Source organism: Carya illinoinensis, chromosome 8 (assembly GCF_018687715.1).
Source record: "Carya illinoinensis cultivar Pawnee chromosome 8, C.illinoinensisPawnee_v1, whole genome shotgun sequence".
NCBI classification, from domain to species: domain Eukaryota; kingdom Viridiplantae; phylum Streptophyta; class Magnoliopsida; order Fagales; family Juglandaceae; genus Carya; species Carya illinoinensis.
Window position 1 is genome coordinate 36,800,478 of NC_056759.1, and position 63,313 is coordinate 36,863,790.

The 63,313-nt window shown below is 36.3% G+C and overlaps 4 protein-coding genes and 1 long non-coding RNA gene across 7 annotated transcripts; 1 reads left to right on the plus strand and 4 right to left on the minus strand.

Moving 5' to 3' along the window:
* Window positions 1-3,295: 3,295 nt before the first annotated feature.
* LOC122319272 (sodium/hydrogen exchanger 2-like) lies at window positions 3,296-15,815 on the minus strand. Of its 3 annotated transcripts, XM_043137265.1 has the most exons (13): window positions 15,674-15,815; window positions 13,413-13,472; window positions 13,288-13,334; window positions 13,008-13,202; window positions 12,839-12,885; window positions 12,441-12,507; window positions 12,205-12,305; window positions 11,993-12,094; window positions 11,668-11,806; window positions 11,516-11,578; window positions 11,224-11,307; window positions 3,983-4,111; window positions 3,296-3,952 (listed from the first exon to the last, which is right to left on the minus strand). In XM_043137265.1, exons 1-13 carry the CDS (start codon window positions 15,798-15,800, stop codon window positions 3,758-3,760), a joined length of 1,356 nt encoding a protein of 451 aa, XP_042993199.1. In that variant the 5' UTR covers window positions 15,801-15,815; the 3' UTR covers window positions 3,296-3,757. The 3 variants fall into 3 exon arrangements, with proteins under 3 accessions (XP_042993199.1, XP_042993198.1, XP_042993200.1); XM_043137264.1 differs by having other exon boundaries at window positions 3,296-4,111; XM_043137266.1 differs by lacking the exon at window positions 13,413-13,472 and having other exon boundaries at window positions 3,296-4,111.
* Window positions 15,816-17,794: 1,979 nt separating this feature from the next.
* Window positions 17,795-19,253, minus strand: LOC122319273. The gene is made up of 2 exons (XR_006245043.1): window positions 18,721-19,253; window positions 17,795-18,185 (listed from the first exon to the last, which is right to left on the minus strand). It is a non-coding gene; the product is annotated as an uncharacterized LOC122319273 (long non-coding RNA).
* Window positions 19,254-39,727: 20,474 nt separating this feature from the next.
* Window positions 39,728-42,305, minus strand: LOC122274697 (protein BONZAI 1-like). The gene is made up of 6 exons (XM_043083714.1): window positions 42,284-42,305; window positions 42,068-42,144; window positions 41,484-41,621; window positions 40,651-40,815; window positions 40,448-40,561; window positions 39,728-40,372 (listed from the first exon to the last, which is right to left on the minus strand). Exons 1-6 carry the CDS (start codon window positions 42,303-42,305, stop codon window positions 40,301-40,303), a joined length of 588 nt encoding a protein of 195 aa, XP_042939648.1. The 3' UTR covers window positions 39,728-40,300.
* LOC122317980 (protein BONZAI 3-like) lies at window positions 41,512-44,897 on the minus strand. Its single transcript, XM_043135084.1, has 9 exons — window positions 44,550-44,897; window positions 44,371-44,419; window positions 43,528-43,584; window positions 43,080-43,259; window positions 42,862-42,996; window positions 42,696-42,757; window positions 42,284-42,585; window positions 42,068-42,144; window positions 41,512-41,574 (listed from the first exon to the last, which is right to left on the minus strand). The coding sequence occupies exons 1-7, from the start codon at window positions 44,687-44,689 to the stop codon at window positions 42,459-42,461; spliced, it is 750 nt and encodes a 249-aa protein (XP_042991018.1). The 5' UTR covers window positions 44,690-44,897; the 3' UTR covers window positions 41,512-41,574; window positions 42,068-42,144; window positions 42,284-42,458.
* A 3,394-nt stretch (window positions 44,898-48,291) lies between these two features.
* On the plus strand, window positions 48,292-49,773 carry LOC122317981. Its single transcript, XM_043135085.1, has 4 exons — window positions 48,292-48,969; window positions 49,070-49,168; window positions 49,295-49,456; window positions 49,573-49,773. Exons 1-4 carry the CDS (start codon window positions 48,886-48,888, stop codon window positions 49,612-49,614), a joined length of 387 nt encoding a protein of 128 aa, XP_042991019.1. The 5' UTR covers window positions 48,292-48,885; the 3' UTR covers window positions 49,615-49,773.
* The last annotated feature ends 13,540 nt before the right edge of the window (window positions 49,774-63,313 follow it).

Sequence of the window (63,313 nt, forward strand, 5' to 3'; positions counted from 1 at the left end):
TTATGTTACTTGGGTCGTGTGGTTTTGGGGAAGGATGGATTTCATGGATTAGGCATTGCATTACTACAACCCATTTTTCGGTTTTGGTGAATGGTGCGCTGGAGGGGTTCTTTAACAGCTCTAGGGGATTAAGGCAAGCCTGCAAGGGGACCCACTTTTCCCTTTTCTATTTGTCATTGTTATAGATGCACTTAGTCATATGTTGGAAGTAGTTGTTGAAGGAGGTTTTCTTTCTGGTTTCTTGGTGGGAGGTGTGAATATTTATCATATTCTCTTTGCTTATGATGCTTCACATTTTTGTGAGCCGGACAGTGGTCATATTCTATATTTGAGTGCCGTTTTGTTTTGAAGCTGTCTTTGGCTTGAAGGTGAATATTTCAAAGTCTAAATGATTCCTGTGGGTATAGTGAATAATGTTCAGGGATTGGTGAACATTCTGGGTTGTAAGTTCTCTTTGCTGCCCTAATATCTTGGTCTTCCGTTGGGGACCACTTTCAAGGCAAAATCTATTTGGGAGGGTGTGTTGGAAAAAAATGATAGAAGGTTGGCAGGTTGGAAAAGGATTTATTGTTCACTTATCAAAAACATCTCATCTCATCCCATTTCATCATTACAACTTTCACAAATTCCCATACAAAATATAATAAACAATTCAACTTTTTCAAATCCTAAAACAAAACTAAAATTAAAAAATTATATTATAACAATATTTTATTCATTACTATTCAAAGTATCTTATCTCATCTATGTAACCAAACGGGCCATAACTCTTTTCAAAAGTATGTTATCCAACCTTCCTTCATACTTTCTTTCCTTATTTCTGTTACCTGCTAGTGTGGCCTCTCAAATTGAGATGATGTTTCATAATTTTCTTTTTGGAGGTATTGGGAAGGAAGCTTAAGTTTCACCTTGTTGGCTGGGATAAAGTTTGTTTTCCTCTATCTTGTGGTGTTTGGGGGGTGTGTAACTTGAGGATCTTCAATAAAGCACTTTTGGGAAGATGGTTGTGGAGATATCTCCGGGAAGGGGAGGGTTTGTGGAGAGTCATTATAGATTCAAAATACGTGAGTCTTAGGAGAGTTGGTGTTCTAATGAAGTGAGGGGCATATGGTGTGGGGTTGTCGAAAAATATTCGCTCTGGATGGGAGAGGTTCTCCAACTTTTTCAAATTTGAGGTTGGAAGAGGTTATGGTGTCTATTTTTGGCATGATGTTTGGTGTGTTTCAAGGGCTCTTAAGTATGTTTTTCCTACTCTTTACCAGATGTCTAGTGACAAAAGAAGCTTTGGTGGCTGACTTCTTGGTGTGTTTTTGTGATACCCCATATGATAAGGAGAAGGGTAGGTGGTGTATGAGATCCCATATTGATTGGGAAGGAGAAGTTCTTGCTCTTTATAAGGTTTAAGTGGAGCTTCAATTGTATCATTCATGACTAGCCTTTTTGGAGTATAGGCCATGTGGTTTGGGCCTTCTATTGGAGCATTACAATTCTAATGGTTTTTTCCATTGGAATCTCATTTTTTTTAGAGCGGCTCATGACTGGGAACTTGGAATGTTTGCTATTTTTTTGACTTGTATGCTATGTTGTTTTGTTTGGTAATGTGATGGAGGACAGGGTGATTTGGACTCTTGATGGAAATTCTAGGTTCTCGGTGTGTTTCGATTATAAGGCTCTTTCGGTATTCTCTAATGATCATTGTTTTCCTTGGAAGGCTATTTGGAAGTTTAAGGTCCCTCCTAAGATTGCTTTCTTTATATGGACTGCTTCTCTTGGGAGAGTCCTCACCACTGACAATATGAGGAAACGTGGTCTCATCATTATGGATTGGTGTTTCTTGTGTAAGAAAAATGGGGAGTTCGTGGATCAAGATTACTAACAGGACTGGTGTGGTATGGGTTATGCCTGGCATGAGTGGTTGAAAATTTGAAGTGCTGGACAGGAATGAGGGGAAATATTCACATCGCTGCTGTGTGAAAGATGATTTTTCCTCTTTGTATTATGTGGTGTTTGTGGATGGAAAGAAATAAGAGGTGCTTTAAAGACCGGGAGCCATTCCTTGGATGAGCTGAAGAGATTTTCTTTTTTATAATACATTATTCTCTTGGGCATCGGTATTTAGTTGTAATGAGGCCAGTTTTCGTAATTTGTTTGTATCTCTCATTGTTGTTTATTGGTACTTAGGCTTATTCTGTGTATACTTCCTGTATACTTGAGCGAAGCTGTTTCCTATTAATAAAGTTTTACTTTTACTTAAAAAAAAAAAAAGTATTGCCACTTCTAACTTAATATAATTATTTGATATGTAGGGGGACATGAGCTTAGCAAAAGCACCGGAAATGCTGGTGGCCGAGGAACTTGTGGTATGTAAATTATCCAGATCTCCCTGAACTATAATCGATGCATAATTTCAACATAATTTACAGCGCATTTTAAATTTGGCTTTGTGTCCTCTTTTTAGCATTTGGAGGCGTTCCCAATGCTCTCTCTTACTCTCTCTGAAAATAGCATATATTGTCTATTTGATCCATGAAAAAATCTACATTGTGGTTTTTTCTATGTTCTTTTGTCTTGTGTTTTACCTTCTGCTCGCATGATGTTTAATATTACCTCGGAATTTTGTGCAGGTATTATTGGCCTGCAAGGATGAACTGCTGCTCCCAAAACCTTTCATCTAGTGTAGCACTATCTCCTGCAAGTAGGGTTGTGAAGGACTTCCTGAGTACTTCTAAATAAATTACAAACCTTACGTTGGGTCTGTTTTTGCGATCTAAAATTGGGTGTTCGTGCTTTGTTCCCTTTTCATGTAATACCGACCTCTTTCTTATCAGTATTACATAAAGTTGCACAAATTTTCATTCGTCTTAGTTTTAATGGGTCTTCTTTCTTCCATCGGGTTGAAATTGCCCCTTCTCATCTCTGTTCCTGATGATAATACGAAAACGTTACGAATAATTGTGATTGTATATGGTCTAATATGCTAGAATACATATAAATGAAGGATTAAGAAATGAAGTGAAATGCCCCTGGGCATATAAATATCTACTGCAAATTTTGTGTATAACATTCGTTGTATAATACTGCAGCCATCCTGTGATGTGGCATACTTCACCGAGTGTAATCCTTTCTTATTATTATTTTAACTTCTCAATGTTCTCATCAGCATGCACGTAAGGGATGTACCAAGCATCCACCAGTCTCTCAATCTATCATTTAAGGGTCATGCATTTTTTCATGCTAGATCTTATTAGAAAAACCAGTGAACCAAACATCTCACTTACACACAACAAAGTACAAGAGCATCGTAACCCTTATCCAAATATCATTGACGATGAGATCTCTTTGTTTAGTCATGAGAAAATTACAACTCATTGAAAAATGCAGGCATCACAATAACTTAACAACACCCAACATCTTATTATCACAAAAATAACCACGATGTCAACTGACATATTAAAAAAAAAAAGGGCAAACCCCTTCCAAAGCCCGGGGCAAACACAACCAACTCTAAATGATTTCTTTTTGATCGGTACAATCAGCTATACATGATATGCAGCAGTTTCAAAAGATTATGGTGCACAGCCTTCGCACTACCCTATTGCAACCACATCCTTTATGCTCTCTGGGCCTTCCCGCTGAGATATTCCCAGTGCAGAAGCAAATATTTCACAAGCTGGTTCAAAGGCATGTGGTGCCTTACTGTCCAGAAGATGTATGCAATCATCCACAACACATTCTACATCTTTGCTTGGCCACCTTCTCATTGCCCTTGACGAAAACTCTGTTCGGTTGGTGACCCAGAAACAAAGGGAACAAAACCCCGGCCACCAAATACAGGGCGCATGAAGGCATCATCAAATTTACGCCAGTACCGATGAACAGTGTGCGTAGGAGTGGCCAGGAGTGCACGTATGCTGCTTGGTCGGGTAATTTCAGGTAGGTCAAACTCAGAATCCTGCCCCTCTCCAAGAAGAGGCACAGAATCCTGCCCCTCTCCAAGAAAAGGCACAGTTACTGATTTTGGAGTAGACGGATCTGACTGTACCTTGCTGGCTGTGTGTTTTGGATGTAGAAGCAAGAACCTTATAAGAGGTTTAGTCAGCAAACCAAACACCTGACCAGAAACAAATATGAAGTGTCATTAACACTATCAAGAACATAGAAATTTCATATGCAAAACTCGTTCATACAACATCGTAAGCAATCCTAATGCAAAAGCAACCATAAATGTAACTTAGAATTCTTACAAAAATTCATGTGAAGAGCAGTTGGTTTTCTTGTTCCCTTAAGAAGCATCGTTCCTCTTAAGAAAATAACATACATATAGAGCTCACCCAAAACCTCAATTGGAAGCATGGTGGAACTGATCCACTTTAATTGTATCTACATAAAATTATGTCCATGATGCTCTTGCCAAACAAATAATAAATAATAATATGGAGGAAGCAGGCATCTGACAGCAAGCGCTCGTCCAATGGAGCTTTGTGTTGAAAATATTTTCAAAATAATTAGTTATATATTATATTTATTAATAATATTTTTGGGTTGTTTTTGGAAGTTGTGAATTATTGTGGAAAGAGAGAAGATATGGAAAGTTTCGGAGTTTTATTATATTTTGGATCTATGTTTTGACCATAAGTCTTTAGTTGGCTTATTGGTATTGAGGCTTCCAATTTAGTCCATGAGACTGGGTTCGATCCATCCTCCTAACAAAGGATTTGATTTTTGATGATTTATGAAGAGGTTGCACCAAGAGGCATGCGGCCAGCCAATAGGCGCTACTGCGCTGCAACTCTTGGGGCTCAAGGGGCGTGCTGCGTGAAGCGCTGCAACACATGGGCAATGGACGCGAACGCAGCGCGAGGTGCTGCCAACGGTTGGGAAAATAATATTCCCAAAACGCGCATGGTGTGACTCGAACCAGTGCCATCCGGTTGGAAGAAGAACAAGGCAACCGTTGGACTAAGTCCAACTGTTGTATCATATGGCAACAGTCATAATATATATACCTATTCCGAACAGTTTTCACCACTACGGGTAATAACTTTTCGTTTACATCTTTTGGACCTATTGGCCTGCCATTTAAAAACATCAGAATTGAATTTCGAATTCTCTCACTCTTCTCTCTCCCAAATATTTCATTTCTTCAATAACTTGTTAGAATCTGTTTATTCTCGAGAGATCAGATTTCTAATTTCTTGGTTGAATAGCAAAATCTGAGGGTATTCGGGGTCTAATTTCGTGTGTGCATAACGCAGTTAGACAAACAGACTTGTTCTGGGCTTCATTGTATCTTGGAGGCAAATTTGCTTGTAACCCGTGTGCATACCGTAATTGGTGGGGGCGAATATTGTCTTAAGGAAAGCGACATTTGTAACGCGCCTTGAAGCAAACTTTCTCTCACTATTTTTGTTTTGCAGCCCCTTATTTCCAACAATCTTAAGACAATATTATTCGATTATTAATGGCTCATAGTTTGAGAGAGTTTGCTGCGGATTTTGTGAAACTTGAACGTTTTGATGGAGCCAATTTCCGGCGCTGGCAAAAGAAGATGCACTTTCTCCTAGCCAGTCTCAAAGTGGTGTATGTTTTAACCACTCCTAAGCCGTCTACAAATGAGGATGAGACAATCACTCAAAGTCGGGCAAGAATCAAATGGGAACAAGACGACTACATCTGCAAGGGACACATTTGCAATGCAATGTCTGATACATTGTTTGATGCCTACCAGAACAAAGCAACCGCCAAGGATCTGTGGGATGCACTTGAGGCTAAGTATCTTTTAGAAGATGCTACAAGTAAGAAATTTTTGGCTACCAAATTTTTCAGTTATAAAATGGTAGATTCTAGGCCTATTGTTGAACAATTCAATGAAATTATGCATATTCTTGATCAATTCACTCAACACAATATGAAAATGGATGATTCTATATCGGTTTCATCCATTATCGATAAACTCCCTCCATCATGGAAAGACTACAAAAGAAGCCTGAAGCATAGAAAGGAGGAAATGTCTTTGGAAGATCTAAGCCAACATCTTCGTATAGAAGAGGAAATAAGGCTTAGAGATGGTAAGGAAGAGCGTGACTCTTTGACCTCCAATATGCATCTGATAGAGGAAGGGAAGATCCACAAACCCGGACAACCCAATCAATCCGGATATGAAAACCGGAAGAGAAAGAATAACTTTGGAAGAAAACAAAGCCACTTCCAAGGCAAGAATCAGAAGAAATTGAAGGCAAATTGCTTCAATTGTGGCAAGCCGGGCCATTACAAAAGAGATTGTTGGTTTCTTAAAAGGAAACAACAAAACTCTGACTCCAAAGAGAATTTTGTGGCCATGATTTCTGAGGTCAATATTCTTGAAGGAGACAACTCTTGGTGGATTGACTCAGGAGCAACAAGACATGTTTGCAAAGACAGGAGTTTGTTTAAAAAGTATGAGTCAGAAGAAGATGGATGTGTTATCTACATGGGAAATTCATCCACTGCTACAGTTAAAGGCAAAGGCACAATAGATTTGGAGTTCACTTCTGGAAAAGTGCTTACTCTCAAAGATGTGTATCATGTACCAGAAGTTAGGAAGAATCTTGTATCTGGTAGTCTTCTGAATAAGTATGGGTTTAAATTAGTCTTTGAGTCAGATAAATTTGTGCTGACCAAAGGGGGTAATTTTGTGGGGAAGGGATATCTGAGTGAAGGCATGTTCAAACTCAATATTAATAATAAAGTGAATGTTTCTGCTTATATGCGTGATTCATATTCTTTATGGCATTGTCATTTAGGACATATTCATGCTAGAAGACTTGATGACATGGTTAAATTAAATATAATTCCTAAATATGCCAACGACATGATCGATAAATGTAGAATATGCATGCAAACAAAAATTACAAGAAAGCCATTTTCTAGAATAGATAGAACTTCATCTTTATTGCAATTAATACATAGTGATGTATGTGACATGCATAGCACGCCTACTAGAGGAGGTAAAAAATATTTTGTGACTTTTATAGATGATTTCTCTAGATATTGCTATGTTTATTTGATGCACTCAAAAGACCAAGTTTTGGACAATTTTAAGGCATATAAAAATGAAGTAGAAAATCAATGTGATGTCAAAATAAAATGTCTTAGATCCGATAGAGGTGGTGAATATCACTTTCCTGCTTATTGTGAATCTGTAGGCATTATTCATGAAACTACTATGGCTTATACTCCACAACAAAATGGAGTGGCGGAGAGGAAAAACAGAACTTTAGTAGAGATGGTAAATGCCATGCTTACTAATTCTGGTTTAAATAATAGTTTTTGGGGAGAAGCTATGCTTACAGCATGCTATATTTTGAATAGAATACCCCACAAGAAAACTAAATTTTCTCCATATGAACTATGGAAGAAAAGAAAACCAAACTTAAATTATTTTAAAGTTTGGGGTTGTCGAGCCATAGTTAGATTACCTGAACCTAAGATAAAGAAGTTAGGACAAAAAGCCATTGAGTGCATTTTCTTAGGTTATGCACATCATAGTGTTGGCTATAGATTCCTAGTTGTGGAACCTAATGGTTCTGTTGACGTCAATACAGTGATTGAATCTAGGGATGCTGAATTTTTTGAAAATAGATTCAATGCAATTCCACTTTATAATGATAAAATTATGGAATTAGACAGATCACTTGAAAATAATGATGAATCTGGTGAACCATTTGAACCAAGAAGGAGTAAACGAATTAGAACTGAAAAGTCATTTGGACCAGATTTTGTTGTGTACTTGGTAGAGGGTACAAGAGATTTATCTTGTAACCAAATCATGATTACACATACTGTTGAAAATGATCCTTTGACTTATGAAGAGGCTATGAAGTCTCAGAATGTAGCTTTTTGGAAAGAAGTTATTAATGATGAAATGGATTCAATCATGGGTAATAATACTTGGAAATTAGTAGATTTACCACCTGGTTCGACACCTATTGGTTGCAAATGGATTTTTAAAAAGAAACTGAAAGTAGATGGAACAATAGAAAAGTTTAAGGCAAGACTAGTAGCAAAGGGTTTTTCCCAGAAGGCAGGGTTAGATTATTTTGATACCTACGCACCAGTTGCTAGGATTGCTACTATCAGAACTTTGATTGCCTTAGCAGCCATCTACAAGTTTGAAATCCATCAAATGGATGTTAAGACTGCATTCTTAAATGGTGAATTAGAAGAAGAAATTTACATGGAACAACCCGATGGGTTTGTTATGTCTGGCCAAGAACATAAAGTTTGTAAATTGGTTAAGTCACTTTATGGACTTAAACAAGCACCAAAACAATGGCACGAAAAGTTTGATAAAGCTGTAGTGAACAATGGTTTTAGGATACATGAATCTGACAAATGTGTCTACAGCAAGTTTAATAGAAATAAAGGTGTTATAATATGCTTATATGTAGATGACATGTTGATTTTTGGCACTGATAATATAAGCATTGAAAACACTAAGAAATTTTTGTCATCTAATTTTGATATGAAGGATTTGGGTATTGCAAACGTGATTTTGGGTATTAGAATTATAAGAAATAATAATAGTATAATTCTAACCCAATCACATTATATTGAGAAAATATTGAAAAAGTTTAATCACTTTGATTGCAAACCCATGGCTACACCTTTTGATTCAAATTTAAAATTGTATCCTAATACGGGGAGAGCAGTGAATCAACTTGAATATGCTAGAGTTATTGGTTGTCTAATGTATGCTATGACATGCACTAGACCTGATATTGCATTTGCAGTGGGCAAACTTAGTAGGTACACTAGTAACCCTAGTCATATTCATTGGATAGCTGTACAGAGAATCTTAAAATACTTACGAAATACCATAAATTATGGTATTGAGTACAGCGGGTTTCCTTCGGTTATAGAAGGATACACGGATGCCAGTTGGATAACTGAGCATGATGATCACAAATCAACCAGTGGGTGGATATTCACCCTTGGTGGAGGAGCAATCTCCTGGGGATCAAAGAAGCAGACATGCATAACTGACTCTACTATGGCAGCAGAGTTTATAGCATTGGCTTCTTGTAGCAAAGAGGCAGAGTGGCTAAGAAATTTATTGATAGAGATCCCAATTTGGTCAAAACCAATGCCACCAATTTCTTTGCATTGTGACAGTCAAGCTACACTGTCACGGGCCTATAGCCATATATATAATGGCAAGTCTAGGCATATTGGATTGAGACATAGCTATGTGAGGCAATTACTCACAGATGGAGTAATTACAATTGATTTTGTGAGATCTTGCCAAAATTTGGCAGATCCGTTAACTAAAGGACTTGCAAGAGACTTGATGTGGAAAACATCAAAGGGGATGGGTTTAAAGCCTATACAATAAAATCACCAATAATGGAAACTCGACTCAACTCTTGAATATATCAAGACTTGAGTTCAATGAGCAAAGTACATTATATGTTTGTGATTTGCAAGCACTGTGATATTAAAATTAGTTTTCAAATTAATTTATCATCCCAAGGTTTGAAGTGCTTGGTACTGTAATGAAAAGGAGAGGCTGAGCAATAAGCTCTTAATAGACTTATAACATGGTTATGTTAAAGTGTTTTATTACAAGACACTTTCGATAAGTCTACCTATATGAGTGTCGGGGGTGGTGCCGCCTCCTATGCGAATTAGGCTTTGTCACTAGAGCGCTCATGAAACTAGGATATAGACACAAGGCCAATCCACGTGTCGGCTTTTATGAACTACCCAAAGAGAAGAAAATATATATGTGAGATATGTCCGGTTAATCGTATAGAATCGCTAGTTCAAAGCATGTCTACTATGCCATTCTGGTTAACTTTGATGTATTTTCACTATGTGAAGGTTCAAGTCCACAAGACACCTTCATTTATGTATAAATTTTCCTATTCTAACGAAGATGTATTTTGAAAATAGTGGGGGATTGTTGAAAATATTTTCAAAATAATTAGTTATATATTATATTTATTAATAATATTTTTGGGTTGTTTTTGGAAGTTGTGAATTATTGTGGAAAGAGAGAAGATATGGAAAGTTTCGGAGTTTTATTATATTTTGGATCTATGTTTTGACCATAAGTCTTTAGTTGGCTTATTGGTATTGAGGCTTCCAATTTAGTCCATGAGACTGGGTTCGATCCATCCTCCTAACAAAGGATTTGATTTTTGATGATTTATGAAGAGGTTGCACCAAGAGGCATGCGGCCAGCCAATAGGCGCTACTGCGCTGCAACTCTTGGGGCTCAAGGGGCGTGCTGCGTGAAGCGCTGCAACACATGGGCAATGGACGCGAACGCAGCGCGAGGTGCTGCCAACGGTTGGGAAAATAATATTCCCAAAACGCGCATGGTGTGACTCGAACCAGTGCCATCCGGTTGGAAGAAGAACAAGGCAACCGTTGGACTAAGTCCAACTGTTGTATCATATGGCAACAGTCATAATATATATACCTATTCCGAACAGTTTTCACCACTACGGGTAATAACTTTTCGTTTACATCTTTTGGACCTATTGGCCTGCCATTTAAAAACATCAGAATTGAATTTCGAATTCTCTCACTCTTCTCTCTCCCAAATATTTCATTTCTTCAATAACTTGTTAGAATCTGTTTATTCTCGAGAGATCAGATTTCTAATTTCTTGGTTGAATAGCAAAATCTGAGGGTATTCGGGGTCTAATTTCGTGTGTGCATAACGCAGTTAGACAAACAGACTTGTTCTGGGCTTCATTGTATCTTGGAGGCAAATTTGCTTGTAACCCGTGTGCATACCGTAATTGGTGGGGGCGAATATTGTCTTAAGGAAAGCGACATTTGTAACGCGCCTTGAAGCAAACTTTCTCTCACTATTTTTGTTTTGCAGCCCCTTATTTCCAACACTTTGAACAATAGAACACCCATATTCTTGATAGCTAAGAAGCTTAATGGTAAAGACCATAACAGCAAGCACCATATTTGCATTTTCTCTTTTCATTGTAAATGAATCAGCTAATTCTCAGAAAATACAAACAGTTGGCATATCAAGAGGCCAAATTGGGCTCTTTTAATGTGACAAGTAAATAAGTTTGACCCTCATGGACCAATCATGTACACAGTAAAATTAAAAGTGAACGACAAAAGAATGGTAAGATTAATATTCATCACTATAGAACAAATTAAATCAAGTCAATACAATTTCATAGATCACAGAAAAGGCAGTAGACATCCCACCACTGTGCTGAAGAGAACAACAGTTATGGTGCTGGTGATCATGATTGCATTTCCTCGCAATTGAGTATGCCCTGACATTGTGAACTGCATTTAAAAAAATAAAAGGTTTACTAAATATTCCACTGCTACCATCTCTGTATCTGTATCTCACCCACGTACGCATGCATGCACCATTCAAGTGTTCTTATTTCAAGCGGAAGAGTATAAAAGAAACTGAAATTTCCCTCCGATCAATTATTTCTTAACAAATTTTCTATGTAGTTATAAATATAACAGCATGTCCATATCGTACCTGATTATAAGCGAGTGCTATAGACACAGCACCTCTCATGAGACCAGCCCACCATATTACCACCTACAACAATAAATATGATGGTGAGATTTGGTACATCAATGAAGTATGAAAAAAATAGAATTATGCTGCAATAGAAACAGAAAGCATACTTGTTGCCTGAAGTTGATTTTTTCCTTTGGAAATTTTTTAACTAAGTTGATTAAAAATGATAAGGGGAAAACAAAGGCTGCTCTTCCTGCCATAATCAGACCTAGCAGTATTGAACTCACAGCAACAGATGTTCCAGGACTGCAAAAAGCAAAATCAAGCATTGCATGTTAGAGCAATAAATAATGTCTCAGCAAGGCAGCTAGATATACATTTTTTTTCTGAAAAATTACATAGACTACTACAACTAATAGATATAAGGTTCAACATATTAACAGCTTGGAACTAAAAGGACTAGTTAGTCATCTAGTCTTATGTTGATAATACCTGCCACTGACAAATCTCCACTTTTCAATGTCCAAGGCATCCATTCCAACGTAAACGAAGATAAAGATCTCAGCAACAAATGAAAGGGTTGCAAAAGCATGCCTGTGATAATTTGAAGGTAAATCTAAAGCATTAGGTATATGACAAATTGACCTTTGTTCTACATATGAAAAATGGGTTAAAATGGCTTGATAGCTTCTAAGAAGACATACTTGGTAGTGATTCGTGAACACTCAGTCACATTGTGCCAGGTGTAATGGGACATCACAATCCCACAAAAGAATACCGTGAGAATGCCACTCAAATAGAACAACTGCATAACAGGTTAAATACAGTAGCATCTTAGTGAGATGAAAAATAATTAGCAATCTATCAAATCTGCCGTCTATATAAAGCATTTGAAGCATAGAAAGGGAAACAAGTGCCGTTAAACAATTAGATATCTTACTTCAGCCATCATATATGAAAGGTATGCCATGAGCATCATAAGAGCAACTTCACGATCCGTAGAGTGCCTATATCATGAGAAAAATTGTACTATCAGAATTTGGTTTTAGTATATGATTCTAACACTTCTTTCCTCCATCAGTTAAAGGTTTCTTCAGAAGCCAAATCAGGAGACCCTAAATATTAGGTGTCACCAGACCACTTCAACAAAGAAAAACCTAGCAGAAGATCTAATGACCAAACAAGGCACCTTCTTATTATGAGACTAGGTCCATTTTCAACATTAATATAATAACAATGGAATACTATTGTTACCTATAAAAAAAAAACAATGGATTACTATTGTTGCAATACCAGTAAAAGCAACTGACTCGATCATTCCAATTCTGACAAACGTACCTTCCAAAATACAGCTTTTTGATGATGTATGCACTAAGCAGCCCAGTCTGCAGGGGGAAAGAGATATGTCATACCACAGGAGAATGGCACATGTAGCATAACACACGTGCATTCATACATAGGAATCTATGAGAGAGAGAGTGAGAGAGAGAGAGGGAGAGAGGCTTACTATCACCCCAAGCATTGTGCTTGTGAGAAACAAATAAAAGAAGTTGCCAATAAAATGCAAACCAATCCTGGGGTCGATATGATTGAGGTCAAAACTCTGGATTGCATTAAAAAGTACCACTGATGTTGCATCATTTACAACACCCTCCCCAAATACAAGACTGTAGAGTAAAGGCGTCTCATCCTGATTAAGCACCTGCACCGTCACGTGATCATTCAGGTTTGAAGTGTAGATACCTTATCCGATTGAAGACAAGATAACATGCTGATATCTGCTATACCTGCAATGTACATACTGAGTCCGTGGCAGCAAATATTGCACCGATTGCTGAAATAGCAGATCAATACAGTCAGACCCAAACGGCAAACAAAGTTACTAGAAAAAGAAAAATGGCAAATGTGGTACCTAGATAATCCCCAATATCCAGTGAACCAATATCCAATTTTTTGAAGAACTGAGTAACCCCTGGATCAAGCATCAGAATTTTACAGTCACAACAAACTAGTAATATAAAACCCAATAGCTCAAACTCTTTTTTTCTTTATTTATTTATTTACTTATTTCTATGTCGGGGAACCTCTCCAAGGCATGGCCTTTTGGACCCACCCCTGCAGAGTAAATCCCGGTCCCGTGCACCACACCCTCGGAAGTTTCCCTACACGGAATTAGTTAAATCGCTAGCTTTTCACCAGGGGGTGTGGCCCCAAAGGATTGTTTGCACTCATGAGGTGTTCAACCTTTGGACCTTGAAGTGATACCCCAAGACCAAGGCCTTCACCACTTGGGCCAACCGATTGGGGTTTTTTTTTTTCTTTATTTGCTAGGCCTAACATACTTTAATCCAATTCAGAAGGGTATTTGGTACAAACATGGTGAAGAAAATAAAAATTTATTGAAAGGACTCGTACATTATTTGGCCAAAGAAATAATGTACAAGGTGACTTAGACAGAGTGAACTGTCGAGTATGGATGCATATATCACTTTCATTCCAACCTCTAACACCAAAGAAATTAGTAATATGCCTTTAAAACAATATCTAAAAATAAAGAGTAGGTGTCCACCCAATGCGATCACACAGATACTGAATATAAACTGTCAGATAAGAGAATTATCACTTTTTTACAGAAGAAAAGAATAGCTGCATTTTTAGGAATGATTCTCTGCTCTGTAATGGTCTCTCCTCAAAGATTGCACAAGACAGAAGAGTGAGAATTATCAGTTCTAAGCATAGGTAAGTACTAAAAATCCGGATGAATATGCTTCAAACAGAGAATTTTCAGCCGAGTGAGCTTACACGTAAAGTTCAAGAGAAAAGCAACAATACATTCCTAGTGGGTAAATCCTCCTATAGATTGGTATGACCCTAGAATTGTCTTACAGCATGAATTGGGAGCAATTGACAGTAATTAATCTTTTAATAGCTTGGAGGCCGTAAGAAGAATGGGGACATGCCACTGACTCCATGAATATGGCCATATTTTGAATGAGCAGCACAGTGCCATGAAAAAATATTTGTAAAGGAGATTTTCGGCTCACTTGGTCACTTTGTAATCACTGATGTTACCATCAGTCAGAGAAGTCATAATCTAATTGGCTGCATTGCTAATAAATGGTATCATATATATATTTATAAATAAATTGTCTTAAAGAGATTCAAACTATCTTATATTCCGTGTGAGATATTGGTCCATGTACCCTTTCGATTAGTTTGCCAAAACAGCTAGTGAAAAGAAATAATGATAATAACAATATTATCCTCTAGAGACCTCATCACTTTATCTTCTAATCACATGGTGCCAACTAGACTAGAACCCAGACTGCTATAATTACCTCCTCTGTGTGCTACTCTCAGGCAGAAGGCTGAAAACCATATGTCCCAACAACCCTATAAAGAACCACTATATGATTATCAACAAAGTTTACCCTGTCGGTGCTGAACCACAATAGGAACTGTTTGTTCAAGTTCAGTGATCATCGAAATTGGGATTGAGTGAAAAGTTAAAGAGTCAAAGACTCGCCGCTGTTCCAATTACTAAAGAAACCATATCATTTGATAACTCCCAAACGAATTTTTAAAAGGCACAGTTTGGTGCTTATTCTAGAGTTGTGCTAATGCTCTCCAAATTTATTACTGCTGTTCCAGTGATTGAATCAGAAATCTCGCTTCCTTTCTTCAGTATTTGTAATTACAAATTTCAATAAGATAAAGGTACTTGTCAAAAAAATTCCAAAAATGCTAATTAAAATTGGTAAGGATTCATTTTCCGAAAATAAATCCTAACTAATTCCTTACATACTCTCCACTCCTTTTAATGAGTCGGTTTTGTCAAACATGTAAACCTTATTCTATTAACACAGATTATAACACAGTTTCACCAGCAACACAAGAGTAGGTAATAGATCACATATTATCAGAATCATGGAAATGAATGTTACCCAAATTATGGTCAATGTGAGTAACCCAAAAATTGAAACAGAGTTAACACTAATTGTCAAACAATGTGCATAGGTATAAAACCATTGGCCGTCAGAATGCTGTCCAACAGAAAAAGGTGTAGTTTTAACGTCCTTGGCATACTAGTTTTTCTTTCCTCGTAAAACTTAAAATAAATAAAAACAACAATAATAATAATAAAAACTGCAAATATAATGTGACGAATTTTACCTAGTGATATGATGCCACAGGATATTAATGTACCAACAGCACCAAAGAGCGTGATAGTAGTAAAGTTAACAAAAAACTGCTTCTTTTTCACCTGAAACCTGGAGCAAATGATAGAGATTAAGATCATATATCATAAGGCTGGGAGAAAATTTTTATAAAAATTTCATTGTTAACATATTAACGATTATTAATGTGAAGATATAAATTTGAACCATAAAAAGTTTTAAAAAATATAAGGTGCCAATTTCAACAAAAACACAATTGTGAGCTACTTGTTGCAACCATGCTTTTTGGTGAAATCAAATTAAACTGATGAAATCCCAGCTGATGACGTAGGAACAGAAACTAAGCATACACCTCAAGATTTTCAAATCATTCAAACACTAGAATAAAATTTCCACACTTTATGTGAAATGCCACATTGGGCACATTTCATTTGAAAACACTCCATGGCTTCCAGTAAACCATAAAATCTCTTCCTGCTACTTATGCCAACTATACCGCAACATGGAGTATCCATTAAATTTCTGCAATTAGTTCTTTAAACAGACATACCATTTGAAAGCTTGTAAAACTTATTTTGCAAGTAATCAAGAATTGCGTTGAAGAACACAAAAGGCATAGTCCACATATGAAAGCTCATAAAATTTGTGCATAAGAATGTCATAGTTCCTTTAAATCTTTATATGTTTGAAAGGGAAATGATTTGTACAGTTCTAAGGTATGCAAACCCCGTATACTCCCTTCGAAAAAAATAGGCAAATCTAGTATCCACATGAAAAAACCCATTTTTCAATGGTGGGCCCTATTTTTTTTCAAAAGGAGTGCGCGAAGCTTAAATGCCCTAAGACTGTATCTAGCATTGCTCACAATTATATTATAATTTTTTTTTTAGAATTATATTATAATTTTTTTTTTAATGAAAATGAGTAATACTACATATAATCGTAGAGTGTTCAAGCGTCCAGTCACTTTGAAAAATAGTTGAATCTACTATTAAAAAATTAATAATTTTTCAGGTAGATCTTGTATTTATTTACTTCTTTTTAAAATAATTGCGTCACTTGTATACTAACGGTTGCAACTATCATTTCTCTTCTTGTAAACAATCATTGTTCTATGTTTGTATCTTTCACCAAAAATATGGTCAAAATCTGTCCTCATATATTTATTTGCTAAGAAAAAGCTTTCCAATAATAGCTGCCAAAGAAAGTTTATTTTCTTTTCATTTTTTTATAGGCAACAAAGTTACAAAAAACTATCATGTGTCAACATAATGGGTCATATGAGGTTTTGTCCAACTAGAAAATATATTATACATGCTTGAATTAACATTTAGAAATAATAGATCAGCTGTCACGATCTATATGTGTTTGGATTAGTATGAACTAATAGCATTGATTAACATTTGTTATCGAGGAACATGAAGTTTCCTTAGCATGTCCCATTACTTTTAAGATTCGTACACATAATTATTAATCGATTGATCCTTCCAAAACATTATCGTATATTGATATGTTGTTGCTTTCAGACAACCTAGACAGCATGTGAAGACTTTTACCATAACACGTTACCCTCAGCATAACCCTATAAATAATTATTAAAAGAGACGATTGTCTTTTATTTTTATTTGAAATCAGACTAGCAATGCTTTCATTAATGAACAGGCTCAATGATGCATTTTTTTCAGCAGATACAACGATTTCTACCACATTCTTGCTTGAGCAAGTGTGGATCAACTGAGCTTGTTGACACAAGTTAGCTTGACCCAAGTCCCAACAACTCTCAGCTTGGCTAAGTTCTATAGTACTTCTGATCTAAGTGATTATAATTTTTATTTTTAGCACAAAAAATTACCTTCCTCTTCTTTAAGAACAGGAAAAAGGAAATCAATCACTTGTTCTGGCGGCATGGCCATTGTTTAGTCATTAAGCTTCACCTGGTATTTGTTTGTGGATAAGTGGAAACCCAGAAACTTCAGCTTTTGATCACTTGACATGTTTGAGAAAGTCTAAATTCTCACAAAAATTTGCTACATGTCTTATCTGATTTTATTTTTCATTTTAATGCCACTTCTCCCCAGTCTTCAAAAATGCTTGTGTTTGTTCTGAAAAAAGTCACTTCTGAAAATAGTACACTGTGCTTTCTGGTGTTTAGTTCAATTATCAGCAGAAAATAACCTTCAGATAATGGACAATAATCACCTGAGAGGTGGTAAAATACATAGGGAAGGAATAAATGGATTCTGCCCCCAAAAAATACAGAAAAGTCTAAAAAATCAATATGATTGTCTTCCTCGATCGATGTGCTAACAACTACACATGCATATGCATAATCAATTTTATTTATCTGCATTCAACGTATGGTTCACTAATACACGACAAATCTGGTGGCTGCTTAGAAGCGAGGAGGTCCACCTGGTGGACCAGGGGGTCCAGGTGGTCCAGGTGGCCTACCAAACATTGGTCCACAGCAGCTCTCAAAGATGCAGCAGCAGCAAAGGAGATAGAAACTGCCAACCAAACATGAATTCTGTTAACAATACCACCCTCTTAAGTTTAGATAATCAGAGTTAGATTGTAATTAAAATCTAGTTTTCTAATGGGATCTAATTTCTAGTCCATGAGTCTATTTATGTACTCCAACAATTGACAGATTTGATGAAAACAGAATTTTGAGAAATATGATCTCTTGAGCTGAATCTCTTTTTTCCCTTCTTCCACTGACTCGGATGGCTCTGATCCCTCTCTTGACTCTCTCTCTCTCTTTTTACCTTGTTCATCCTCACTTATTCTTCCTAATTTCTTCTCAATCGACTTTAATTGTCATGCATCGCTTCTGATAACCGCTATCAATTCACTTCTCATTATCATTACATGATGTCTTCAAGGTGACTTGACTAGGTTCCATGTTCAGATTATTTTCTAAATACAGAAACTTTCGTGTAATTTCTACCTCATGCAAGGACATTAAAGTCTAACAAAGAAGGAAAACTTAATCTATATGATATTAGAGCATCTTATAATCAAGAGAGATATCTAACTCACCACGAAGATACAAGCCGGCATATGCCACCACAGAGAAAATCACAGCAACCGCATACCCCCGGAGGGCCGGGAGGTCCTCCCGGCGGTGGGCCCCAACCCGGCATCTGTGCTAGTGTTTGTGCTTCTCTTCCAATTGGAAATTGGAGTACAAGGAACTAGGCAGAGGGTTTATTTATAGAATTTCAAAGTGGGTAGCAGTAAACTTAATGGCTAAGAGTTGTAAGATTTGTAGCACCATCTTGGACTCGTAAGTACAGAAGATATCCGTTCCTTTGGATAAGCAGATTGTGAATACAATCTAATCTTCTGACTTCTCTTAACAAATTTTCAAATATTCAGCATTTGCAGATGGTTTTACTATTGATTGTGGACCCAAGACAGACATGCAGCTGTTTAATCATATGCGCGGTTTTCAACAACCACAGGACACACATCGTTCGAGGATTGGAGGGCTCCATGAAGCTGTCCTGCTAACATGTCAAACTTGTTATTTTTGCTGGTTTTAATTTTTTGGTAGGCAAGTAGGTCGGTCGGTTTCCTCTTGGCTGAATGAATGGTCGCTGTGAACACACATCGTTCGAGGATTGTTAGGTAACATGACAAAAACATGACAAACTGTTCACAAGGGAGGGGCCAGGTGGACTGTTAGAAAGGAGAAACACGTTTCTGGAAATCTTTCTTCATTAATAAATTTGTCCATAGCAGACGGTATTTATACATGATGTAAAAGAAAAGAAAAAAACAATTAGGTTTGTTACAAAATAACCGTAAGGACCAATAAAAAATTCTTCTACTGTTATTAGGGCTGTAAAACAGTTGGTCTAGATCAGAAAAACCGATCAGTTTGGTCTGGTCCGGACCGGACCGAGAAACATGGGATTCAGTTTCGATCCATGATTCCTTGAACCGAACTAGTTCGGTCTGGTCCACGGTTCACGATTCCTCGGACCGAAATGGACCGAACCGACCGAATTTAAAAAAATATTTTTATTTTATATATATTATTTTATATAATTAATTATGTAATTTTCTTCTAACCTATTCCCATTTATAATATAAAATTTTAAATATGTAATTACAAAATAATATTCTATTAATTAAGTAGTGTATATTATCAATTAACTTATAACCAATTCACCATTAACTAATTACTAACATCTACATCTATATCTAATTAAAGTTATTAGATAAATTTTTTGTAAAATACCTAAGTTGTAAGTAAATATAAAGCAATTGGTAAATTATAAATTAACTAACCTAATACCAATTCCCCATTATGTATTATAATTTATATATAAATATAATTTATAATTTATAATATGCATTATGTATGTATATATAATTTATAATATGTATCATTGATCATAAATTTTTTTTTTAATGAGTTAGTTACATAATCTACATTAATAATTTACTTAATGTTAATTTAGTAATTTATATAAAATATTTAATTGATTCATTTAGAAAAAAAAAAGAATAAAAAAAAAATTAGATTGGACCGAATGGATTGACCGAACGGGATCGGACCGAACGGACCGACTAGATGTTCAGTCCGGTCCGGTCCGGGAAAAATGATGGACTGAAAAAATGATAGACCGAATCAGACCCGACCCGACCCAACCGTTTCACCCCTAACTGTTAGTTTTCTAGAATTTGTATTTGGTTGTGTGGTGCTCTGTTGTTGAGTGGTACTCTGTTGATGTAAAACACAATGGCTCTGTAATTGCCCTCCATTGCTTGTTGCAGTGTCATGTTGAATGCCTTCATTCCGTTTGTGAAAATGTGGCATAGAATCATCTATTTTAATACGCCCCTGCAAGTCCAAGGGGGTATCGACCACATTGAGACTTGTCCTAAGAAGAGTGAATTTTTCTACAACTAATGACTTAGTAAGGACATCTGCAATTTGTTCTTTGGAATTGCAAAATTGAACTTGTAATGTATGGGCAGCAACTCTATCCCTCACAAAGTGATACTCGATGTCCATATGTTTTGTTTTGGAGTGATAGACCGGGTTGACAGAGAGATATGTGGCTCCAATGTTGTCACACCACAAGATTGGAGCCTTAGGAAGAGAAATACCCAGCTCTTGAAGGACTGTTTGAAGCCATATGGTCTCAGCAGCTGATGATGCAAGTGATTTGTACTCTGCTTTTGTTGATGAACGAGCAGTTGTCCGTTGTTTCCTCAAGCTCCATGAGATGAGATGATTTCCAAGGTAGATGCAGAATCCTCCAGTTGGCCGTCGATCGTCTGGACATCCTTCCCAATCAGAGTCCGAATATGCTTGAAGTGTGAAGGTGGACTGATTTTTAAAGAGTAAGCCATAATTGATTGTGACTTTAAGGTATTTGAGGACCCGTTTAATAGCACTCCAGTGAAAAGTTTTCGGAGAGTGCATGAATTGGCAAATTTTATTCACTGCAAAGGAGATGTCTGGCCTAGTGAGAGAAAGATATTGTAAACCACCAACGATGCTTCGGTATGGAGTTGGGTCTTCAAAATCTGGAGAATCAGATTTTGATAAGTTGAGAGAGGCTGCCATTGGAGAGGAGATTGGTTTTGCATTGATCATTTGACTGCGAAGAAGCAAGCTCTTGATGTACTTTCGTTGAGTGAGTAGAAGCCATGCTTTGGTGTAGTCGACTTCTAGTCCAAGAAAAAAAGAAAGTTTGCCCAAGTCTTTGACTGGAAAAGTAGAGCCTAAGTCACGAAGAAGAAGATCAATGGCTGAAGAATTTGATCCTGTGACAACTAGGTCATCCACGTAGACTAAGAGATAGGGAATGATATCACAATGCTGCAGGATGAACAAAGAAGGATCTACCTTTGAGGCTATGAAACCATATGCAAGTAGCCATGAGCTAAGTTGTAAAAACCAAGCACGTGGTGCTTGTTTGAGACCATATAGAGCCTTGTGCAATTTGCACACATATGTGGGGTGTAGAGGATCAATAAATCCCTGAGGTTGCTGCATGTACACCTCATCAGTCAATGAATCACGCAAGAAGGCATTTTCAATATCAAGTTGGCGCAGGGCCATGATCGGGTGATAGCAATGGATAAAATAAGCCGAATAGTGGAAGGTTTTACCACTAGAGAAAATGTCTCATTGTAGTCTAAGTCATGCTGTTGATGATACCCTTTAGCCACAAGACGAGCTTTTCGTCGTTGAAAAGATCCATCAGCGTTTGTTTTTGTGCGAAACACCCACCTCTATCCAAGAATGTTAGCCACGGGTGTGGGGGGTACAAGGGACCAGGTGCAGTTTTGTTGAAGTGCAGCATCTTCTTGTGCCATAGCCTCCCTCCATTCTAAAAGTTTTGAAGCAACTGAGTAGCTAGAAGGTTCGTCCAGTACAATTAGAGTCGTGGTGAGACAGAAGCGAGAGGAGTAGGGAATGGTTCCATCTAGTCTTGGTCTGGATGAATTTTTTTGAGCACGCGTAATGATGGGAGAACAAGGTGGTTGTAAAATGATTGGACGAGAAGGAAGAACGAGAGCAGAGGATGAGAGTGAAGAATCAATTGTCGGTACAATAGATGATAAGGAAGGGCTCAAGGTAGATGATGAAGGAATAGGGGGCTGAGGGTTTGGGCTTGGACCAGGCCCAAGAATAGAAGGAGATAGGATGGGCAAAGGGATGGTATTTGACTGGGCTGGAGAAGGGAGGTGAATGGGTCGGGATTTTGAAATGGAAAGGAGGCCTTGTTAAAATTAACATCCTGAGAGATGTATAACTGATTTGTGGCTAAGTGAAGGCATTTATATCCTTTATGCGATGCACTGTAACCCAAGAAGAGACATGAAACAGAATGAAAATTTAATTTATTTGAGAGATAAGGCCTGAGATTGGGCCAACATTCACATCCAAACACTTTCAAAAATTTATAGTCTAGTTCAGAATTATAAACTAGAAAATGTGGTGATTTATTTTTGAGAGTAGGTGAGGGAAGAAGATTAATCAAGTAAACCACAGTTTCTAAGGCATCGGCCCAATAGGAGAAGGGTAGTTAAGAATGGGCCAATAAAGCAAGCTCGGTTTCAACTATATGCCGGTGTTTTCTTTCAATGAGGCCATTTTGTTGGTGCGTGCGAAGGCATGAAAGACGATGCGTGATGCCTCATTTTTTACAAATAGGAGTTAAGGGTTTGAATTCACCTCCACCGTCCGTTTGTAAAACTAGAAGTTTGGAGTTGAAATTATTGTGAGTTTAACTTGTGTTATGAAAAAGGCTAGATGTTAGGTAGTTGATAACTTAGTTTACAATATTCCAGCTACACTGATTTGCTGTAAGTTGCCAGTTGGCATAGTGTCTAATGTTATAATATTCCAGCTATACTAATTTGGTGGTTGCATGTTCAAAAGTCCTTTGAATTCCAGTAAAGGCAAACATGTGACAATCTGTAAGGGGGGAAGGAGGGGGTGAGGTGCACACTCAAGAACACAATCATCTGCACGTAGCAGCCAGGATGCACAAGGATCACCTCAGAGAAGGAATTTATGAGACGAGGCGGACCCACTTTCAAATGAATCGACTCAAGCAGTAGCAGGTGTTGGAGTACAAGAGTCCATGGGTGTCAAACAGGGTGGAGAGGGGAATAATACTACGGGTATGCATGCCATTTCTTACTCCAATACAGAAAATTGATGAAAATTAATATTTTCTTCAAGAGTTGGTACATTTATTCTTGTTATTAGTTGGTTGACTCATTCAAATTGCATCATATTTTTTTTTCAAGATATAGTTTCATCCATTAAGAAACGGAGTCGAGGGCCTGCACGGGGCACACAATTTGAACACCTCTAGAAGGTGGGTAAGATTCCTTTGCTTATAAAGGAGGGTCATAGAGGCCCATCGTGCGAGAATGCCTCCATCTTCATTGGTCGAGTGACATGGATCATCAAATTATATGCCAAAATGAGGCATGCAAGCTAGAGTTCTATACCTAAGGAGGAGAAGCAAGAGTTAATTAATCGTGTTAGGGTAAAGCTTTATTACATATGCATGTAGTTTATAACTTATTGCTTTTAATGTGAGTTTGATTGGTAGATGTTTTAACCTAGATTTTCAACTTGTAGGCGGACTTTGTGTTGGATTGGACAAAAGACAATTATCATGAAATTGTGGTAACGTATATGTCCGATAAGTACAATGCATATTACTATGAACTACACAAAGTTTAATTAAAATATGCATCGCATGAGGAGGCCCTATGTGGTGGGACATCCATGGTGGAGCAACCTGTTTGGTAGTGGCTATGTGAAAGGTGGGCCAGCGGAACATTCAAGGTATATGGGTATTAGTATTTTAATAAAAAACTAGTGGGAATTTAAGTTACATTTGTTTTTGTTTATATGTACATTCGGGTGGGATTTATTTTGCTGCCTTTTTAATTCCGAGCAGTAAGATAATATTTTGGGACCTGATATAACAATAAAATGCGTAACAGGAGAAGTCTTGAGAAACATTACAAATAGGAAAAAACTCAAGGTGAAACATACAGGCGGAAGGAAATCATTTGTTAGGATTTTGGAAGAGAAGGTAAGAGCAGTTTCTGATTTATAATTCAAGTTATGGAACTGTATCTAATGAGCTATAACTGTTAATGATGTGTGGTAGTGGGAGACAGCACCAAATATGGTCGCTTTCTATAAAGAAACACACTAGTCAAGGCAGAAGGGCAAATTTATCAATGCCACAACTGAACACAATTATGTGAACTTTTCCATGTTTGATTTAATTTTTGTTGGACTATATACTGCATTAAAATATCTACACTGATTTTCTTTCATATGATATTTAGAATCTAATGGTGGAGAAATTGGCTGAGAAAGACCCTAAAGAGGACGTTGATGAAGCGGCCTTGGCTGTTTTCAAAGACATTTTAGGGTTCAGATTTGGGTACGCACAAGGGATGGGGCACATGGTCATTACCGACCCCTCTCCTTCAATGACGAAGAACAAGGAATTTATGCATTTGGCCGAGGAGAATGAATGAAACAAGACTAGTGCAGAAATGTATAAGAGTAAACTAAACCAAATTATGGGTGATATGGCTAACATGAGGAGAAATTTTTCTGAGCATGAGAAAGGAATGAACTTCCAAATGTCTGAGTTGGAGGGAAATAGTGAGGCTCATAGAGAGACTTAGGGAGATGCTTGGCATCTCTATTGCTGGAAGTAGGCTGATTTTTTGTGGGTTTTTTTATGGATTGTATCAATCCAATGGCCATGGCAGTTTGTAGAGAGGCAAATATTTTGATGTGTAGTGTGGAAAGTTTTCCATAGGGAATCAAATTTTTGGAAGTGGAAGGGAAATGGTGGTTTCAGCTCATGAATGGGTCTGGTTTTAGGGAGTGGGTATGATCTAACTTTTGGATATGGGGAAGTAATTTCACGACAGTGTATGTATTTCCTTGAATTTTCATAAAGACTTGTGGTTATTATGAAGGGGTGATTATCTTATACTTTGTTAAAATATTTTTTGATTAATTCTCATATATTGTGGTGTAGTATGTTTTATGTGAAAACTGTTGCTAGAGTTTTAGTTTGAGGTCTGTATGTAATCTAGTTCAATGGCTCCTAAGGTGAGTCCAAGTAAACCACATACTTGGGGCTAAGTTTCAAATATGTTCACTGAAAACAGTATTTAAATGTGTCTTTAATTCCACATAAGTCACTGGTGGGATCAAGTTACTCATTAAATCTAAGTAATGCACTTGGATCAAATTGGTTGTTCCATGGTTAAGATTTAATTAGCCATTATAATGTCCCAGATTCATAGTTTGTATTAGCCTTTGATTGATTTGCTAAAGTAATGTCCTAGTAGCGGTAAGAAATGTTTTCTATTGGCTAACATAGTTAAGTACATGGTTTTTAATTTCAGGACACTATGCTCTTGTGATATTTCTGGATTAAGAGGCATAGCTGTACATATGAATGGAGATGAATTGGAGCAAACAAGAGAAGCGATGATGTGTACAGAACTAGAGTAATGTGTCTAGAATGCAAAATATGTATACATGTAGTCAGGCACATGTGCACTACTCCCCCTATTTGTTATGTAATCTGGTTCAATGGCTCCTGTATAGGATTTGTTATATTAATTACTAACCATGCAGGCTTCCCTTGGGCACTACTCCCCCTATTTGCAAACATTGATGTATATAGTCATGACCTTGATTGATTGGTACTTAAGCCAGTGGAAAGAAGTGTAAAACAATCATTTAAATTCTGTTATATATGGATGTTGAAGAAAATTATGTCGTTGGTGAATTATTCAGGTGTTGGTTTTCTTTTAAGTGAGTGGCCTTTTGTTGTATAGTTGTAATTCTTCAATTTGAGTATCTTGTGATATTTTTGTCACTTTTTTCCAGAGAATTTGAGTGCCTTGATTGTAATACTTCGTGGGAAAAAATTGTAGGGAACAAATTTTTTGAGAAGTGTTGGTGTGCTGGGGAAAAGGTCACTTACCGGTTTCAGTATTTCCCATAAAAGGCTAGCTAGTTTTTCCCGACGAATATAGTTCATGCAAACAACCTTTTTCCCATTAAACCCCCCCCCCCCCCCCCTTTTTTTTTAACTTGATAACTATTTATCTCCATTGAACCTCTTCATGGCAAATACAATTTCACGATGAACAGAGTTCATGGGTTAAAACATATTTGGCAGGAAAATGTTTCATGCTATAAACCACATTTTGCACAAAAATGTTTCATGGGTAAAACATTAAGCCACAACAGTGTTTCATGGGTAAAACAGTTTTGGGACGAAAATGGTTCATGCTGTAAAACACAATTTGCACTAAATTGTTTCAGGGGAAAAACATTAAACCAAGCCACCACATTGTGTCACGGGAAATTTCCAACGAGAAATACAAGTTTTCACCACAAACCATGTCCTGGGAAGAAGTAATTTTTTCCCATGAATTATACTATTGGTGGGGAAAGTGGCTTACCTCACCAATAATATTCCATGAGCCTCCCATAGGAGAAATTGGTCAGAAAAAAATTTGTCACTAATGTTTCACCTTTTCCAATCACAGTCTCTCCCGGGTAAAACATGTATTTGTTGTGTCAAAAAATATTTACTCTGTATATTCAATCATCATCATTTTACACAATCGTTTATTACAATTATATATTACTAGAATAAATCTTCTATTCTAGGCTATACAAATCAGGGTTCCTATAATCATGCTCTCATGTAAAGGAAAGAATTTCTTTCCATATATTACAACTCATGCCAACACTCCCCCTCAAGTTGATGCATACGGATCCTTTATGCACAACTTGACTAGTGAGTAGTAGAAATTTTTGCTGGACATGGCTTTGGTAAGTATATCTGCTAGCTAGTCTTCAGACTTGATGAATGGGAATCAAATTGTCTTAGTCTCTAGGTTATGTTTGATGAAATGCCGATCCACCTCCACACGTTTAGTTCTATCGTGCTGAACTGGATTATGAGAAATATCTATGGCAGCTTTATTATCACAAAAAAGACTCATTTCGGATGTGGGAGCAAACCTAACCTCGATTAGCAACCTTTTCAGCCAAAGAAGTTCACACAAACCCTTGGCCATCCCTCGGAATTCTGCTTCTACACTAGAGAGTGCCACCACCTTTTGTTTATTACTTCTCCATGTCACAAGGTTTCCACCAACAAATGTGAAATACCCTGAGGTTGACTTCCTATCTGTGATGTTCTCGACCCAATCTGCGTCTGTATAGCCCTTGACTTCCAAATGATCATTCTTAAAACATGAGCCCTTTCCCTGGAGAAGACTTTGAGTATTTCAGTATCCGAATTACAGCCTCCATGTGTTCCTCACTTGGTTAACAGCCACTGAGGCTATTAAAGCATCATGTTTTTCAAATAATACAGCTCCCAACGAACCACAACCGATTATATGTAGGGAAATTAGACTTTGGAATGTTGTAATTAGCAGATTGGATTGAAAGATGTGCAATAGATTTTGACAACCAATGACAATTAATAGATAAATATTGGAAAAGGAACTTGCAGTGACTTGATCGTGCCATATAGTTTCCAACTTGTCAATTTTCACAATATGCATTATCTCTAAGCTCCGAAATGGCAGCTGTAAAATTAATTGGAACAAACGTTAAGAAATACCCCATCCCATGATAACAAGTACACTAACTAGTTTAATGACTCACTCAAAAATGAGTAGCACTAATGCTATCCCAAGTGCAAGAGGATGTCGTGTAATAATTAGGAATAAATTCCTAGATCGTCTCCTCAGGGAAAGTTGCTTAAAATTAAACTCGTTGAAAAAAATGTGAAAAACTTCACAAAGAGAAAATAAAATGATGGTATATGCAATGGATGGAAAAGGGTACTAGTCATGGACTAGATTCATGTCTTTTGATTTTTTTGTTTGTTGGATTGGAATGTAAAGGACTAATAAATTAAACTCAGAAATTAATAAAACTAAATTAAGCATTAAACTAAATTAGAAAGTAATTGACAAAACATGAACGGAAAATTTAAAATGCCCAAAACCAAGATTCTAGAATTCATCTTTGTAATTAAATCACGAATTCTCAAAATAACACATAACAGTTGTAATCACTATTAAATGAAAACTTAAAAAAGTAAGAAAAATAAATAACACGAAATAAGTAAACAGAAACTCAAAAGTATTCTATAAACTTTAAACTGAAGTTAAATAAAATAGGGAACGAAAAGTCTAAACGAAAACTTCCTTTCACTATTCAATTGAAATTCGAAACAAAAAGGAACAATTTCTCACGTATTACTCTTGAAAATTAATCTCTAAACCTTTAATAAAAACTCTATAACAATTCCTCTGCTCTCCACGTATGATGTTCAGAAAAATCAAAAAAAAAAAACAAAAGCTTAAAACCAAACCTTTCTTGTAATAAATTAAGGTAACACAATTAATTAGAACTTCTAAAACAATTCTTTATGAAACAAAATAGCACACTTGATTAAAACTTCTAAAATAATTTCTTTTTGTTACATGAAATAAACTAGTAATGAAACAAACTAGCACACTTAATATTAAGGTATTACTCTTAATGAAATAAAAGTCTAGAACAAATCTTAATACAATTAATAAAAATGCTAAAACAACAAAGCTTTGAAACTAAAAGGAGAAACAAAATTTCTTAAAACAAAAAGGAGCTAATTCTTTCAAGTACATAGCAGAAAATTGTGTGTGTTGAGTTGTGTTTTTCTAAGTTTGAGTTGTCCTAGTTGTTCTCCTTGTAAGCTTCGGACTGCACCCATTTTATAGCTGAACATCTTGGCTAGTTCATCTCTCATTCAATTGGTTTTACACTTCAATCTTGCTTTCACACTCAATTTGCATTCACACCTCAATTTCGGCCACTTGCATTCCTCTTTAATTATTTTGTGTCTTGCATTGCATTCCTCTTTTCTTATTTTATTCAATTGGTTTATTAATTCAAACCAAACAACCAAGTCCAACATGCCTAACTTCTTGCCTAACTTCTTGCCTAACTTCTTGACTAACTTGATGCCTAACTTCTTGCAAATTCATACACGGTTTCTTCATTGCCTCTCCAGCCGACTTCTTCAATTTGTTTCTTCAATCTGTTATTTCAATTTCAGCACACAACAATTCATTCACCTACTGCTTCTAGTCGGTCCAAACAAATTCAATTCATTCCCCCTTCAATCACCTCTCTCCTGCACCTTATTTTCGTCCAGCACAACACAACTCCCATATATATATATATATATATATATCTTTAGATGGCTGCTATGTCAAATTCGGTGGAGAGGCAGCCTAATTCTTCAATGTAGATCGGCACCAAACTTCCCCCAACCACAATTCACAGCTGACTTCTCTTGTTGAATATGGCACTCTACTTCAAGCATTTCGGTGGACAGCAATTGGTGGACAGCAGCCTTCTTCTTCCTTCATTTCGGCTACCTCTTCCTTTCTTTTCTTCATCCAGCAATATATATATATATACAAATAGCTGCCCCAAGTTGCAAACTCATTCCTCCAATTCACGGCTCTTCATGGTAATAATCACCACCAACTCCACAAGTCAAGTAATGCATGGCACCTCCCTTTTTAGACTTTAACTTTGCATGGACAGCAGCAGCCTTTGATTGCACCAACTTCTTCACATGTTCCTCACCTTAATTTAGCTGCACCAACCGATGTAAGTTAAGCCAAACAAGCAGCCTTTCAATTAATGTATAATTTAGGTGGGTTGGAAATGAGTTGGTGGATTTGTGGGGTGATTGGTGTAGCCGTGTATGAGGTTAGATTGAGTTGGGATTGTTTGAATGGTGGGAAAGCTCAAGACAAAGTATGAACAAGGCATGAACATAATGAACCATGGTATGCATGAAAAATGGAGATGGAGATTAAAAAAAAGAAAACACTCAACAACAAAATAACACAAATGAAAAATTAGCTTGAGCAACTTCCATTCAAAGATGGCAAGAAGTGCTTCTATCTTTTGAGGTTCATGAATTGAACCCAAAAGATGGAAAGATAGCTCAAGAAACTTTATGAACATGAAGAACAAGAAAAACAATGGTACAAATGCAAATGATAATGGAAAGCAAGAAAATTATGGACTAGAATGCATAGTAATCAATAGTTGGTAGAATTCAAGCAGAAATTCATGCTTTTAATCAATTAAAATCACAACTTTGATTTATTCATTTTAACCATTTTTTCATTTAAAACCAATAATAATGTCATGATGAATTTAAAATACATTGGTTTTAAATATCTAAAATGTGCAATATTTCAGCTCAATCATTTAACTGGATCTACAAAAAGATGTTACATTCTGACTCATTACATTAAGAAATACCGGATCCCATTATAGCAACATTAGTTTAATTAGGTCTAAAAAAATATTACGTATAATTTATTTTATCAAATCACGTTAGTTTATAAGTCTATTTTTATAATAATTCTTTATAGACCTACCATTTCTCGTAAGGAAAACATGATGACTTCATTTTCATATTGAAAAATCTAGTTGCAAGCGCAACTGCTCACTAATATGTGCACCAATCTAATGTGATTGGTCAAAAAGTAGATTTTATTGAAAACAGTGCTAATTTAAATTTTAAATATAAAGGAATCGGTATTGGTATGCAGATTAGTACGCGACTTTGTTTGTACGTAGCAAAACTCTTTTAGTATAAGTATTAAATGATTCGGTTGTTCGTGGAAATAAATACTAATTTCTTGTACTCGGCCTAAAGGTGATTTTCAGTTAATTTGAGCATGCTATAAACAAAATAACGAGATTTAAGTATTCTTTAATGAGGATGCACTATAACACTTACGGGTTTTTTTTGGAGATCGCCACAGAATAGTCACAAACGTGTGGTCTTAAATGCTATTTTGTGGCGAAATGATAGAATGATTGCAAATAAGGCATTATTTGCAGTGAAAATCTTAATATATAACTTTAATAAAAAGAATTTAAAATTCTTTTTCTTGCAGTGATGAAAATTGTAATTAAAAATATAATATATAAAAACTAATTAATTAAATTTATCAAATCAAAATGATTTCATAATATTGGGATGTAAAGAGCATTCCGTTCGAAAACGTTCTACATCTTCTACGTCCTTAATGTGGAAATTAAAGCTTGAGAGAGCTAATTAAATTAATAGCGTACCTCATCCACCAAGAAAAGGGGTTGTTTAATGCACATCTTAGGCGGGCTTTCTTTAACTGTTTCTCAAAAGCTCACAAGTCCATAAGCCAATATCTCAACTTTCTCACATCCAATGACCAACAACGTTTCCAGCATTGGCATTCTGAAATATTCATTCCATGGTAAAACCACTTGAGGCTCGATAATTGTATAAGATGCAGACAAGTTAATCGAGGAAACACCAATGACCTTGCTACTGCTGCTTCTCCTCTTTCAACTACAACAATTTCCTCCATTCCGCAGTCAACAATCACAATTTCCTTCAATTGCTCGAGACATGATCTAACGATAGAGGCTGGAAATAAACTTTTCAAACTCTCACATCTCCAAGAATTTACTACTTGTAAATTTTGAAACATGAAACTTATTTGGAGTTCTTTACTCCATACATGCTTTATTTTGGGTAGACCATCTAGACACAATATTCTTAGATTAGGGAAGGCAACCTGTAGGATTAATGTCATGTATCAATCAACGACGCCAAAGATTTCTTTGCTTATAATTTGAAAACATGCAAGATCAAACAGGGGAATGAGTACGAAAATAGCACTAATTATTTGGGAACTATGGTCCATTCAAGTACTAATGTTGGCTTATAATTCGTATGCTCTTCTTTTCCTATGTTGGAATGGGTACATCCAGAAATATTCATTATTTATTTTTTGAGAAGTTCCATATTATTTTTTCAAATTTAACTTTTATGTCTGGCCTAGAGCCACAACCTTAATTAGTAGAGGCCACAATTATAGTTTTGGGCCTCAAACTGAAGTCAACTATCGTTTCATGTGTGAGTTCGAAGCTAACTAACTCATGTACCTGATCATGTAGAAGTGGCAAGCCAGGATCATGGTTGCCCTTCGAAATGGTTTCTCCGCCATCCCTCATAAATAAAGTTTTTGTGCTCAAGAAGCTCACCAACTTTGGAACGTCCTCTAGCACCAAGGTTTGGAGTCGATGAAACAAGATTATATCTCCATCTTCAATTCCCTACCCTTCTTCTTTCATGACTATTGCACCCATGTTGTTGCATTTTCTTACCACCAATCCTTCGAGTAATGAAAGGCCCCTGACCATGGATGAAAAGAAGACATATCTTAATTTCTCACAGCTTATCACACCTTTAAAACTCTCAAGTATTTAAAGGATGTCAAGGGTAGTTTGCCATGACAAATTTCTTCCAAACGGATCATATTTTCGAGAACGAATGTCTCCAATGTAGGAAACGCGATAACCGATGTCCTCAAGTTACGGATATGCTTAAGCTGAGCACAATTTTGGATATGAAGATGCTTCAATTGTTGAAATCCTTCCCTGTCTATTTTGGGTACGACACTCTCAACACCGTTTAGCTCGTCTAAATGAAGATCTTCCGTTATCTTCAATAGCATTTTGATCCAAAACTCGAATTGAAAGCTTGAATTCAACTTGTGAAATCACTACTTGTCCCAAAAACTTAAGTTGATGGGAAGAGGTAGATTTTCTTATTTATTTTATATCTTAACACTCCCCTCACGTGTGGCCAGACTCCCTCTCAATAAGTGACCCAACACGTGGAATATTTAATTAAATGGGGTACAGTGTAGAGTCAGGGTTCAAACTTAAGACCTCTGCTCTGATACCATGTGAAATCACCACTTGTTCCAAAAGCTTAAGCGGATGGGAAGAGATATATTTTATTATTTATTTTATATCTTAACACCAATTAAGCTCCACCCAGGTAGGAGGAGCTTCCCAATGTAGTGCAACAGGTTGTGGACTATTTCTAGCCATTGGTTTGTGGTGCATTGCCTCCCTAAACTACACCTTCCACTCAAGAGTGAAGGTAGGAAAATTCCTCACTTCCCAAATATGACCTCTGGTAGTTTGTAAAAGAAATAGACTTAACAACAAACTATATTATATCTTGTACAAACTAAAATGGTGAAAAACACAATATTGTTATAAAACTCATAATCAAAAGGCCGAGATCAAATGGTCAAATTATAATCAGAAGATTATAATTCAAACCAATACAATGTCAATCCTTTTTTTTTTTTTGGGCATTTTCTCGTACATAGAAGAGAGATTTGAAAGTAAAGAAGACATAATACAACAAGCAACCATAATTAAACTGTTTTATTTCACTAACATTAATGGGAATGAATGGTCCTCTGCCCCCACTGACTTCAAACCATTGGATCCACCAATTCTGCATTGATGTATATATATTAACCTTCCGAAAGTTTAATTTTTTTACATTCGAACAATAACCCAATAACGTGTGAATGAAACATTCAAACGTCAAATCACAAATGTTCACATTTGAACATAAAAATAAAATGTTCAAATAAAAATATCGAATTGTCTTGATGCAAAATAGAGGAAAATTGTCTTTGCAATCTTGGATGAGTCTAGCTGCAAATTGGCGAAGATGTAGTTTGATTTATGATTTAGAAATAGAGTTGTAATTCATTGTTTTACAGTTTTATGTATCTGCATATCACTAGTAGATAGTTGTTCCCCCTGTGTACTTGTCCAAAGTTGATAAAGATTGGTTCTTCACCATACAAGGGAGTCAATGATGCAGGTGCCCCAAAGACTTTATTCCTTGGATGAATTGAGGTTGAATGGAATTGAAGCATTGTCTCTTTTGTCACCGGTGGATGCAACACTTGGTTTAATAGAAAAAAAAAAACCTGTAACTTGCAGCTGCTCTGGGAGGGCTTGCTGCCTGGAATGTGCTTGGCTTTAGCCCAGAACAAGTTATATATTTTTTTATGAGGCTACTGTTTCTATGGACACTAGATTTAGTAATTCCGTTCTCTCTCTCTCCCTCTCTCTCTCTCTCTCTCCCTCTCTCTGTTTGTCTGTATATCACTTTCCTCTCTCATTGCCCACTTTGGCTATATCTGAGTTTTTGTAATTGTAGATATGTGTGTTTGTAGATCTAATTTTCTATGTTTGTATACCTGAGTTTCTATATTTGTAGATCTGTCTTTTTGGGTTTCTTTGTTTTTAAAATCTTTAAGTAAAAACTTAGTATTTTTCATGTTCTACACGTCCAAGCACCAAACATACTTAAATAAAGGTATGTTAGAATGAAGTGAGGATGGAGCTGACTATAAAAGGAGTGAAGGAAGTTCAAATGGTTCACTTTTGTTTGGAGAGCAAGAAATTTAGTTTTCCCTTTTGCTCTCAGACAATTTTGAAGATTTTCAGTATTCATTTTACAAATAAAGGTTGATTCTTTAAAAATATAGATGGTGGCTTGGTTGCCAACAATCTTTTTATCATAACTGAACCTTGGATGACATTGATTGATATGATTATGGGTATGATGCGGATGCAATCCAAGTATTTTCATTTTTCTATTTAATTTCCTTTTTCAAAATTTCTCTTCCAAGGTGCATCTTGTTTTTTTTTTTTTTTTTTCTCCCCAATGAATTCTTACATGTTTTTTCAATTAGATTATACCCAATACAAAGACCTAATCCACAATACAAAGAAAAACAGATCAACATCATTATCCAAGAAATAATTGAAAAGAAAAGGGTATAATCTAATTGAAATGGTGATAAATTATAGTCAACCTCAAGTACTTGTTTAGATCTTTGAAGTAATAGTTTGCATCATAAGCCTTAAAAGTAATAGAAGAGGTTACAAGTACTCACTTCCCCATCAAACAACCTCAAATGCATGTTGTAATATAAGGGAAAAAGTGAACAAAGTTTATAGCAAGCAAAAGAGAAAAGATAAAAGAAACATAGTTGTGAGCCCCAACATGACCCATGAATGTGTGGTTGCATCAATAGTTAACCCCACTGTTTTTTCCCCTTCAATATATCATTGTTTTTTCCTTGTAACTTCACTATGAAGATGAAATGAGAATCAAAATCAGCTCCATGGATGAAAAAGAAGGGGAAAGAATTGAGCAAGATTCTACAGAATGTCTAAAACTATTGTAGACATGATTATTTGAAAACTCTAGATATTCTTTGGCAACAATCATCACTCAATGATGTTGTAGAATTTTCTAAATCTGCTCCATGTTACTAAGCTAAACGTGTCTTGGAACAAATGTGAGAGTATTACCCGCCAAACATTTACCCCCCATATGGTAAACACGGAAAGTCTTCCATGCTCTATATATGACAGACCGTTCTTAAAACTTTTCAAAGTTCAGTTCAAGAGTTGTCATTTTGCCTTCCCCAATATCCAATAAAACCTCACTCTTTGTTTATAGAGTCCCAACACATACATTGGGAGCACTTGTACTAGCAAGGATATTTTTCAATACGTAAGAATTCATTAGGGAAAATAAATAAGAAAAGACTAGATACACCTTACAGGAAGAGAAATTTTGAAAATGGAAATTAAATAGAAAAATGAAAACACTTGGATTGCATCTGCATCATACCCCATAATCATATCAATCAATGGGGTCATCCAAGGTTCAATTATGATAAATAGCTTGTTGGCAGCCAAGCCACCATCTATATTTTGAAAGGATCAGCCTTTATTTGTAAAACGAACACTAAAAATCTTCTGAAAGAACATTTGCTTTCTATTGAGAACAAAAGCGAAAACTAAATTTCTTTCTCTCCAAGCAAAAACGAACCATTTGTACTTCCTTCACTCCTTTTATAGTCCACTCCATCCTCACTTCATTCTGACATATCTTTTATTTAAGGATGTTTAGTGCTTGGACGTGCATAATAGAAGAAATCACCGAATGTTTGAAAAAATACCAAGGTTTTGCTGGAACATTTTTAAAATAAAGAAACCCAAAAAGGTAGATCTACAAATACAAAAACATCTACAAACACAGAAACTCAGATTTAGACAAAGTGGGCAACGACCAACGAGGGAGGGAAGTGATATACAAACACAAAAACTCAGATCTAGCCAAAGTGGGCAACGAGAGAGGAAACTGTTATACAAACTGAGAGAGAGAGAGAGAGAGAGAGAGAGAGAGAGAGAGAGAGAGAGAGAGAGAGAGAGAGAGAGAGAGAAGTGATTTTGTTTTCTCGGGCATTTGGGGAAGGGGAATTAATCCTATGACCTCGAGTTACGATCACATTTGTCTACTTAAATTCATTTTAGTTAAAGCTAATTACAGATACCCGAGTCAATAACCGGTATCCATAACTGGGTTTCGAGTAAATAACCGTCCAAATTCACTCAGACTTTCAGGTTCAAGACTAGACCAGAAACAAATATGCAGCCGTAGTGAGGCACGAATAATATTCCTTTTTATTAGCTACGGCCTCCAACCCCGACTGCCTAGTCCACCATTAGATTAGAAAAAACTGCATCTCTTATAAGTTCTTGATTTTGCCAAGGAAGATGACCATGGAGCATTAATTTATTTAACTTTTTATTCTCTTGCTTTTCATGCACTCATGTATTAATTGTAAAGAGATTTTTTTGAGCTCCTTCCCTCTTTTCCCTTATTTATTTTATTTTTGGCCTCCTCTCTCCTCCTAGTTATTATTATTGTTGTTACTAAAATTTTTTCTTATCATTTCTCTTTCATCCACATATTGTTTTGAAGAGAAGGAGATGCCATGTTCAAAAACTACAATGCAAATGACCTCCTTTTTTTTTTCTTTTTTTTTTCCAAAAAAAGACACCACCTTTGTAATTCTATCAATCCCTCTCATTTGTGCCGTGAAATACTGTGAAAAGAATACAAGAAGATTTAATATTTATATCAGTTAAATTATCTGATGCTAATTAAAGATGACCTGTTGTTGTTGTCGTAGTTGTAGATGTACTCCAACATGGATGAGATTGATGTGTTTTAATATGAAAAATTCTTCTCATCAGCCACTATTCACCACTCCACACCCCACACCCTATAAAAAACATCCATATACTCCATGAAAAGCACCCCTACACCTTATGAAAAAACTAGAAGTGTGTGGTGTGAAAGTAAATAGTGGCTGATGCATAGTAAATCCCTTTTAATATTTTGTTTTGGATAAATAGTTTAATTATTTAGATTATGCTGTCTCATAGGTTTATAGTTTTTCAAAAATAGTCCCAAAATCATCATATATTAAAGGAAAATAGGTATTCAAATTTCAACTAGGCACTTTAACAAACTAGCTAGGACCACAAACTGTTATAACATCCTAATTTGCTTTCTCCCAAAAACTTTAGGCTGATTGATGATTAAAAGTCTTACGTCTAAAATAAGAAAAACGAAATCATAAATCTTCTATTTGAGCTTAGCTCTTTGAACTCTAGATTGGGATTCTTACGGCCAAAAGAAAATAGCCATGTGTACAATTATATGTTATAAGAGAAAAACTTGGTGTAAAGCTCACAGTCAAATAATATTGATACACTTACCAGTTTCTTTGAATATATGCTCCCCTTTTTGGGGACAAAATTATTACATTAGTAAAGAAAATATGAATACAACTTGAGGGGATGGGATATCCCATCAATCACCCTAAAAAAACTAATAAAACAAGAAAATAAACACGACTCGAAAATTGGTATCAAATAATTAGTTTGATCCCATAGTTGAAGAAAAACAACGAGATAAAAGTTAAAAGAATTGTAGGTATAGATCAGGTAGAGCCGTGAAAGGGAGAGTACATTGTGGTGGTGTGGTGGTACATCAGGACCATGCATGTACAGACAACGACACCGCGTATTGCTCATACGCGCATTGATCAAAATAGCAGAAGAGTGAGTCGTAAATTGAATGAGGAGACATTTGGGTGGTGCATGCATGGCTGCAATTAAAGCCTAGATTTGAAGTTCAAATTTCTTAAAATAAAAGACTGAAAAATCAAGAAAATAAGGAAAAAAATGCTAGTAAGCCAACCAACGGCCAACTAGAAGAGAGTGGCTTTAAAAAAAGGCCAATGGCTTTTGACAACCACGCACATGCGGAAGACTTCGTTTGGATGGTGGAAAAGGTTGATGAAGAATTGACGCTTCCATTGGTGGTGTGCAAGTGAGATTGTGGAATAGATGAAATACAATGTATCTGGCCTATAATGGCTCGAGTGGATTAAAAGAAAAATTGGAGCAAAAGAAGAGGTTCTCGGTGGAGGTTTCTTTCAATGGGGGAGAGAGGGACATCGAACAATCTCATATACCCTCCTATTTCGTTCTTGGCATTAAAACTGTAACTCCTTGCCCACACCCACGAAGGAAAAAGGAAACAATACCTACTTTCAGGCAGGTCAATCTATCGGTGGGATAGCCTTTAGAAAACCTTGGCAATTGTTGTTGATCAGCGGTATATATATCGACCTTGGCAATCTATCATACCTTATTTGACCCTTATCCAACCTGTGTGTGTCGTCGATATATATCGACCTTTTGTGGAGTTGGTACTTATACTCAAGTACCAGACACTTGGGCTTCATGGAGAGGGCGTGGCTTGATATCTCTGCACCGCATGTACGTCAAGAACTGTCCTGGTAGCTCTTCCAAAAGCGCCTGGACCACAGAAATCTACCCACCTGCACATACCACACAATGATTAATTTATAGTTGAAGTTATAAGATGGGGTTGAAGCAAAAACAGAACAGTTGCAACAAGATAAAAGTAAAAGGAAACAGTTCATGTCATTTGATACAAAAGTCAATAGGCCCAAACAAATGATACAAACGTCAACTGAAAAATGAAGTAGAACTGACTTTTGGGTTGTAAATGAAGGAGCCAAGCTGTTTGGTGTTGGTCAATGTTTAATCCATAAAGAGTTACAAAAAAAGACGGAAAATAAAGGACCAGGACAGTGGTGCATGGCAACAGCAGTTCATGCAACATCTCCGTCAGACACAATTTCAGTGTTCAAACCCATCCTTTAATCCTTTCTTCACTCCATCATTGAATAATTATCTAGCTAGGCATTGCAATTAACAATGTGGTTTTGTTGCTTTTTCTCTCCCCACAAAAAAGCTCTTAACTGTCTCTAAAAAACTCTCCCTCCCAACCTCACGTTGTGAGGAACGAAGTACCTCCCAACTTCTCCCTCCCCTTTCTCTCATTCCTTCCTCAATCTTCTCCCCATTCTAGATCTTCTCATTCCATTTCTCCAATTTTTTTTTTTAAATTTCCCCTAATCTTCTTCCTTCTTTTGTCTCTATTTTGTTTAGTCTTGGAGGTTAGTTCTACTGCTATCCGACCGGTTCCAACCACCACTAGCCCACCATATATAGAATCCCCACCATTTGATCACCCATAGCCACCGCACCCAGGTACCAAACAACCACACATACTGCCACTCGCCACCAACAACAGGCATCGGTGGCACTCGCCCCCCCCCCCCCCCCGGCTGCTCTCTTTTCAATAGTTAACTCTCCTTTACTTGCACCTCCAGTCCCTAAAGTGTTTTCCAGTCGTTTCATTTTGTTTTCACCTCCATTTTCCTTACCCTGACACCATTTTGCTGGAAGTGTGAACTCTCGATTTATTTTTGTCAATCCACTTATGATCACCACGTGCCTTATCTTTGATTTGGCTACTTGCCGATCTACCATCCACCACCACAAGATCAATATTTTGATTGGTGCATGAGGCCCATGCATCACCTTTCTCAATAGTTTCCATCCTTTTTTGGGAAACAGACTGTCTTCTTTTTTGCTAAAAGCAAACATTTGTTCTTGCTTATTATTCTGAGAATAGGGAAGATGTGAGCATGGGACTCTCCCAACACTCCAAAGCAGTTAATTATGGTGCATCATTACCACTGTGGCTCTGAGTCACAAGACCACAATGTCTTAGTTGAATTGCACCAAAAACGACCTTTTATGACAGTTCTTTCGGTTTGGTAAAGACATGCATCTTGACCCAATTTTTAGCTCCATACGTGCGCGTGCCATTATGTACTTACCATGAACATCTCGCATTGGAATAAACTATACAATGTCACGTGTAGCAACACGATCTGTAGAGCTCTCTAATCGTTGTCCTTTATCAGCATCAAGGACCTGTCACAAAAACTAAGTTAGATGACATATTAACACATGAGGTTAAGTTCAAGTTCTAGAAAAACAAATCCATACCTCCATCTGTCCAAAATCTGCACCTCCCACTCCCACTATAAGAATTGATAGTGGAAGATCAGATACCTTCACCAAAGCGTCTTTCGTTTCTTGGAGGTCTGTAAGGACTCCATCCTAGAAAAGGTGACAATTTATTTGATTACCAAACGAAGGATTGAAGGTGGAAAGAGGCATCAAATTATGAAGTGAACTATTCTATTTACTGTAATAATGAGCAAGACGAAGTACTTTTTGCTGTTGTATGAAACGGATTGGCTTGCAATTTGAGCAGCTCTTTTAATCACTTGGCCAAACAACGTTGGTCCTGCCAGAGTAACATTATGTAGAGCACTTGCATAAGCAGACATGATGCCTTCAACTCCTTTGACCTATTGAAAATTAGAAGCTAAATGCGTTACTTGAGGAGTATGAACATGTAGTTTTCATAAGGATGATATGTATGCTATGCAACAATGAAAAATCACTTGATTTCAATGAGTCTTATACGGTACATATCATTTTCATTATGTTAACAACTGTACAAGGAAGAAAAAAAGTACCGTAGAGTGTAACACATAATATTATGAAGGGTATTGGGTGATAACTCGATCCATTTGATTTTCATAGTTTTCATTTACTTACAAAAATTTTGAAGGACCATAAAGACTTTCTAAAACCTATTAATTGCATATCTAAAATTATTGTATATAACAGTTTTGCATGTGTTATGGTTAATCTATACTCGGTGTTTTTTCAACTAATGCTTTTACCAACTTCTTACTTATTTGGTTGAAGCTGACTATGACACTCTATTCATAACTAGAAGTGGTAGAGGAAGAAAAAAAACAAACAAAGAAAAGAAGATAAATATTAAATTTTTTAAGAACAAACAATGATGAGATAAACAGGTTGAAACAAACAAAAATCAGGGATTAACTACAGTATTGCAGGAGGGCAAACAAGATGGCGATAGTTCTATGGAAATGCCAGTACATGCAAACCAAAATGTTGCATCAGAGACGAAGAAACAATAAATTATAAAATGGGCTTCTCTCACCTCAAAGCTACATGCGCTTCCATTGAGGTTGAAGCAATGTGAAATGGTTCCATCAAATGTTTTCCCACCGAAGCCCCAAGCAGGAAAGCGCCTATCAGAATCATAAAATTGAATGACCTCCCCAACCTCCATTATTGCCTGAAACAAATTCAGTTATCAAGCAGATAATAACTTCACCCATCAACAATAATTTCTTTAAATACAGGCTAATAGAAGGCCCACTTAACAAACCAGAACAAATAAACTTGTCTTTCTCAAAAGCTCAAGAAAGCAAATTGGATATTGAAAACGAGCCACTTGATCAAATTGAGTTATAACAGAAATAAAAGAAAGCAATTTAGAGACTTGTTTATGGACCAAACTTCATAATATATATATATATATATAAACCAAATCAAGATAACAACAAATTTCTCAGGTCAGTGTTATATGTGGGGAGGTAAATTTGAGCGTCAATATCATAATGAAAATACAACTCATGAGGTAAATTTCCATGCCAATCGATCCAAACAATTTGCCTATACTAGTTTTGGAGTCAAAATAATATGCTGTTGAAAGCACCAGATCAGGATGCACAGACTCACCTTCTGATAAGAATTCAACTGGCTGGAAGGATCAATGTAGTGTAAAGAATCTGGATTCTGAGGATTTCCATTTGAGGCTAGACAAATTAAAATTGACTATTCAAATTATGAATAAGACATTCGGGCGAAACATTTACAACCAGAAAAAAGAGAACAAAAAATAAAAAAAAAAAATCAATTATCACGTGTATAAATAGTCCTCTAGAAATTACTTACCTGTAAAGTCAACTGCAACCATAAAGTTAAGCTCAAATCCACAAGAAACGTAATCAAGAAAGCTGTATTGTTCCTTCTCACAAAATTGATCCACAAAGAGCTCTCCCTTCAAAACCTATATTGATGAATCATTGAACAAATGCAAATTCAAATAAAACGAATAAACTGAAATATTTTAATAAATTCTACTGCAATTATGAATAGGTTCCTTCTTGTGACCATGATGAGATGTTATAGTAAGATTTTCACCACTTTTACCTTCTTGAAGTTTTTCCAGGTCGGCCACTGACTTTTGAAGTTTACTGATATGGTAAATTTAAGAACAGTATCTTCTTTAGAACCAGAGACTAAACTCAGATAACAAGGGAAACCAAGCAAAAATGAATCCGCAGATTAACTAAATTCCACTTACCCAATAAGCGAATGTTTGCCACTGCTATTGAAATCAAAGCACTCGATAATCAATGGGTTATCCTGCAACAAGTCAAATTTCATGCACCACATGCATCTTCTTAGTCGTCCAAATAGCAAAATATCCTATAATATAGTGTGACCAAATCATAAGGTGACAAGTTTACCTTACTTCCAAACTGCTGCATACTCAGGCATAGGGGTTTCCATTTTGGATTTAAATTGTCGTTTACTACTTCAGTCTTGCATATTGGAATGGAGCCTCCACTCTCCACAATTCTAGATATTCTTAGAAAAGGGTCCTAGAATAAAGTGATGAATTTTAAGGATGAAACAAACAACAAATATACATGCATACGTAACATAAAGCTTTGCAAATACATACACTTTTAGAAAATATGTCCTTGTTATCCAAGTAAGAACAATGGAGCATCATCTCAACAACCCTCCTTGATGCAACTGTTTCCTCTGCATGGATGGTGAGTACCCCTAAGTTCCTCAAACCCACATGCCCAATTTTACTACAAAGATTAAGGGTTAAACTCCGATTTTGTTTGGTAAGTACCTGCCATGGAAGAGGGGGGAAGGATTTGATGTTCAGTAAGGTTAAAAATGGCAGCAATTGCAACATGCTCTTTAACTACATCGATGGTAACCTAATATCTTAATATATCACTTAATTGGGGAAGAAGCTCTCACAATAGTCTTTCTGCTATTGAAGTTTTTAATACAAAAACTTTGAAAATTGATATAATTTTATACTCAATTTGCACCAACTTAGTTAAAATGCATATGCATTCTCAATGAGCCTGATTGATCCCAAGACAGCATACCTCTGATAGAACACACGTGGCCTCTCCAAGAAAATCTTGATCCTTCAATTTCAGTGTTTGAAACACAACAGAATAGATATATTTATTATGTGCAACAGAAAAATGGTTCATACAAATTTTCTAAAAATTACAGATCATATGGTAATAGTTTAACATTATGTTTTCCTCTGGCGTTTTGTCTCTGATCCAACTTAGATTTTTTTTTTTTTTTGAGAAAAGTGATCCAACTTAGATTTTATCTGCACTTCTCCTGTAAGTTGTTTTCTTTTCTCACATGACTGAATCTATGATTAAAAATAGTGACAATCTTTCGAAAGTACTCATTCATTCATCACAATTGAGGTAGTTGACCCCCTCCACACACATAGATGTACACAATAGTGATCGAATTAAGCAAGCAAACTGCTGCACACCATTCAGTGAGTACTTTCCCATGTCGGTCTTACAAGTTATACAGTTATACGATGCATGGTTGCATCTATATATATTGTCCAAATAACTTAGGCTGACATGAACATACAGTTGGCATCCAAAAGTCATTTATTATTGTTGTCGAATTAATGTTTTTTGCCAATTCAATGTGTTTAACCATGTATCAACAAAAATACAACTGAACAGGCTAGTGAAAGTATAATGTCATCTAATTAACACATATTTTCTCAGAAAAACCAGTACCCAGCTCTTAGTCCCCAGTGTAAAAGAGTTCTAACTTACAAATTGCGGTATTCAACACTTAGCATGTACACTTTTTCTTGTATATTGTTGGTACAAATTATAATTGGAAAAACATAACGTACAAAGATTTATAACATTAGATACTCGAGAGCAGAAACTATAATGTACCTTCACAGGTATATTGTGAAATTTGGTATCAACATCATATACATGAAATCTGGAGCGAAAATAAAGAAGGGAAACACGAGTGAGTCAAAAGAAGTCAAATCAAAACAGGAGTTTCCGTAATAAAAAAGAAGTATATCTATAAAAAAGATAAGCACTTAAAATGAATTTGTAAAGCTTACACCAATGGCTGTACAATCTCGAACTGGAATGCAACTGTAACTTTTTCTATCCACGTGGGATTCAAGCTATTCAGTATAACCTCAGTGTGGCCTAACTCCTCTAGTTTTCCATCTATATTCTTCGCATATACCACTGCCATGGGATCACTCTGAACAGAACAATATCTTTTTTAGCTCAAACAACAGTAAGACAATCCTGACCAAAATACACACATAAACAAACTACTGTGTATTGAAAAACTCAAACCTTGAAAGCTAAATAAACACCTTTTTTCCAGAAACGGTCAACATGAAGTATTAGTTCAGCTCGCTACCCATGTAAATACTACTTATGGTAAATGTAAACTAAACACTACCAGGATGGGAATCCCATGAAAACTATTCATAAACTTGAGAAGAAAGAAAAACACCAAAAACTTGGGGTGTTAACTCATTTTCTAGCAATTTTGAGCAAACAAAGATGGTGTCAAGGATTTAGTCATCCAAAGGTTAAGCTAAAGAGATACAGAAGAAGCAAGAAACTCTTCAAATTTGAAATCCATTTCTTGTTTGAGAAAGTCCTAATGGAAGACATATATCCTCCTGATCAGTAAACACAAGACACGAGTACAAACTAATATATCATTAAGAACACCAAAAACAGAACAAACTAAATTATATCACTGAGCACTGTAGTTTTCTTACCCAGGTTTTTCATCAATGTATAGTAACTACCCATACTAACCAAGACAGTTATCGATCCACATACATAGTAATCCAGCTCATTACAAGAGTATGGCTACAAATATCTTATGTAAACAAAATACTGTCAAAATAGTAACATAAACATTTTTTTATAGGTAAATAGACATAGCCCAAGTACACAGAACGTATAAAAATAGTAGCTTAACCTAAAGTAATGATCAGCTCACATGCCCATATCCCCCTCTGTTTTGGTTGTATCTTGAAGTGAAACTCACATAGAAAAATGTACTTCAACATAATGAACCAAAATTGTGATAGTTATCCCAAAATTTAGAATTGATTAATTCATAGAATTATGTTAACTCGAGAAATATTATACCAGAGTCTTGAATTCATACAAATTTGAAGTGTGGTTTGGATCATAATTTCCAGTCCATGCTAAGCATAGAAAATATATAGGTGATGAAGTTGGACATTAGAGCAGTTAAACAAATGATTTGGCAAAGGAAAGACGCTAGTATAAACCCTCAGTAAACATCACTATCAAACATATGGTTATGTTTAGAGGAATACCTTTGAAATGATGTCACGATCTCGCAAGTTAATTGTTGATAGGGATAACTGCAGCACAGATTAAAATACATGAATACATTTTGAAAAGGCAAAACAAATGAGTTAACAGTACAGACATAAATAAAAAGAAACTAAAAACAAAAGAGCCATGCATGCAGAAAAAATAACAATTCCAAATGTCGAAATCTCTTATAATACTGATAATCGATCCCATCCCATGTAAAATTTTTGTCAGGCAATATACTGCTTTGGAGCTTGCCGTTATTCCACCCATTTCTTTCTAGTAAGGGGCAACAGAACTGCATAATTTCCATCTATTGGAGATGAAAGAAATGGCAGGTAACCCTTTTCAAGAATATAGGTGGCACTTAAAAATGAGAAATATTCAACTCCTGCACAATACTAAAAGGCAACATGTTGCTTCATACAACCTCATTAGTCTCCAATTTACTAATATTCGGTTAAAATATCTAGGTCGTTTTACTGCAGTCTTAAATTCAAGAAGTTGGTTACTATGTGGTGTATCAATTTAGTCAATCAAAACATCATCCTTTATCTAAGCGCCAAAAAACATGGCACCCCGACCATGCTATCCTTTCCTGATTCTGACAAACTAGTAATAGGCCAAACATTTAAATGACAGAATATCAAAGGCAATATTGCGCTGCATGCCCCGCATGCTTCATTTATCAAGCGAAACTCATAGCTTGAAGAGCGTTAAGGATTTAACATTTCAGCACCTTTGAAATACACACAAACCTATCCTCTACCATGCAACGAAAACGACTTCTTTGATAATTTTAAACATATATGTATTGTAAACAAAACCATAACACTAACACGAATACAAAATATTTATTATTTTATTATTTACTCTTTCTGAATAACCTTTTTTCAATCAAGTTTTGTACCTTGCATTTGTATAAGAATATCATTACAGGGGAGAAACTTTACTGGAGAAGAAAAAAAGTAACCACAATTTTAAAAAAATAATAATCGTATTCATATTATTCTTGTTCTCATTGTATTTTATGGGCAATGGCCAACATAATAATCAAGTAAAATGAGAATGGTAAGAACCTAAGCCAATCTGGGATAGAAAATAAATAACGATACGAATTTCAGCCAACGTGGGGATAAACAGGGTAAAGAATATCAAGAGTCTGAGCCAATGTGGGGTAGATAATAGAGAGTAGCACAGCTAATACAAATGCATAATACAGTTCTGTGTGCGTGTAATATATATCTATACTAATATATAAAGTGCGAATCGCTTAAGAACAGTATTTTCGTCCAATATTTTTATTTCCAATTTTGCCCTTAGTTTTATTTGACAATTACGGTTATTTGCATTCTACTTTTATTCTACTGATGCTTCTTTTGGTCTTTGTCCATACCCACATCGTCCCTATCCAAAACGGCGCCGTTTTGACACCACCAAAACCCTAACTATAAAAGCAACATAAACTCCTCTCTCTCTCTCTCTCTCTCTCTCTCTCTCTCTCTCTCTCTCTCTCTCTCTCTCTCTCTCTCTCTCTCTCTCTCTCTCTCTCTCTCTCTCTCTCTGTTTCTCTCACTCTCTCTCCTCTGTTTCTTCTTCCGCGCCCCACCTTCTTCCGCTCCTCTTACATTTTTTTTTCTCTTTGTGTTTAGATGTGTGTTTCATTTCTCTCCGGTTGCTTAGCCCTTTTTTTTTTCTTTTCCCTCGAGATTCTCCTTCCCCACTCCCCCTTTCGTTCTCTCTCTGTTTTTGCTTCCCCGTGCCCTCCCCTCTTCTTCTCCTGCTTTTACATATTGTTTTGTTTGGTTTTTGCTTGTTTTTTTTTTGCCATTTCATTTCAGATATGTGGTTGATTTGCTGTATGAAATGGCATTTTGTGGGTGTTGCCGATTTTTTTTGTTTGTGTTTGGGATCCTCTTGTGGGTTGAAAGTTGGGATTTTTTTCGTCATTTTGGGACGGTTTCGATGGGTTCTTGCAAGGGTTTGTTTGGTTGCTTATTTTTGTTTGCATTTTTTAGGGATTTCTTTGTGGGTTTTTCCGATTTTTTTGTTGCGGTAGTCGATGATGCCTTGGCAGTGTTCTTGATGTTTTCATGTCTTCTTGGAGTGTTTTTTCAGATGGCTTCGAGTGTTCTTCCTATGTTTTCTTTTTAGTTTTCATCCCGTGGTTGATGATGAAGTTCTCTTCTTCTTTTTTTTCATTTCCTTTAAAGTATTTTTTTGTTTCTTACTTGTTTGGTTTGATGCTCTTTTTTTGTTTATTTTTTTTTTTTGCATTTAGATCTGTGTTCTTAATCTTTTTATCTTTTCCATTCATGTTTATTTTTTGTTTTGTTTTTGGTTTATTTTCTTGCGTTTATTTACAGATCTGAACAGATTGTTGCGTTTGTTGTTACATTCATGTAGAAAAAAAAATTTCTTGGGTTTCATGTATATTCGATTAAAGTTTTTTTCCTTGCATCTCAGATTTGTAGAATAATTTTTTTTTTTTTTTTTTTGCGATCTGTGTTCTTAGACCTTTTCAGTTTGAAGAGATCGGTTCTTGGTTTATTTTCTTGCATATATTTAGAGATCTGAACAGTTCTGAAGATATCTGTTTGTTCTTTCGTCTCTTCGTGTATATTCGATTAACGTTTTCTTTTTCCTTGCGTTTCAGATCTGTGGAATACATTTTTTTTTTTTGCGATGTCTTGCTAGGGTTTTTCAGTTTTCGCTCCAAGTTTTTTTTTTTTTTTGATGCGTTTGATTTCTTCCAATTTTTTTTCTTGTTTATCGTCGTTTGATGTATATTACCTTTGTATTTTTCAAATCTACAAAACAAAAATTGTTTTTCTTTCCATTTTTGCTATCTGTGTTCATATGTTTTTTTTTTTTTTTGGCTTTCCATTCAAGTTTATTTATTTTTTGTTGGGTTTGATTTGTTCTACTTTTTTGTTTCTTGTTCTTCAAATTTTGATTTATATGACTTATGTGTTTTTTTGATTTCTCCCCCACCAACGTATCTTTACTAACTGTGTTTTATTTTTATTTCTTAGTGTTCTGAGTACATACGAGCAAATCAAAAGATGCAATTTTTTGATGTGTTTCATTTTAGTTGCTGATATGCATAACAAAAATATTCCTGAGCTTGACAAGTTCCGAGCGCTTCAATCTCGATCTCAGGTCTCTTGCAAGCATTCTAGCACCGCTTTAGATTTTCTGCTTTTCTTTTTCAGGTTTCTTTGTAATTTCTTAATTTCTCGAAACGCTGGACGATTTGCAGATTACATTTTCGGCCGATGGAGCTCCTGAGGTGCAAGATGAATATGTGGAGACCCAGTACTACAGGGAGTTGCACTCCATCGACAAACAGCATCACACGGTTCGATATCATTGATATCAACCCTTGTCTTACCATTTAGTTTATTTTCCGACGAAAGTTAATGATCTACTATTTTGGTTTCAAGATCTTGAATGCTTGTTGAGTTTCCATTTTTTGATTAAACAGACAGGAAGCGGGTTTATAAGGGGGGTGGGAGCAAAAGGTGAAGGTGGACACGAGGTACTTAAGTTGCAGAACGGCCAAGATGGCGCAGGTGGGGTGTCGTGCATTGAATCCAGAAGCAATCCTGCAACAAACGATTGGGTTCCAAAGATCAACGAAGATCAGGTACTGATTTTTCATGGTTTTTATTAGGATCTGATTATATTGGAAGAAAAAGATTTGAACCATAGTAAGTTGATAATCAAGAACTAACTGTTGTTTTGTTATTTGAATGAACATAGGTCTTTGTCTCCTCAAAACCAAATCGGAGCGAGAGCTCTTAGATGTGTCAGTAGGAGGGAGCTTTCAAGAAAGGGACTTAGCACCAACTTTCCCTGTAAATTTTTTTAATCGATAGAGATTAGATGAGCATCATGAAAGTTTTAAAAAATTCACGTAATGGGTTTTCAACTATTCAAGCGATGACTTCTCCATTGTTCTTATCCGATTCCACCTGTACCGCCAAGAAATAGAATAGTTTTATTCATCATTAATAACGATCCTTGACCTTTATCCGCTAATTTTCGTTTTGAATTGTGTTAATTTCGTGTTGAGAATTAGTAAATTTGAATTCAAAGCTGTAGATCATTATATAATTCAATTATTTATGGGCTCCATCGTTAGAAACGCCCAGAATTATCGAATGTAGATTAGCACAAACACTACAAGAAATATGTTATTTAGCCACGATTTTCCTCCCCATGACAACCGCTGGTGGGAAATAGATGGCTTATGCCACAACAAGTCAACAACGAAATGGGTATTTTGTTTAGTTTTTTAATAGTAGTATATTTCCTTCAGATAAAAAAAAAAAAAAAAAAAAAAAAAAAAAACAAAGCTCGTGGCCGGAGCAAAACATGTGATCACTTAAATAAGATGGCCTGGGGCATATGAAAAGTCTTATGGCTTTTTGTGGCGTTGGTTCAGTATTTATTTTTTTAGTTATTTACTTTTTTTTTAAATAATAATAATTAAGCCTTAGATTTGATAAATTCAATACGTTTGACACAGACAAAGCCAAAAATACTACTTCAGTATTTTATATTTTAATTGCATTTTTTTTTATTAGTTAATTAATTAATTTCGGAATCACAAAATGTAAAATTGGAATTCAGTCCAAACAGGCGAGACCCACCGATATTAATAAATAATTATTCTCTGAATTATTGCCTGGGCCCTGGCCCCGGTCCCCTTTTTTTTCACAGGCTCCAAAAACGTGCGAGAATAGCGTATCGTTATTCCAATAGTATAATTGAATGATTGATTAATGGTGACTTTGGATGGGTTAGTGGGTGAGAGTTGGAGTTGGTGAATTTATTTTTTAATTCTCTTTTCCTTAGAGGCGGGGCCTAATATTACAGGGCCACTCGGGGATACCAACACAAGGTTCAGTCATTAGATTTGTTATTTTGTCTTACTAAATATCTTGTTGAACTTAAACAGTAGGGTTTTAAACTTTTTTTCCACAACAAAAATGCACATGCATGCCGGACCCTACCGAAATACTATTGGGAGCGATATGAGAGACGTCATTAGAAAATAAAGGCTCTCTCATAGTATTATCTATTGTTACTTACACAGTGCAAAGTGGGGCTAATCAACATCACCTCTATCCACGAGCAAACATTTTCTTAGATGCCTCACCATGCCAAAAAGTCAACAGAAAGACTCAAAAGTCTCCACAATATTTCACGGGGACGTGGATATGTGTGCGCAACCAAATTTTGTTTTTTATTGAAAAGTCGAAACGAAAAATTAAATAATAATTTCATATATATATAAGAAATAATAATACATTTTCACTCTAAAAACATAGTCCAAAGTACTCTATTAGGCCTCTCGAATAAGCTAATTCAATTTCTATTTTCAAATATCGTAAATGTTTTTATAACTATTAATTTGTCGGTTACTTGGCACTCTCTCTGGTCTATGATAATTAATGATAGATAGATAGATTGTGGCTCTAAGTCAGGAGAGAAAGAGAGGAGAATCCAAAGTATCTTTACCTTAGATGAGCATGATCCTCAACATTTTTATCTAAATATATTTTCTAAATTCATTAGTTTGTCTTCATATTTTCTCCTGCTTGCTTGACTCGCTCTTTGTTTTTAATAGTTGGTGGATCCAATAGAGAATCGTTATAAAGATGAAGCAGCAAGAGCACAAGCAAGAATAGATCTGCTCAACTCCATTGTAGATTATAGGAAGTCTGTTGATTCAATCCCACCCAAGGATCAAGAGGCAGTATGATATGAAATTGTCAATGATGACTATTACTAATCTCATGCTGTTTTGATGATGTTTCCAATGTTTTTAACTTTCCGTTATTTTCAAATCAATAATGAGTGCAATAAAGCAGAGAAGTATTTCACCATAGAATGGCAGTACCATTAACTTCATTTATTATTTTTTAATCATGCCTTTATTTATTATTTATTTTATCAAACTTTTAATTATTTCCTTACAAAAAATCATTTCATTCATCCTTCTTAATCGTGAGACAGCCGAAGAGTGTGGAGACTTTTAGTGGGAGAGTAGTTAGATTTGGTGAGATAAAATAAATTATGCACATGATTTCGAGTGAGAGTCGAGACAAAAGAGAGGTGATATTGGAGAGTGGAGATTTTTAGTGGGAGAGTAGTTATATTTGGTGAGAAAATAGGTGACAAAAGAGATGGTGATATTGGAGAGTGTGCAGACTTTTAGTGGGAGAGTAGTTAGATTTTGTGAGGAAATGGTTGGGGCTGTCGGGAAAGAATCCAAAACTGATTGCCATGTTGTAAGTCGTAATTCACCAAAAAGCAAAACTGAAAACCGTTTTAAGGACGGCTGGTTTTCATTTGGTGGGACAAAATCCACTTCTCAGCACAAATATATTGCATGTGGCTTTTCTGTTGTGTGTATTGTCACGTACACAAACCTCCCACATTCCTCTAACGAAATAAAAGTAAGAAAAATATAGTTGCAAGCATAATTGTGTACTAATCTGTACACCAATATGATGTGATTGATCAAAAAGTAGATTTTATTGAAAACAGTGTTAATTTAAATTTTAAGTATGAATGAATCAGTATTGGTACACAGATTAGTACGCGACTGTGCTTGTATACAGCAAAACTCATAAAAGTATTCCCCATTGACCCACCCCGACTTCTATCATTTCGCTCCTCACCTTCTCTTTCCTCTCACTTCTTTTCTCTACTTTTTTTTGCCCTATCTCATAGGGTTTTCATGTCCTGGTAGTTTTGTTACTCTCATGAACTCCTGGCCTAAAGCTATGTATGAAGAGATTTTGGTCGTTGTCTTCTTTGGGTTTCTCTTTTTTGTTCTCTTTTGGAGGGTTTTTTGGTAGAAAACGGTGCGGATTCGAGCTCCTGGGGTTTTTTCAGCCGTACCCATGTCTAAGATCTTCGATTTTCAGTGGTAAACTCTCGATTGCCTTAGAAAAACATAAGCGATATACTTTAAATATTCTTGTAAATACCATAGTTAGTAGAGAATTCATCAAAATTAAGCCGTTAACCTCTCTCTCTCTCTCTCTCTATTTTTTTTTAAACAAAAGCGGTGGCCCTCTGTTTTAGACCAGACAACTTTGATCCGTAGGATTTTTACAGGTCTTCTGTAGCTGTCAGGCGCCGCATAGCTATGACACTACATTACTCTTCTGTAGTTGTCAGGCGCCACATCTATGATACTACATTGCTCTTCTGTAGCTGTCAGGCGCCGCAGCTATGATACTACATCGCTCTTGTCTCTTGTAGAGAAATGCTTCACGAGAGATGATTCGTCATAATTTTCTCTATAAAAGAATTATTCAGTTCATCTTCTTTCGCATCTCATCTTCTTCACTTTTCTGAAATCAGTCTGCATTCTTACTCTGTAATCTCTTTCTGCTTTCTCATTTTGTAATAGCTCAGCAATCTTCTCATTACCAATATATGAGGTATTCTGCACCTCGTTCACCAGTTATTTCTGCTTCTTCCGTAGGTGCTATAATGCAATCCAATAATGATCTGACTAATAAGTCAGATGATGAAATTATCTACGAGCTTGTGAGTCTCGGCACCCGATACTCATCAACCATTGTCGCATATTCTCAGCGACTACAATCCAGGACTGGTGGGGTTGACAAACTCCACGAGAATATTTCTATTCTTCAGCGGCTTCTTCTGGAGTCCAACATGAAGATAGAAGCACTAAAGCGAGATAATAGAGATTTAAAATCTTTGCTTAAATCTTCTTTTCGAGTGACTACTCCTTTAGATAGGAAAGGCATGCAGATTTTTGAAGAGCAAGAGCGTTTAAAGATTGAGGCGAAAAGCCTCAAATTTCTGTAATTTTGCTTCGAGATAATAAAATAATGCTTCACAAATATTCATATTTGTATTTCTATCTTCTGGTAGATCTTCTATGTGTTCTATTTTATTTCTCCTTTAATAATGCACACTTCTTACAAAATCGTAATATGAATCTGAAATACTAATTGTATTTAACAGATGGTATTTCAAATCTAATAATTTCATTCATGTCCCCCTTGAATGTTCTCTAAATCCCAATTGAAGCTTCTCATTTTACAAATTTTTTAGTTACAGTTCACTTGTAAAATCTTTGCTTGTTATTTGGGAAAATTCCAGGGGATCAAGATATCAACAATCATGACAGTGCTGCTGCTCTCCTTCTAAACAGGTTGATTCACATGAATAACCTCAGTTACTTCAGTATACTTAATGAAATGTACTTATTTCTTCAGTTCTTTATTTTAGGGCATTTCATAAGTTTGAATTTGACGATGTACGAAAACTTGCTGCTAAGCTTTGTGGTCGCATTCACCCCCAAGTATCAACAACTGTGCCCAACCTTGTTATTAGTGCATCTTATTTGGCTTATGCTTGAGACTGTTTGATTATTTGATTATGGTTTTTTTTTCTTTTTTCTTTTTTAAAAGTTTCCAAATTGATGTAATTGGTGTTGGTTTTACTTTCTGGAAGCAATTATTGGGTTCTCATTTCTGCTTGTTGTTTTAATTGCGTGTCTTCTCATTTTCATGTTCAAATACTTTTTGACTCTGCCTTTTGATTTGTTAGGTTCTATTTCCAATTCTTTGCACCGAGTTAGAGCATGTAGCAGCTCTCAGGATATACTGAAGATAAAAGTTTGTTTGTTTTCAGTTTGCACTTCCCTTATGGTAATAATCTTATGATATCAATATATTTTAATGTGATCATGAAGTACTGCTTTTCTTGATTACTTTGATCCAAAGCGTCATCAATAATAATTATGCCACAGCTAATGTAAAGGTTTTTTCTGCATTGTAGATCAGAGGCAGAGATTCAGTTACCCATCCTTTTGTGTTCAAAATTAGGAAGACGCTAGAAACCATGCTCCTATGGCCTTCACTGAATGGGGATGAAACTGCATGCCTGATTACTCTTTTTTTTTTTCCATATTTTTCTACTGGTTACTCTTATCTCTATGCAAGTAATGGCTGTAAGTATTTTCTCCCCTTAGTTTCCAAAGCACAACATGGATGCATTGATTGTCTAGCAATGATGATATGTGCTGAATTCAAAACTCTAGAATCATTTGCCTCCACCTCAGAGAAGATTACGATTCCTGAAAAGAAAGATTGTACCAGTTAGTTTCATATCCTTATTATGAACATAAATATTGATCCATGTAAATATGCAATTAATCATGCATATCCAATCAATCTTAACTAAGCTTAACAATATAGTGGTCTTCAAAATATACCAGGAATCACATTTGCTCTATATGTTCTTGGGGCATCAGTGTCTGTCTCTCCAGAAATGACTGCATACAATCTAGTTGGCACTGGAGGTCGTGGCTTTGGTTTGAGATCTCTGTTGGTCAATATAGACAAATACGGTTATAATAAAGCATAAGGTTTTTTATTAGTATTGTTGGGCGTTGTAGTTTGAATAATGGGAAATAATTTTCAGTGTTGAGTTTTTTAAAATTTCTTTTACGTGTTAAAAAAAAATGCAAATAGATATCTATAAAAATTTATATACCAATATTGTAGTAGTACTTGTTATACTCTACAAAACGATATAACAAGTTGACTAACCAAAATACTTTAAACTTCTATTGCATACCTCCACAACATTTAACGCTTAATGATTTTTTGGTCCAACAAAAATTCTTAGATTTTTTTTTATTAATATTTATTTTATCAACATAATGTCAAGTTATACAATTTTTTATTTTCATCATTCTCTTTGATTAAGAACCAAATTCATCATTCTCTTTGATTAAGAACCAAATTTATGCCCCACCAGGCAAACGTCCGAAGGACGTTGTGTTTCCTAGTATATATATATATAGATAGGCGTTAGAATGGCAGTCACTACCTCGACTCGGGTGAAGTGTTGATGGAGACCCCGAGACCTGTAGAAGAACTCAACGGCGTCGTTGTGGCCGGCATTGTTGTTGTTGGTAGCTGTGGGGCTCTGTTGGACCCCACCCACGGCTTGCTTTCCTCCTTCCACGTCCGAATAGCAGTTCCCCATCTGTCTCTCTCTCTCAAGCCCAAATGAGATTCCTTTTTTGTTTTCGTTTTCTCCTCTCTATTTAAAACCCTGGACAAATTATATACTTATCCTCTAAAAAATTTTCAGAGCTCTTCAAACTCGGCCTGTCCTTTGTATCTAAACATACAAAAAGGAATATTTTTTTTATGTGTTTGGATCGCAACCCACTTTAGAGAAAACGTGTGATGAGGATTGTGATTGTGGAGGATTGTCTATCTCTGCTCTGCTGTATTTATTAGGGGAGAACAAGCAGTTTCCTACGTATACGATGGAGTGTTTCCTTCCTTCTTTCCTTGCAGGAACCTACGAAATTGTAGCATCTTTTACGAAGTAGGAGGTGTTTTCTTCACAACCACAACAGTTGTTTCTTTCTTAGGACTCAACGAAACACGGATTCCCTTGACAACTTTTTTTTCCCCTTTGAGCAATTATGCGGTCAAACCAAAACAGAGGAAAACCGAAAAAGGAAAATGATGGATGCAGGGGACTTGCGCAGGAAGTTGCGCACGAAAAACTGACGGGATCCATGTGGAAAATGATACGGTGCGTTTCATTGGGTTTGCTACCGTTTCGCACTCTACATTCGGATTCCCTCCTAATAACAAAGTAAAAACAATAAAAGACATCTTCTGAATATTGCAATCAAAAATATGTTGTAAAAAGGTTATCAATTACAATGAGTATTGCACTGCTTATATAGGCACCAAATCAGTGAGTGCGTAGAGGGTAAAACAGTAAACTTAAATGAAGTTTGTTATAACAGAAGAAGAGTATTGAAGCTTCTAGAGCTGCTGTGTGAGCTACTGAGATGGATTATCCAGCTTGGATTTATTTGAGTGTGTATTGTCTTGAGTAAGGTTGATACGCCCCCTCGAGTCTACTGGGGTATCAATCACAGTGAGACTCGATCGTAGACTGAAAAATCGATCAGAAACCAATGGTTTAGTGAATACATCCGCAAGTTGATCTTTGCTGCTGCAGAATTGAACTTGAAGGGTCTTTGCAGCTACTCTATCTCTGACAAAGTGAAAATCTACATCCATATGCTTGGTTCTTGAGTGATAGACAGGATTGGAACTTAAGTATGTTGCGCCAAGGTTATCACACCATAGAGTAGGTGGTTGGAACAGTGAGAATCCAAGGTCTTTTATCAGTGTCTGTAACCAAATAAGTTCTGCTGTTGTGTTGGCCAAAGATTTGTACTCGGCCTCAGTGCTTGAGCGAGCAACAGTATGTTGCTTACGAGAACTCCAAGAAATTAAGTGATTGCCCAAAAAAATACAGAAGCCTCCTGTAGATCTCCGATCGTCAGGGCATCCAGCCCAGTCTGCATCTGAGTATGCATGAAGTGTAAAACCAGTTTTTTTGTTGGAGAAAAACAGACCATGATTAATGGTGGATTTGAGATATCTGAGAATTCTTTTTACTGCTGTCCAGTGAGTGTTTTTGGGGTCATGCATGAATTGACAAACTTTATTGACAGCGAAGGCAACATCAGGCCGAGTTAGAGAAAGGTATTGAAGGCTGCCAACAATACTTCGAAACAGAGTAATATTCTCAAAGGAGGGTGAGTCAAATTTTGAGAGTTTGGTTGAGGCAGACATAGGAGAGGAAATGGGATTAGCACCAAGCAGATTGGTTTTCTTTAGCAAATCAGAGATATATTTCCTTTGAGAGATAAGTAAACCATTACTTAGGTAATTAAGTTCTAACCCAAGGAAATAAGATAAAGGTCCCAAATCAGTAACAGGAAAAGCACGACCCAAAGAATCAAGCAATTGATCAACAACAGAGTTAGAGGATGATGTAATGATCATATCATCAACATAGACTAGAATGAAAATGAAGAGATTACTTTGATGCAAAATAAACAGTGATGGGTCACCCTTAGAAGCCACAAAACCATAATCACATAGCCAAGAACTGAGCTCCGAGAACCAAGCCCTCGGAGCTTGCTTAAGGCCATAAATGGCCTTATTTAATTTGCACACATAGTCAGGCCGAGTAGGATCAATAAAGCCTTGCGGCTGTTGCATAAACACAGTTTCAGTGAGAGTGCCATGAAGAAACGCATTTTGTATGTCTATTTGCCTAAGATTCCAGCCTCTAGAAACAGCAAGAGATAAGACCAAACGAATGGTTGAGGGTTTTACCATAGGGCTGAATGTCTCGGTATAGTCAATACCGTGTTGTTGATGGAAGCCCTTTGCAACAAGCCTTGCTTTCCTTCTCTCAATGGAGCCATCGGGTTTTAGCTTGGTCTAAAATACCCACCTGCAACCAACGACATTAGTAATAGAGGAAGGAGGTACAAGAGTCCACGTATTGGTTTTGACAAGGGCTTCAAACTCTTTGGTCATAGCTGATTTCCATTCGGGAAATTTTGAAGCAACAGTGAAGGAGGAGGGGTCATCGGGAACCATAGCAGTGGACATGTAGCAGTGGCGAGTTGGGTACCGAATCGTGCCGTCAGTGATGATACGAGGACGAGAGGAGTTAGTTTGAGAGCGGGTAATGATGGGAGATCGAGGAGGAATTAAAAGAGGAAGATTCGGAGGAGGTAAGGATTGAGATTCGGTGAGAGGATTGGAGGAGGAGATAAATCTAGGGTTCGGTTGAGAGAAATTTGGGGAAGCAATTGTAGGGTGCTGGGAAGGAGATGCAGAGATGGGATCAGGGGTATTATTAGAGGGCTCGGGTTGTGGTGTGGGCTGTGGTGTGGGTTGTGGTGTGGGCCGAGAGGTAGAGGGTTGAGGATTGAGCACAGGATCAGAATGAGTGATAACAAGATTAGGTTGAGTGGTGATGGGCCGAGGCTGGGATGTGGGTCGGGAGGAAAAGTTAGAAGGTGGAGGTAAGTGAGAAGTGGGCGCTGGGCCCAGAACAGAAACACAGGGAAGTAAAACTGTTTGAGAATTGGGCTGAAGGGTAGATGAAGACTGGATGGGCTTGGAAGATGGAAAGTGTTTTTCATTGAAGAGAACATCTCGGGAGATATAAAGCCGATTGGATTTTTGATCAAGACATTTATAACCTTTGTGTGAGGGGCTATATCCAAGAAAAAGACACGAGGTGGAACGGAAATTGAGTTTATGACGATTGTAAGGACGTAAATTTGGCCAACATTCACAGCCAAAAACTTTTAAAAAAGAATAATCGGGGGGTTTATGATACACCATAAAGTATGGTGAACGATGTTGCAAAATTGGCGTGGGAAGTAAATTGATGAGGTAAGTAGCTGTCTCAAAAGCATCATCCCAATATGATAAGGGAAGAGAGGCTTGTGCTAAAAGCGCAAGACCAGTTTCGACTATATGCCGATGTTTTCTTTCAACAAGGCCGTTTTGTTGGTGTGTGTAAGGACAAGAAAAACGATGAGTGATGCCAAGATTTTTGCAAAGATTTGTGAGAGGACGAAATTCACCCCCTGCATCCGTTTGGATGGAAATGATTTTTGAATTAAAAAATCGTTCAGCAAAGGAAATAAAAGAGGAAAAAATATTAAGAACATCGGATATATTTTTAAGGGGAAAAAGCCAAGTAAATCTAGTAAAGTGATCCACTATTGATAGATAGTACTTGAAACCATTTCTTGAAACAAAAGGGGCCGGGCCCCATACATCAGCCCATAACAAGTCTAAGGGCTTAACCGAAAGAGTGGTAGCCAATTTAAAAGGTAATTGATGGGCCTTGGCCAAGGGACATTGAGAACATGTAAATGAGGGGTTTGGAAAATAAGGCAAGCAGGTGGTGCGCAAGATGCGAGCAACGGTTTCAAGGGATGGATGACCGAGCCTCTGATGCCAGCAATCAATGGAAGCTTTTTCACCAATGTGAGCTGATGGAGATGCAGAAGCAAGGGATGATGGAAAGAGATAGAGGCCGTCACGTGCTGGACCGCTGATGAGGAGCTTGCTGGTCCGAGTGTCCTTTACCAGAAAATGGGTAGCATGAAATTCAAAAAAGCATGAGTTGTCAATGCAAAATTGCAAAACAGAGACCAAATTCTTTGTTATTGAGGGCACATGAAGCAGATTACGAAGCTTAAAAGAATTAGAGTTGAGAGAGAATGAGGAATCACCAATGTTCTGAATTGATAGGCCCGTTCCATTGCCAACTCGCATCTGTTCAGTGCCACTATATGGTTCGGATGAAAGGTTCAGCTGAGATAAATCATGAGTAATATGATGAGTAGCAGCGCTGTCCGGGTACCATGTGGGATCGGGTATGGCTGAAGGTGAAGTGTAATTTGCAGAGAATGATCTGGGGGGATCATACTGGTATGCATGGTCAAATCGAAAATGGCATTGAAGAGCAACGTGACCCACTTTGTTGCACACCTGACAGGTTGGTCTATTGGATTGGGGATTTGGGTTACTGGAAAAAGACGAATACCTTCCTCTATTTGAAGAGAACCTGCCTCGTCCACGGCCATTACGGCTGCCACGATAGGTACCTCTTCCTCGTTGGTCACGTGAGCTAAAGTTTGCCGATGGTTCAAAAGGTGTTTGAAGGCTTGTGCTTCGAGCAAGGTGACTTAAACGATTTTCGTGAGCCAGCAGTAAGTGATAAAGTTCATTCACAGTTATGGGGTCTGATCTGGTGGTGATGGAAGTAATAAAACTTTCATAGTTGGACCCAAGACCATTTAAGAGATATGTGACGATTTCTTTATCAGGAAGAGGAGTTCCTGTGGCAGCAAGGGTGTCCACTAACATTTTTACTCTGCTAAAGTAATCAGCAATGGTTTGCTCACCACGATTCAAATTGGTAAGCTGAAACCGGATTTGAAAATCCTTTGCCTGAGAGTGAGAACTGAACATTTTCTCAAGTGAGACCCATAGATCTCTTGATGTTTTAGAAGTAATAACATGAGCAATGATGGAGTCTGTTAAAGACGAGAATAAAATGCTTAAAATGAATTGATCAGTTCGCTGCCATGAGAGATAGGCAGGATTGATCTTCAGAGTAGAAGTTTCTTCAGATGAAATCATATAGGGAGGGGAAGACTGAGTGCCATCGACATATGAGTAGAGGTCTTAGCCTTGGAGATAAGTTGATATCTGTACCTTCCAGAGTAAAAAATTTTCAGAGTTAAGTTTAAGTGTAACCAAATGTGAAAAAGAAGAAGAAATGGGGGTGGAAGAAAGATTTGTGGCCATGATAGAAACGGATCAGAGAGACTGCTAGTCTTAGCAGCTCTGATACCATAATAACAAAGTAAAAACAATAAAAGACATCTTCTGAATATTGCAATCAAAAATATGTTGTAAAAAGGTTATCAATTACAATGAGTATTGCACTGCTTATATAGGCACCAAATCAGTGAGTGCGTAGAGGGTAAAACAGTAAACTTAAATGAAGTTTGTTATAACAGAAGAAGAGTATTGAAGCTTCTAGAGCTGCTGTGTGAGCTGCTGAGATGGATTATCCAGCTTGGATTTATTTGAGTGTGTATTGTCTTGAGTAAGGTTGATACCTCCATCTCCGAAGCTTCCCGAGACCCGTTATGGGTTTCTGAACCCTAACCTTCGCATCTCCCTCCTCCATTGTCACTTGTCATTCTTTTCAAGTGCAACACTCGCCACTCAGTTTGATGGCGAATATAAGCACATGGAATGATTCCAGCCCATGAAACAGGTTGGGAATTCACTAGCTAAAAACATCTGAAATGCATGGGTGCCATCATAAAGGGAAAAAAGATAAGCGTTGACTATAAATGAGAAAGAAAGCGTAAATCTCCATAAACAAAAGGAAACGGAAGGGAAGAGATGATTCCAAATCACTGATTTGTTGGGAGACCAAATTATACAGAACACCTATGGTCTTACCATTACAGAAAATCCAATCATAAGACAGAAGAAGAAGAAGAAGAAGAAGAAGAAGAAGAAGAAGAAGAAGAAGAAGAGAAGTGGAAACCCAGCTGCCACTGTCGTGCACCACTCACGACAGGATCTTCAAGGTAATATATTATCGAGCATAAGTCATGTTGAAAATGGCCTTTCATAGAAGGGAGAAATAGCATAGATTACGCTGACAACTGGTGAAGGTGAAGGGTTAATAGCTTGTAAACGTTCATATTTTTCGAATTGATGAAGACTGGGCATAGTTTAATTACAGTAAATAAATGAACAATGATAGCACTTGTAAAAGAACTTAGGGGCAATCGGATTTAAATTTAGAATAATAAAAAAATTACAATATTAATAAAAAATATTTATTTAATCATAAAATAAAATAAAATAAAAATAGGGTGTTAGAAGAAATGTTGGAGACCCATTATCAGTATTCGAATGGGGCATGCTACCTATTTAACGTTTGCTTGGCAAGTTGGCACAAATACACTATCTATATTATTGATAGTATGTTAATTTATTTAAAAAAATTTATAAATTTAAATCTTATAATAGAATTTTTTTTATAAATAGAATTTTTTTTTTTTTTAATTTGGAGTAGAAAGATAAAGGAGCATAATTAGATTTAGAGCGGCTTCCCTGTTAATACATGTTAAATTTTATATGGGAGTAACCTAAAGGTTATTGATATGAAAATAAAATAAAATCTATTTACCCACCAAATTGTTGAGGGAAGGATAAGATTTACTTATTAAATGCCTATTCATAGGTTTTCTTGCTTAAAAAAGTCAAATTAATATTTATTACATTCCTGCATCACCATTCACACCAAATTTGTTGAGTCTTTTTCTGAAGTAAAATTTGTAATACATTTATCATTTCCTATATCTCAAAATCGTATAACACTTTCACTTTAGAATATTGTTATGATGTAATTGAATCAAATTACGTGTTGAACGATTGTGTGCAACTTTTTCTTGGAGAATCCACCAATGGATGCGCGTGATCCTCTCTAATCTCTATGTACCTTCCAAGTCATTAATGTAATGGTCCTTTTCATTTTAATTCGATGTGACAAATGAATAGAATAGATATTTAAAGGGTTGAATCTTCTTATTTTGAATTTGAATTCTTTCTTTCTTCCCTCCTTCCATTGAATATCCAATTGATTGTCCAAGAGGGCTTTACGTCTGAGCAAATGTATAGGATGAAGTTAAGAGCACTCACAAACCAATTTACAAATAAATTCAAGGTTTCTAGCTACTTTGAAATTCAAGAATAGATGTCATACAATGTGCAGTTGGTAGCCCAAGAACATTGACCAACTAATCGACCAAGTTTGATTGTCCTACATTTTTTTATCTGTTTCAAAAGTAATCGCAATTGACAAATAGAGTTCAAGAAGATTTAAAAAAAAAAAAAAAAAAGAGGAGTATCATTGTGATCATAAAAAGGAAAGAAAAGAAAATAATAATATATCAATAAAGAGCACTTCCAAGTCTTTGACAAGATAAAAGGTATCCAAAGAATTTTGATGGGTACCAAAATGCCACTTACACTCAGTTTCGTACAAATTT

What these genes read in the sequence shown, in the direction of transcription:
- LOC122317981 (XM_043135085.1), top strand. Translation starts at nt 48,886, where the DNA reads ATGTGTTTCATTTTAGTTGCTGATATGCATAACAAAAATATTCCTGAG. An exon ending in TCGACAAACAGCATCACACG is followed by an intron (nt 49,169 to 49,294) that starts GTTCGATATCAT and finishes TTGATTAAACAG; the next exon opens with ACAGGAAGCGGGTTTATAAG. An exon ending in CAAAGATCAACGAAGATCAG is followed by an intron (nt 49,457 to 49,572) that starts GTACTGATTTTT and finishes GAATGAACATAG; the next exon opens with GTCTTTGTCTCCTCAAAACC.
- LOC122274697 (XM_043083714.1), bottom strand. Translation starts at nt 42,305, where the DNA reads ATGGTTGCAGTTGACTTTACAG. An exon ending in GGTTGCAGTTGACTTTACAG is followed by an intron (nt 42,145 to 42,283) that starts GTAAGTAATTTC and finishes TAATTTGTCTAG; the next exon opens with CCTCAAATGGAAATCCTCAG. An exon ending in AGTTGAATTCTTATCAGAAG is followed by an intron (nt 41,622 to 42,067) that starts GTGAGTCTGTGC and finishes AATTTGTTTCAG; the next exon opens with GCAATAATGGAGGTTGGGGA.
- LOC122319272 (XM_043137264.1), bottom strand. Translation starts at nt 15,800, where the DNA reads ATGATCTTAATCTCTATCATTTGCTCCAGGTTTCAGGTGAAAAAGAAG. An exon ending in TTTCATATATGATGGCTGAA is followed by an intron (nt 12,306 to 12,440) that starts GTAAGATATCTA and finishes CCTGTTATGCAG; the next exon opens with TTGTTCTATTTGAGTGGCAT. An exon ending in AAATCAACTTCAGGCAACAA is followed by an intron (nt 11,579 to 11,667) that starts GTATGCTTTCTG and finishes TTATTGTTGTAG; the next exon opens with GTGGTAATATGGTGGGCTGG.
- LOC122317980 (XM_043135084.1), bottom strand. Translation starts at nt 44,689, where the DNA reads ATGGCAGTGGTATATGCGAAGAATATAGATGGAAAACTAGAGGAGTTA. An exon ending in TGCAGCAGTTTGGAAGTAAG is followed by an intron (nt 42,758 to 42,861) that starts GTAAACTTGTCA and finishes GACTTGTTGCAG; the next exon opens with GATAACCCATTGATTATCGA. An exon ending in GGCAAACATTCGCTTATTGG is followed by an intron (nt 42,586 to 42,695) that starts GTAAGTGGAATT and finishes TTACCATATCAG; the next exon opens with TAAACTTCAAAAGTCAGTGG.